This window comes from Euleptes europaea, chromosome 3 (genome assembly GCF_029931775.1).
Source record: "Euleptes europaea isolate rEulEur1 chromosome 3, rEulEur1.hap1, whole genome shotgun sequence".
NCBI classification, from domain to species: domain Eukaryota; kingdom Metazoa; phylum Chordata; class Lepidosauria; order Squamata; family Sphaerodactylidae; genus Euleptes; species Euleptes europaea.
The window spans coordinates 67,255,902-67,327,990 of NC_079314.1; the positions used below are offsets into that span (position 1 = coordinate 67,255,902).

The 72,089-nt window shown below is 40.9% G+C and overlaps 1 protein-coding gene across 1 annotated transcript; it reads right to left on the reverse strand.

Moving 5' to 3' along the window:
* Positions 1-16,304: 16,304 nt before the first annotated feature.
* Positions 16,305-28,329, reverse strand: SLC38A2 (solute carrier family 38 member 2). Its single transcript, XM_056847662.1, has 15 exons — positions 28,096-28,329; positions 27,690-27,765; positions 27,442-27,557; positions 24,672-24,745; positions 24,486-24,578; positions 24,220-24,301; positions 21,838-21,920; positions 21,263-21,321; positions 20,971-21,141; positions 20,198-20,277; positions 19,996-20,096; positions 18,981-19,105; positions 18,211-18,355; positions 18,016-18,113; positions 16,305-17,094 (listed from the first exon to the last, which is right to left on the reverse strand). The coding sequence occupies exons 1-15, from the start codon at positions 28,206-28,208 to the stop codon at positions 16,996-16,998; spliced, it is 1,515 nt and encodes a 504-aa protein (XP_056703640.1). The 5' UTR covers positions 28,209-28,329; the 3' UTR covers positions 16,305-16,995.
* Positions 28,330-72,089: the final 43,760 nt, after the last annotated feature.

The following is a 72,089-nucleotide window of genomic DNA, read 5'->3' on the forward strand; positions in this document are numbered from 1 at the left end:
GCATGTTTGCCCCCGCACTGGCGTAGATGCCACCTTATTCTGTGATAAGGAGGCACCTAAGCCGGTGCAGGGTCATGCCGGCTCCTAAGGGGTTTCGCCTCCCCCTTCAGGAATGGCTGAAAGTAAGGTATGTCTATACAGTTGTTTGTTTTTAATCAGAAGTAAATCCTCAAAAAATCTTTGGTTTTAAGCAAGAATTAAACAAAACTGAAAAAGAGAATTTAGTAGATGTGTATGTTCACAATAACTTTAAATGCTAAGTTAAGTATTCAGAAGCATGCTAAACTAAGGGTTATAAAATCAAGAACTATCCTGTTTTTTTTAAGTGCACTGTAAGATTTGTTGTTGAAATTGATTTTGCCCAACATTTCTAAATGGTTGTAGCCTTCTATTTAGGACTGCCACCTACTATGTGGCCCTACATGATCTCTGAGATGGAGATAAAATAGTTTGTAGTGGTTTTCTATTGGTACAGTTTTAACAGTGCAATGCTAAACATAGTTATACTCTTCTAAACTCATTTACTTCATATCAATAGATTTAGAAGGGTGTGACGGATTAGGATTGCACGGTAAAGCGTGGAAATTGCTGTAAATAAGCCCACACCAACTATTACCGGTACTTGTGAGATCGTAATGTTCCTTCCTGGAGACTTGAGTCCTATGGAGGGCTGAAAATCCATGTAAGTGGTACTGTGCACCCAATGCTACAATTGATTAACAAATGGGAAATTTGTTTTTAATGTTTTTAAGTTTTATTGTATATATTTTTAAATATATTGTATGTGTTTTGATAACATTAGCTGCCCTGAGACCAGCCTTGGCCAGGGATGGAGGGCGGGATACAAATCAAATAATAAATAACTTTTTGTGGTCACAAAATTTTTTAATTAATTAATTTTTCTTGCACATTACGTTTCAAATATGAACAGCACAGATCTTTAATTTTCTTTTTCAAATGAATAAAAAAGAAATAGAAGAATACCGTAATTCACCGCATAATGGTTGCAGATTTTATGCCAATTTTTTTTTTGGCAAAAAACTGGGGTGCGACCATTATGTGAAGCTTTTAAAAAAATAATTGATTACTTAACTGTCCCAGCTTGCATCACTCCCCTCCTGGCGCCAGGGTGTGCCTCTCGTGAGCCCCAATGAGCCTCATCCTCTTCCAGTACTCAGCTGCCCAGTTGCCCTGCACCGGGCAACAAAGGCATGGTAAGACCTCGTGCTTCGATGCTTGCAGCATGGGCGGGGCTGTAGCTGCCATGGACAACGGAGGCTCCAGGGACAACGGAGGCTCCAGGGTTGCTGCGACGATTATGCGATGAAAGGTCTAAAACCAAATTTTGGAGTGAAAAACAGGGTGTGACAATTATGCGGTGGCAACGATTATGCAGTGAATTACAGTATTTGTAAGCATGGTAATCTTATATAAGAGAACTACTTTTAAAAATACATAGTGTAACATAACTCCACACAAACTCACGTACATTAGCTTAGCAGAAGGAGACTGTTTCTGGAGATACTACAAGCACATAGCTGTCAAAATGTCATAAAACAAAGGTAGGAAATTCTGCGGCACAATGAATTGTATCAAATGGATCCATTCTGGAGATGGTGGTGCCGTGCCATTAGCAAAATGTATCTGCAGGACCTAATATGAAGTAACTCCAGTTCAAACCTTCAAAAATGTCTGGAAGATAAATAGGTGCTTATCAACTAAGAAGGTTTTTCACCATCTACTGATAGATGCCAGATCTCCTATAGGTCAAGCCTAGAAAATGCCACTGGTACTTTAAAAAAGTTTTTTTGTTTTTGTTTTGCCAACAAATCACATCCAACTTACAGTGACCCCATAGGGTCTTCAAGGCAAGTATCATACAAGGGTGGTTTGCAATTGCCTGCCTCTGCATCACAACCTTAGACTTCCTTGGTGGTCTCCCATCCAAGTGCTAACCAGGACTGACCTTACTTAGCTTTTGAGATCTGATGAGATCACGCTGTCCACCTACTAATGGTATATAAAGAACATGGGGAATGTTGGCTGTGGGAACAATGGCCTGACCAGGTATAGGTAGCACAAGCAGGCACAAGGTGATTTTAAAATAATAGGCCTCTTTTGTAGATAATGTTGGGAAAAGAGCCAAGATTGTCTTGGAAAGTATAGAAGTATTTATTTGTACCAAGGTAAGCCTGACATTTACTGACATCAGAAGCAAATCCAAGGGTTAGCAAGTGCAGACCACACTGCTTGACTAGTTTAAATTAGTGTGGTTCATTGTTAGATGTTTGGCGAGACTGTATTTTGTTTTTCATGAGTTAACGTTCCTAAGAAATATATAACATTCTAAGCTTTTAACGTGGACGTGCTAAGATAATCATTTGAAAACCAGCCACGTAAAGTCAACAGGATATATGGAAATATTTGTCAAAGTATGATTTCGATACCAGGCTGCAAAGTTTCAGTGGATAAGTTGGCTCTGTAAAGATGATAAAATGAAAATAATGTCAATTAATAAGTTATTTTAGGATGTTCAGACAAAAGGCTTGCTGTATTCTGGTAAACATTTCCAGTGGATTTTGCCACATGTTTATGGGTCAACATGTAGTTCATAGAACTTTTCACATGACTAGAGCAATATACATTGCGGAGAATGTTGCTGAAACAGGCCCTTTGTAATATGGATTCAATAAATCAATAATTTAAATAATGATAATCATTCTATAAAGCAACAGCAGTCTGGAGAGATAATGCTTTTTCAGCACATTCCTGCCTATAACCCATTAATGGCAAGCAAAGGTGTTCTCCCTTTTCCAGGAAAAAGAACTCATGGTCTTCGGCAAAGCCCAAGGGACTCACAGGCTCTCCTCCCTCCAGCCCTTATTGATTTTAGTGTCCAAAACATCCTATCATTAACATTCTTGCTCATGTCTTGAAAAATGAGGGCTGTGGCTTCCTTGACTGAGTCAATCCATCTCATGTTGGGTCTTCCTCTTTTCCTGCTGCCTTCAACTTTCCTAGCATTATTGTCTTTTCCCGTGACTCTTGTCTTTTCATAATGTGACCAAATTACGATAGCCTCAGTTTAGTCAGTTTATCTTCTAGGGAGAGATCAGGCTTGATTTGATCTAAACCCCATTTATTTGTCTTTTTGGCAGTCCACAGTATCCGTAAAACTCTACTCCAACACAACATTTCAAATTAATCATTGTCCAACATTTATACCCATACATAATAATGAGGAATACTATGGTATGAAATATCTTGATCTTGTTCGCCATCAGCACATCCTTACACTTAAGAATCTTTTCTAGCTCTTTCCTGACTGCCCTTCCAGTCTCAATCTCCTTCTGATTTCTTGGTTTCAGTCTCCCTCTTGGTTGATGATAGATAGGGTTGTCAGGTCCCTCTTCACCACTGGCAGGAGATTTTGAGGGTGGAGCCTGAGGAGGGCAGGGTTTGGGGAGGGGAGGGACTTCAATGTCATAGAGACCGATTGCCAAAGTGGCCATTTTCCCAGGTGAACTGATCTCTATCAGCTGGAGATCAGTTGTAATAGCAGGAAATCTCCAGCTACTATCTGGAGGTTGGCAACCCTAAGGATGGAGCCAAGGACTAAGAAATCATTAACAATTTCAATTTCTCTGACATATGTTTTAATTTTGGTGTGTTCCTCATTTGATTGAACCCCAACTTGTTACAGATATCTTCTTCCTCCTAACAAAACTTAGTCGAGGCAAAGAGATTGCTTTTAGTTACAAGAAGAGAACAATTCCCCATGGGACAGGTTTGACCTACAGCTTTCCAGTTGTGTCTTAAGCCTGGTCTAGACATGTGGCAGAATGAAGTGGTAATGGGCCAGCTGACTGAAAGTGGCAGAATGGATTGTACCACTTCATACTGCACATTTTCCGAAGTTCTCTTGTACTAATAGTTCCCTGTTAAGTAGAAAACTAGTATAGCATGTGAACCTTTCTCTTGATGTGTTTACTTTTAATTTGTGGGGAATTTGTACATGTAGGATATTAAATATGTGACTCCTCTACATGCATAGCCCATTCTGCCTCTTTATTCTGCTGTGCATGTAGACAGGACCTTCGAACCTTAACCTTAAACATTTTAACGTCAACTAAGGAAAGTAATGATTGCTTTGACCAAAAAGCCTGTTCCTCCTCACTTTGTTTGCTAGGCTTTGACCAACATTTGCATTCCTGCTTGCCAGATGAATCTTGTATTCCCTGCTGTGTAATTCATGTCCTACAGGAACCCCAGTTGCTATTCTGATCAGCCTGTGTTCTCCTAAGCCTAACCTTGCCTCTTGTCAAGGGCAGATAGTGCTTGTGGGCTTCTGTTGCCAAACCTTTCAATATGACAGCTCCCTTCATTTCCTTCACAGGTGTCATATTCTTATGGAAGTAGTATTTTGAGGACATTTTTTTGCATACATAGTTCATGTCTGCCTGTGATGTCTGCTGATGTGCTGAGCAGGGATGTGGTGGGAGTGGGGGGGGGCGAGGAGGGCAGCTGCCGCCCCTGTGGCATGCAGAGAGGGCAGCAGAACTGCCTCTCTTCCAGGAGGAGCAGGCTGGGTAGGAAAGGCAGTTCTGCCGCCCTCTCTGCATGCCACAGGGGCGGCAGCTGCCCCCCTCTAGTTATGGCCCTGGAGCTGAGGAAACAATCGATATGCCCCATTCCAAATATTTGCTTGTACAGTTAGTCTTAGGATCTTCTTGTTTTTAGTGGTGTTCTCCAAAAACCAATCAAATGGGATACACGGCTCTCCATATTAGATCTTTAAAAAAAAATTCTTCGATTTTCTTTTGGACAAAAAATAGTACTTCACTTTGGGAGGAAACCAAACCCTTTCCCAAATTTTATCCATGATATAGAATGATTCCCACTGTGAATATGCCTTCCAGAACTTTATTCAAAAGATTAAAAGGGGCGAAATGCACATCTGAAGTTTTGATCTATCCCTAAGTCCCAGCATTAATCTAATTCATAAATCTAAGTATAAAATACTATCTTGAATCTGCATATGTCAAACTCATCTGAGAAATTTGACAGGAAACGAACAACAACAAAATATCTCTAAAGTGGTGCCTAATAAGAGTGAAAAATGGGATTTTGATCTATTTTGTTTGATCCTCTTTAAAGCTTAATAGTGGCCATCAGGAAACTAGTCTATATAAAGCAGAGAATGATAGCAGACACATGATAGTAAAAAGGTACTCTCAAGTTATATAACATAATAGTCACGAGGAAATGAACATTGTATCTAAATTTAGCAATTTATAAGATCAGAATCGTATTGCACAGCGTGATAGGATCTTTTCCAGGGAGGCTTAGATAGCTAAAGACTAATGAGCACAAGCAAGCTTGTATAAAAAAAGGCTGTGTGGTTATTTACCATGTGATTTCTGATTCCAGTTGCCTTTTTCAAGTGGCCTGTAATGTGCACTGAGAGCCAGTGTGGTGTAGTGGTTAAGAGCAGCAGACTTTAATCTGAAGGACCGGGTTCGATTCCCCACTCCTCCACATGAAGTCCGCTGGGTGATTTTAGGCCAGTCACAGTTCTCTCAGAACTCTCTCAGCCCATGTGGAGGCAGGCAAGGGCAAACTACCTCTGAACGTCTCTTGCCATGAAAACCCTACAGGGTCGTTATAAGTCAGCTGTGACTTGACAGCACTTTCCGCCATCATGTGTGCACCAATAAACTCCTGGGTGACAGGACTTCGATAGTTTATTTTTAAGGTAGTTTATTTACAGCCCAATTCTCTCCTCGGTGGGGACCCGAAGTGCCTCAAAAAATTGCTTTCCCCTCCTCCATTTCATCCTTACAACAACACTATGACCTTTATAGCTGAGTGGGGTTTGAACCAGGGTTTCCCAGATAGCAGTCCCACACTGTAACCCATGGTGGCCCTCACTTCAGCAAATAAGGAAGGTCTATGGGTTCAACCTTTTCACCCACTGGTTAAATTAATGAGGTGAACAGGTGAGTTTGGTGTGCACATTAGAGCCCCTGCAAGGAATCTTCTAGATTAGGGATAATGTATTTCCAAGTCGCCTTTCTTCCCTTCCCTCATTTTCGATACAGTCCATGAAAAAACCACTTCAGCACAAGCCTCACAGTCAGGGAAAAGGACAAGAAGGCAAGATGTAGCTGGGCCTCCTCTGACTATTCAGATGCACCCAGATCAATATGACAGGTAATTCTCATAGCCTCACTATTGAGCTAACAGCAAATAATTTTCCCCAATGTAGGAAGGAGGTTCAGAGCCAGCAGTTCCTAGGAGGGAGGAGAAAGAATGTTTTGGCTGTATGGTGTAGTAGTTAGAATGTCAGACTAGGATCTAGGAGACCCAGGTTCAAATCATAATTTTGCATTGGAAGCTCAGTGGGTAACCTTCTCAGCCTAATCTATCTCGCAGAGTTGTTGCTGTTAGGATAAAATAGGGAGAACAATGTTGTAAACTCCTGCTCTGATCTCTGCAGTCAGGCCCAGTTAGGTTTCTTCGGAAGTTGTGCCCTCGTTCCCAGGGTTGCCAGGTTGCTCGGAATGGTGGGCAGTTGCCCACCAATCCATCCGCCGGCTCAGGAGCAGGGATCTCCCACATGCACGGACCCAATTACGTCATTTCTGGTTTACACCCGCAAGTGCCGCATCGTGACGGGCCGCTATATCACTCAAACTCCAGGCTTTGAGTTGTAAAAAGGCCCATCACGATGCAGCGCTTCCGGGCGTAAACCAGAAGTAATATAATTGTGTCAGCACAGCTGCACGCACACAATTCCCACCCCATCCCTGCCCCCAAAAATCTCCCACCAGAGAGGGGGGACCTGGCAACCCTACTCATTCCTGGGTTCTGAGTTAGTTCTGTTGGGCTTGTGTTGTTTCTTGGCATGTGAGGCATTGAACTGTGGCTGCCGCAGGCATACCTCTTTGCTTTTGTCATGAAGAAAAAAACCGCTGTTACCCCCCCATTGGAAACAATGAGGATAGATGGGGTCACCTTCTTTGAGGGTCCATAGAATTGTACCACCTGACCCAATGTTTTTGAAACTTGGGGGTTCTTCGGTGGAGAGGCACCAGCAGTTCTGTGGACAATTTGGTACCCCTGTTTCTTAACAGCCCCCCCAGACCCCTGGATAACTTCCCCATAGGCTATAATGGAGCCAAATATATTTGGATTCCCGAATAAAACCCAAATCCAAATACCATACCGGTATTGGAATTCAGGATATCGGGAACACCATATTTTCCAGCTCCAATATACCCAAATTAGAAAAAATGATTTTTTAAAATGCACTCCCCTATAATTCATGCTACCAGATGCCGAACAGCATGGCTGATCATGGGTCTGAACACCCCATCTGACTTAAGAAACAAATCTGTACCCACAGTGGCCCGATTTGGTGAAAGTCCATGTCTCAGATGAAACAGCAAAATCAGCCTACAAGTTCTACTTTGACAAACACCATGGAGCAAAGGCATTAACGGCTCCATCCTGGTTGTCAGGTGAGAATAAAACTCGATAACCAGAAGGGATGATCTGAACCAGCAACTGTACAGGGACAATTCCACAATCATACATTATTACAGTTGACAATGACACATTCAGAAGAAATAGAAAACACCTACAACTTGTATCAGATTTGTGTCCAACCATACAACCCACAGAGGCTTCAAAACAAGAACACCCAGGCAAACAAAACATGTCCTAGTATCATAGAATCATAGAGTTGGAAGGGGCCATACAGGCCATCTAGTCCATCCCCCAGCTCAATGCAGGATCATCCTAGAACATCCCTGACAAGTGTTTGTCCAGCCACTGATTGAAGACTGCCAGTGAGGGGAAGCTCACCACGTCCCTAGGCAAAAGATTCCACTGTTGAACTACTCTCACTGTAAATTTCCCCCCCTAATATCCAGCCAGTACCTTTTCGCACATAATTTAAACCCATTATTGCAAGTCCTATCCTCTGCTGCCAACAGGACCAGTTCCCTGCCCTCCTCTAAGCCTTTAAAATATTTAAAGAGAGCAATCATGTCCCCCTCAACTCCTCTTCTCCGGAAGGACCATTCCCAAGTCCCTCAGCCTTTCCTTGTAGTGCTTGGTCGCCAGGCCTCTGATCATCCTCGTCAATTTCCCTGCACCCACTCCATTCTGTCCACATCCTTTTTGAAGCGAGGCCTCCAGAACTGCACACTGTATTCCAGGTGTGGCCTGACTAATGAAGTGTACAGCGGACTATGACCTCTTGCAATTTGGATTTTATGCCTCTGTTGATATCTCCCAAGAGCACATTGGCCTTTTTTGCTGCTGCATCACACTGGCTAGCAACTGACCAACTTCTTGGAATGGAGACTACAATACCTGAGCATGCGCAAGTTCAGCCTGCATCAACTGAAACTTGTTCCACACCTTCAAGCCCAGTGAGAGTTACCTCTAGAGGCAAAGCAATCAGTAATCCAGTATGTTATAGGGAATGATTTTTGTTTATAGAGAGAACAACCTGTTAAGGGGAAGAATAATTCCCAGGTGCTATCAGAGGTGCTATCACCTTGAGTTAGGAGATGATTTAAATGTTAATTTTTAAAAACTAGCAGTTAAACTTATTGCCAGAATGACAAAACTCAAAAGGGGGAAATGTAGTGAAATGTGAACCTTTACTAGGCCCATGGAAGAGGGCAGGAGCCAGAAGTCCTCACAGCAAGTGTGTGGAGGGGGGAGATTCAGAAAGTACACAGGAAAAGAAACCAGTGACAGAAAGCTGTTGTGTTTGAATGATTGTAAGAAATAGTTATTAAAAAGTCACGGATGACGTTAATTTGACACAGTCCCCCTTTGTATGCTGAAGAAAGCAGTGGGACACTCTGGTAAGGTCACTCAGTGGTGAAGAGCTGAGGGATGTCTAACCCATTTCCCTGCTTGCATTTTGATAAGACTGGGCCAACTGAAATGACTTGAGATAGCATGTTTTTATTTAACCTAGTGTACATAATAGTGCAGCTACCATGTAAATTACAAGCATGAATGTGGTTCTACACTGTCCCACCCCCGAACCCTCATAATATAATTGAAAGGACATGAGTCAAAATAGCTACAGGCCTGTTTTCTTCTAGCCAGATCTTTTTCACCACCCTCCTCCCAGCCCCTTTAAGCAGACCTGCTCTTTGAAGTCTAACTAGTCTTCTGACTTGCCTCAGAAACTAAACTTATGTGACCTTTTTAGTAGCTAAGCCCTTCCCTTCACCGTTCACATATATTATCTCTTGAAGCTCCCTGACCTTCCAGAGAGACAAAGGATTAATTAAGAACATTTTAATGCCGCCTTTCCGCCTGACTTGGGTTCCTCAAGACGGCGAACAATCAAAGCCATTAAAACAGCTTTTTAAAACATGTATAATAAAATAATTTGACAGCAGCAATTAAACAAAACACAAACAATTAAAATGCATTAAACAGGATGGAGGGTTAGTGAGGGAGCGCCAAACGAAACCGATAAATCTTCACCTGCTGGAAAAAGACAGTGATCAAGGGGGGGACCGATGAATCTCCTTGGGGAGGGAAGTCCATAATTTTGGTGTCACAACTGAGAAGGCCTTTTCTTGATCTCAGATTGTGAGGGCACACAAAGGAAAGCCCCTGACAATGACCACAGTGATCAGATACATTCATATGGGAGCAGGCAGTCCCTTCAGGTAAGCTTGTTCAGGTAAGTGTTATAGGGCTTTTAATTTCAATACCAACACCTTTACATTCTTGATTAAACTGGTAAATAATAAAAGTAGGCAACTTTTTAAATTGATGGGAGGGTTTCATGAGATGGCCTTCAGAGTTTATCCAGTTGAACCAATTCCAGCCATAGTAAATTCATAACTGGAAAACCCATTTTTACAGATAGAGAACTGAGGTCAAAAAGTGCAAACAGATTAGGTGACATGAGCATGAATCACATGCAGGGAAAACCTTGTGTGTTGGGGTGAATCAGGTATTTTGGCTAGAAAACTGATCTGTTTGCATAATTTTTCCTTTTGAAAAATTCACTGTGGCATAATCTGGGAGGGTAACTGTTTTTGCTGTGTTTTTAAAAAGGCAATACTCTCTAAAACTCACACTAGTGTCAGGTTATATGTGGCATGTCAGGATGAATCCTTAGATACTTAAACATATTCCATAATACCAATCCACAAATCAGCATGGAAAAGTGTTCTGCCTGCTGACATCAATGCAAACTGAATTGCTCAAAGACATGTGACAAAAAGCTGTTCTGTTCCAGGTTATTATATCTGGTTGGTGGCTGTTTTCCAATTCAGAGAAGCATCCCAAACACGTCATCACTTGTATTGAATGACCAACTTAATTAAGCAGTCAAGAACTGAGAAAGAATGAACTTGTCTCCTCTAAAAGTTGCTTTCTATAATACAATGTAGAGGTGTAGTTACTTCCTTCCCCCAAAAGGTAGTGAAGCCAATAAATAATCCCTTATTTTAAGAGACAATTATTCTAAAACTGGAGGGAATGCAATGGATGGTCTTTTTTCCAAAGCACTACACAAAAGTTGGTTTGCTGGTTTGCAGTATGAAGGGGTTTGTTGCATGTGTAAAGTACAAAGCAGGTGTATATTGTGTTAGAGGAAGCTGCACCTCCTACTGAACCCCTCCCTAACATACTATTGAAAATCTAGATTTCTTTATGGATTTCTTTTATTTATGTAGGTCATTCACATGCTGCCTTTCTTCTTCATAGGAGGCCCCCAAGGAAGCTAGCACCAATAATAAAACTTCCAAACATTAAAATTTTGTCACAAAACCATCCTTATGATACAACAGAAGATGATAAGGCACCATCCCATACCCAGGCAGAGCAAAAGCCTTCTGGAAGAGAAACATACTGACAGCCAGTGTGCTTTGATTGTCAGAATGTTGTACTAGGATCTGGGAGACCCAGGTTCAAATCACCACTCTGCCACAGAGACTTGTTGGCTGTCCTTGGGCCAGTCACTGTCTCTCAGTCTAGCCTACCTCACAGGGTTACTGTGAGGATAAAGTGTAAGCTGCTTTGGGGCTATATTGGGGAAGAAAGCATGGTCTTTACCACACTATATGGTCTGTCAGTCCTACATAGCACAAATGTCAAATGTTTTACCTGAAGTACTGCAGTTCTTGAATGTCTTTCCTAGCTTCTCTAAGAATCAAAATATACAGTGGTCACAATCCATGTTGTGGTTTACAACCTGCAAATGGCTGAGTTTTTCCAAAGGATAAGAGTTGAGAGGTGCCCAAGTATTCTTAATATAGTGTATTGGTGGTGGAGGATTAACTTTTCCTTCTGCTCACAATTGTACTAGCTGGTGTTTGTTATTGGATTTTCACTTCAAGTTCCCAGAGAGCAAACCCATGGAAATCCACTCGAACATGCCAGATACAACCAGTTTTCTCATTTACCCTGGAAAGTAGCTCCAGGGCAAGAAAAAATGCTCTGAAGTGGTAATAGTGGGCTGGTGCCATATTAAGCATGACTGAATTCATTACAGGGACAAATAAGCTATTCTGTGGGATTTATTTCATAACACCACTGCTACAAATAGGGTTGAATACCTCAGTGGTCATTCTGTGCTATGACCTTAACTCGCTGAATATGGCAGGGCCAGTAGCAGAGTGTTTGGGAACTGTTGCCTGGTCCCTTGCAATCTGCTTTATGTGCATTTTTTGGGGCTTTTTTTACTTACAGCTGAATGTCCACTTGCCAGGTGGGAAGCTTATGTTACAGTACAGTTCTATGCATTGTCACGGCTCTCTGTGGGCTTAGACTGGAGTAACTCTGCAGAGTGCTGATAGGGAGCAAGCTCTAGCAGGTCTACTCAAAAGTAAACCCCACTGAGTTCACTAGAACTTACTCTGAGGTAAGGGTCATGGCCTCTGTTAAACCAAAAAGGAATCTGATGGCTCCTTAAAGCAAGGGTTTCCAACCTTCTTGGTATGGTGACTCACAAGTCCAAATTTACTTGGCATGGTAATCCATCCAGGGCTGGTCCAAGGTTTCTTGGTGCCCTTGGCAAACCAAGACCGTGGCACTCATCTAGCATTCCATTATCTACAGCAGCTACCCAGATGTTTTTGGGAGAAAACTACAAACATCCCACAAAGGGTGCAGCTGTCCCGACTATAAACCCCAAGCAAGTGGCATTCCAACACACACACACAGCCTTTGCATATGGATCCTTTGCATTCCAGCCTTTGGCCACTCTCTCCTTCTCCATTACCTCCTGTAATCTCCCCTAAGAGTATAAGAAACTCTCTCTGGTAACCATCAAGACACATTATACTTGATCAGCATGTATACATGCAGTGAAGAAAAAATATCACCTAAAGTATTACATATAGGAGACTTTCCAGGGTCAGATCTTGGTTTCCACAATACAAGAGAGAAAAATGAAAAAGGGCAGGGGTGGCCATGAAGCCTGCAACCCACTTTCAGGAGCTTTGAAAACCACATTTGGGTCCTGACCCACTGGTTGGGAAACTCTACCTTAAAGACTATGGATTGAAGGCTATGGGCATTGGATCCAAAGTTACTTGTCCACCCATGGAGCAAATTCTATGCATCCAACCACATGGTTTGCACCCAACACTAGCCAAGTTATTGTAGCATAAACTTGCACAGAAGCTTATGCCACAATAAACCTGTTAAATCTTTAAAGATGTAACAGGATTCCTTTTTGTTTTGGAACCCTAAAGCCACTTAAGCAAGTATACTGCTATTTGGGAATTCATCTATCATCCTTATAAAGAAAAACGGACAGTCATCAAATCTATAATCTTAAATGATATGTTTTCTGGAAGGGAATCATTTTTACACTCAACCAATCTCTAAGATTATATCTTTATTTTAGTTAAAACATACAATGTTTCACTGAAACTGTGTAGCACTTTCTTTCAACAACTGTAGATTGTTGACCTAACAATACAGTGTTTCTATATTTATATATATACACACACACATATATACAGTATATACAAAGTAGCATCATAGCTGTACATGAAGGCCTGATAGATTATTTCAGCAACTGAATTTTAAAATCTATGGCAATTTGTACTCTGAAAACCTGAACTTCATAGACTCCAAAGATTCACGTTTATTGCAATGTAACAATAAATGAAGGGCACAACCAGAAGCTCCATGCACAGTGGGGCTTGCCATCCCCCTGTGAAGGGGGGGGGGGGGGTAGATGTCCTGATGGCAAAGCCCTAACTCGCATAGAGCTCTGCATACATTACAGCCCTTGTTGTCAATAGCCAGGTTCCAAAGAACTATGAAACTAGTTCCGTGAACCCAAAAAGGGCCTTCAGCTTGTTTTCTTCAAACAGCAGCACCTTCCTCCATGACACATAGCAAACTGCTTTTGAACCTGAGGGAGGTTACAGAAGCAGTGCTGGGATATGATGCGGGACATGCAGTTCAAAGGAAAAAAGTGAAAATAATCTCATTGGGCTACAAATACCGTCAGGTGTGCCTGAAGTAGTTTTTTGGATACCAGACACCATATTAGTGTTACCATCTTTATGTAACTTGAGAACCCAGAATTTCAATTGGTGCAGCAGTACCATTTCTCTGGAAACTTCCATCGAACAACTCTTTGTCGGATGTACAACATGAACGAATCATAGGCATAACACATTAGCAGTCAAGTATAATGAAAGATTATATACAGCAACACAAAAACCCCAACCTACATTATATACAAGATACTTACAATATATACAGACATAATTTATGTACAAAGGCTACCCATAAATACTGAAAAATAGGTTTTAACTTCAACAGGTTCACTGTTCTATAAATAACATGTTAAGTTTTATGAATGAAACATGGAAGACGGTAGTTTTAAAATGAGGTGTCAAACAGTGGTTTAATTAATACTGAAACTGCTAGCTCAGATGATAACTCTGAAACCACCAAACTGATAGACCAGCATCAGGTTCAGACTCTAAAAACCCATCAAGCCTAGTGGTACTCAACTGGAGCAGGCAGGGAACTCTGCAGTCACAGAATATTACAGAAAGTTGTGTGATTCTCAGTCTACACCCCAGATATCACTTATCCAGTAATGATATCATTTAATTTATTGACACAAAATACTACTATATTTTTTTCCTGCCTGTCACTCTTCCAGCTGATGAGAGGATCCAATAAAGCAATTTTAAAAGGCTGTTTCTTTCAGATACTGGAAAGGGGGACTCTTTGTTCCCTATCCCATATTAATTCTGTGAAGGCTGAGACTTTTGTCACACACTTCTGGCAATGTGACAAAGTCAAATGCTGGAAGACAGTATCTGAGGTGTTTAAGTCCAAGTACCACTGTACTAGTTAAATATGCAGAAAAACAAGTGTCTAATCTTCGTTATGTAGAATATAATCCTAACCAATCAAAGCCAATGATGGTTCCAAGACACAGAACAAATAAAATAGCCAACGGGTTGCTTAAAAACCTGTCATCTTTGAAATGCTGTGATGCGCTCTTTTGGGTATTTACAGCAAAATGACGTTTTAAGTTCTCACACGTACAGACATGGACGTTCTGAGAACAAAGATGATGGATCAGGACAGACTGGGAATCGATTACAGTCCAGAGTGCCCTGCCAAGGATGATGGCTTTAAGTCAAACTACAAGCCACTTAGAATAGGTAAGGGGAAAAATTACAGTCACTTTTCAGTAAGGCAGGTTTCTATTGTTACAGATTTCAGTGGAATCAGGATAGCAGCTTTAGGGGCTAGCAGTTGCCATGCAGAAATACAAACAAAACATCTGCATTGTTAAATTTTAAAACCCAGATATTAGAAACGGACCTATGCTTAAAAAGATGCACACAGCATCGTTTGATCCCTCTAACCCAACGACTACCGCAGATTAGATTTCTTAACTATTATGCCAGATGAACATAGATGCCAACAGTCCACAGAGTGCTGCACATTTAAATTCTTGCCTGTCTTGATTATTACAGTAGCATCCATGTATAACAGGCAGCGTCAAACGTGCTCTTATGCAAGTACCACATCTCTTCAGCCTAGGACTGAAACATTGCAACAAACATGCTGTAACAATAAAACATTTTAAGACATGAGCCTTCCCCACATGTGTGCAATGCCTATGCACAGAGAGATCTCACTGTGACATAACAGAGTCCTGTTTGCCCTCAGCACGAGACTTGGCATTCAAGCTGCACAATGGTGTACAGTTCAGTAACTGGGAGGTCTGAGAGTGTCTCCATCCATTCTGCCCCCTCCTTTGCTATTATTTGACCAATCAGAGGGGTAAGGGCTGGACAGGGATATGGGGGAGGGTGTCATCAGACCTCCCATGAACTATAATGAACAAGCACATTCAGTGGAGGAAGGACAGGGGAAAGCAGAGTTCTGTTACGTCCGAGCGACATGAAGGGAACGATCCTGTTTTTAATACAGCTGCATCTTTAGCAAACTAGTTAAGGCTCAACAGCATACGTCTATTTCAGAAATACATAAACATGAGATGACAATCTAGTATGACATGATCTTTTTTCTTAAAAAAAGACTACTGTACACTATCAGTTGCATTAGAAATCCCAGTTGCCTTATGAAGAGAACTTCTGCTGCCTACACCAAAGCCTGGTGTAATACATAGATTATATATTACATGTTCAGAGGAACACAGATTAAAATAATTTAAAATCCAATAATGGATGAAAACTTGATGTTAAAAAAAATTGTACAGTTTGTGAATACTCTACTGCTGGTAAACTATAACAGGACCTCACATTTACTTGTTTCAAATAATGAACTAAAAAAAATAAAGCCAACCTTTGTAATGTTAATTATCACTAGATTGTGTGCTGTCAGGAGAATTCCCCATCAATGGGGAGGGAGACTTCCTATAGCAACTAATGACAAAGATTTAGTAGGTATCTGCAACTGAATGATTTTTTCCCTCCATTTTATCTAATTGCACTATTGAGTACCTCAAGAAGAAAAATGCTAAGATATTGCTGTTCTATTCACCTACTGTATGATCTGCCAAATACTGCTTCTCAGCAGCCCACATGAATTTCAAGGGGCCTGCTTGGTTGTTGCACTCCTTTGACTGGATGCTATGTTTGCTACATATAAATTGTTTACTACATAACTCATTCTGGTGATATAAAATCTTTTACAACATGGTAATTTGAGTCAACATCTCCTTTCAAGACAGCATGGTGGTTTATGTTGATTGAATTGGCTATATTAACATTGGGTCATCTTCGTTTGGTTTTAGTTTTAGAATAACTGAGTTGCATACAGAACTCATGCACAATTTTGAGTCTTCCAAATTAGGTGACCTTTAGCATAATAAATTTTAAAAATAATTTATCATGGCCAAAAATATACCTTTTAAAGTTGTACCGTTATAGAAAGGCCAGACTTATTGAATTTAGAACACTGATTAGACAGTTTACAGGTTTCTTTCTACCCTTATTTGGATCAACTTACAAAACATTTTCTTAAAGTCAAAATAGTGCTTTTGAGGTCCATAAACTTTTTGGTACAAAAATAATTACATTTTTTCTCTTTCACTTTCATTGGTTATCTTGCCCCCTTCTCTGCTGTAAACTAACTGATTTCTCACATCACTTGTTTCCATTAGGCACGTTCAAGTAAATTAAAAAAATCCAAGTAACAATGACAAAAGCCAAATATCTGGCTTGATAAAATTTTACAGAGACAGCTGTCCATTCTCTGGAATGGAATAAATAGTCACTTCCCTCAGCCAAAGATTCAGGTGGTTTGATGTTAGTATCCATTCCCATTGTGCAGAACAGTTTCTTTTTTTCAGAAAAAGTCCATCTATTCTACACGCAGAAGAACCAGCATCAAAGAATCTGCATTTCAAAGGAAGCAGAACTGCAAACATGGGTAAGAAGTTCTCTCTCAGTAGATGGTTGAATGATCACTGGAGTCTGAAGAGGACAGTTAATGGCCATCGGAAGCAGCATTGTGGATCCAGTCCAGAATGATCAAGGTCATACTTCCGGTCATCACAAATATGCCACTGAGAAGGAAAAGAAGAGCCTACAAAGACAGAATACAAAATACTGATGGATTATTTCACCAGAAACAAGTAGGCTGTCCTACAATTAAATCATTTTAGTATGTGTAATGGAATTGCTCAGAAAGCTGGGGTTTATATTCCATGCTGCAATTCAAGACATCAACCCTGAAAAACATCTTGCCCCATCTTGTGTAAAGTGCAATTAAATTCTGGCTTTGTGTATCCATAAGTAAGTAGTTCCTTTTATTGAAGCCATAGACAGGTATCTGTCTTTAAAGCTCAGACCAGTCATGAATCCTAAAATTGTTTTCAGATGATCTGGGTTCCTTCTTAGACATAAATCTCATTGATTTTCAGCACTGATTACTTCTGTTTAATATGTTAAGGATCCGGATGTTAGGCTGAGATTTTAAGTTTTCAGCTCATTCCTTGGCATGGAACTTGTTTCCAAGATAGTGTGATGTTTAAAGCAGTTCCATGTGAAACACAATGACAAACACCTGATCACAAAGGATGCCTGCAGTAAAGCTAATTGGTCAGACCAACAGAAGAGCAAAGCTTGAGCTATCCAAACTGCTGGAGCAGAGATCAATACAAGAAAGACAATCACCGTCTGTGGATTTATAGAAGCACCAGAAGGATCTCATGAGGCCAAAAATCCCCACCTGGTTGCAATTCAAAATAGTAGTGTAATTTAATACCAAGAGCTCTGTGACTGCAAGCTGCAATGTCAGATATCCCATTATTTATATAGCAAATTAATAGTGGGAATCAAAGCAGAAAAACAGCTACCCAGATGGTCACAGGCAGCAGAATGTCTTGAGAACAGTGGAAAATGAGGTCATAAGAGAGACGGTCAGGGCGGGAGAGAGCCCTGCTTTTAGGAAGCAGTGGCCTTGATGGTCAATTATTGTGTGGACTGAGCATTCCTCGACACTCACCCCAATCTTCTGTACTGAATTCATAGGTTCCTTCTTCACAAGTTTAAGGTAGAAAGCAGATGGCAGGATAAAGATCAACATGGCGGCAGCAGATGCACCTGTATTAAAATTATTTATCAAAATATTCAGTTCCGTAATCTATTAGATATTTTGTAAAGCATTAGCAAAAAACAATAGTAACAAAAAACCTCTCACCAATGAACCCAAATATATCTCGAATGGTGGGAACAAAGATCACAAGAACGTTGGTGAAGGCCAAGAGAACAACGGTGATAATACTGTGTCGCAACCAACTGAATTCTTTCCCTGAGCACAACAGCTGTGTGATGGAGCTGCGGATCTGTAAGACATGAGGGACATTTTTTTGAAAAATATTTCTAACAAAGTAACACACAAGTTGAAGACTGCTGAAAGACAATACAGTGGTGTGTGTACATGCCAGGGAGGCTGATTTACTTTTATACAACCTTGAAAAGGGAAGAAACAGATCGATGGAGGTTATATAACACAGTCAACTTTCTTTGTTTGAACACACATGATGCTGTGTTATGCTGAATCAGACCAGTGGCCCATCAAGGTCAGTATGGCCTACTCTTGACTGGTAGCAGCTCTCCGGGGTCTCAGGCAGAGGTCTTTCACATTACTGACTACCTGACCCTTTTAACTGGAGATACTGGGGATTGAACCTGGGACTTTTACATGCAAAGCAGAGACTCAACTCAGCCACAGCTCCTCCCCATATTCCAAGGAAATGAGATGTGTCTTACTAATTTCACCAGAGCAACAGATGCACGGGTTCACCCTTTACATATACAAATTTGTTCCATCTGTTTAACAGCCAGTGTTTTTTTAAGTGCAACAAAACAGGAAATCAACGTATGAGCAATAAATTAGCTTGATTTCCATGTAACTGTTAAATCTGCCACTGGTTAATGCCCCCCCCCCCACCAAATAAAGTCACTTACCGGAAAAATTACTACTGGCACAGTAAGAGTGACTGCCATCAGAACAGCCAAACGGACAATAATGAGGAGAACATCAGATCCCAGCAGTTCAGAATATGTATGTAGCAACTCTGGCTCAACATTTCCTATAAAGAAGTTTATATTTTAACATATTAGTAATTAACCTTAGTCCAAAACACAATGGCAAAATCATTGTGTAATTACTTAAGTGAATGACAATTGGTTCCCAAATGGAACTGTGTGAGTAAACGGCAATGTGGCTTTGTAAAACTCAGAAAATGAATTTACAGATATTCTGCCCTAATCAATTTTGTTTAACAATGTCTGAAATACACAAAATTCTATATTGTGAATCATATTGATAAGAACCTTTTTTATATAAAGTGTTTTTTACACTACACATACAACTTTGTCAATTTTGTTCATCTTGTGCTGGTGAAATATTAAATACTGAAGGTGCAAGACAATGTACATCTCCTGGCCCCCAATGAAAGCAGGCCAGTCATACTGGGTTTTCAAGTGTAAATACACTTTTACATTGATTTGTACTTGAGGGTGGATAAGAGACAAGCCTACTGATATGGTAACTAACCTATTGAAGACTACCACCTGTCCTCCCATATCTTTCCCCTACACACCTCTTGCATCTGCTTTGAGGGAAGGAGAAACAGATGTTTGATCTCATAAGTTCAATTTCAATACCTTTACTGGCATACCATCAAGCAGTCGTGATCTCATAAGTTAAAGGTAGTGGAGGATGTATACCGGCCTTTTCTCACTAGTAAGCTCTGGTATGTTCCTTCTTTCCTCCCCTCTTTCTTGTGTGCGTGCATTAAGTGCATGTTTGTGTTCAGTGCTGTGTGTGTGTTCAGTGCCCTCCTTTCTAGGAAAACCGAACAGACATGCAAATGAGACAAGGAATTGTGTTTATGTGTATTTGTAAAACATAAAAACTCAGGGGCTAAATTGCCCAAAATGCCTACAAAGAACAGACATAGAGAAAGAGGCTATTTACCATAAAACGTCAAGTAGCCAAAGAGAGCAGCCAAAAGGTACATGAGAAACATGGCAAAGAATGAAACGTTGGACACCTTCATCATTCTTCTACGACTTCGGCTATTTGAAAGGAAAGGAAAGCATTATTATTTCTGAAACTTATGTTTCCGCACTTAGTTTTTGTTTCTATGAAACATATGTGAAATATGTGGAAATCTTACCCTTTCAGTTCCTCATAAATGGGAAGAATAGCAGGATGGCAGACAAAGGAAAACGTTAGGATCGGCACAGCATAGACAGTCTGAAAAATATACAAAGTGCATTCATGAATACTTTAATAATATGCAACACATTTATCTTTAAAGTTAAACCAGGCTATTTACCGAAACAACTGTAGTTCATTTAAATAGTGAAAGTTTAACCACTAAACTAAGTGGCATATGGATTGCATGCTATGTCAGCTGAGTACTTCTATGTAGTTGACTCAAACATCCTTTTCCTTACCACAAAGCATACACTGTCTCCTATATGCTGATTAAGCAAGGTTTGCAGTAGTGAAATTTAAAACATTATTTGCTAAACAGTTATCAAGAATAAGAAAATGAACATCAGCTACATGCTGTACAGTGCAATCCTAAACAGAATTATACCCTTCTAAGTACACTGAAGTCAAATGACATGGAAGGATGTAACTTTGCTTAGGACTGAACTACAAGTGATCTTCAGCCCTGGTAGCCAGGGCTCACTGGCTCTCAAAGAATGCTTTCAAACTTCTAATTATGGCATTCTAAGCACTCCAGTAGCTTCAGCAGGGTGTAACTCTGCTTAGGATGACACCATGGCAGCTCCCGTTTAACAAGGGCTGCTTAAAAAAGCACTAAACCTTCCTACAGGTGTAAAAGTATCAGAATCTCCACAGTCAACAAGGCTTTTAAACAGAAATGAGCATATTTCTAACTAGCACATAGGGATTCTTGCTAATCCTTAACCTTACCTGAGAATTGAAGATGAAATATTTTGGTGTGCACGTCTCGTCAGTTATATTATGTGCTGTTTCATGAACATCTACAGGAGTTGAATGATGTTCTAAGGTGGCATTCAGAGTTGTGTTAACCATATTGTAATTCACTCCACAAATATCAATTTGAAATTTCTTGCAAATGACCTGGCAAGGAATGAGCAAGTACAGTCTGTTACTTTCACTGGATAATTTGCTTTAGCTGTCCTTTGTATTCTCAATATCACAAACATTTCAAAAATACAAACAAAACCCACACAATACTTACAACAATCAGAAAGAAGACCATGCACAGTAAGGAAAATCCACTTGTGTAACCCAGATAACCTGCAATTACAAAGTGTTGTAAGTTATGTGTTTAATTTAGCATTTCTTTAGTTCCTGGATAACTGATGGAAGCTTGTAAGAGGTTTGTTCATTGCAAGAAATCCTAAAATCAAACAAAATGGAAAAGGGATTGAGCTGTACAGCTCCTTTGAGTGATGACACTTCCAGTGTCTGGCCTGCAAAACTGCCAGTGTGGGTTAAGACAATAGGATTGGCAGGAATTGGTATTATGTATTGCTACAACCAATTAGACTGAGCACAGCGCAAATCCCTTCATCCTGTTCTTCCACAATGTACCCATGCAACACTAAACAGAATACTAAAGGTTCTTATACGGAGATTCTTCACGTATAGTAACTAGGGCTTCAGCAAATCACTTGTGAATTTACCTCAGCGTGTATGAGTGAATGAAGTGGAAATGGCTTGTATATCAAAAGTATCTCATGTGGATGCTGAAGAGGATTACCACTCTCAACATTACACAAAAGGCATACATTAAAATTAATGCCAACTTACCTAAATTTTTCAACAGTGACAATGGAAGAATAAGCACCAAGGATACGAACACGACCAAATAGTCACCATTCAGATACCACTGTCTAAGGAGAGAAAGAAAAGTTAGTTGAAGCACTGCATAGCGATCACATTTATAATGTAAAGTAGCTCAAGGTTATTGATACTAATATTTCAGACAAGCACAATTATTTCTGATGTGCTGCATGCACAGGGATTCCTGTTCCTACCTAAGGCCATGTGCTGTAGTTCTCAGCAGGGAAGACATAGCACCTTAAACACATTTACTCAAAAGGCAGTTGTACTGGATTTAATACAGCTTGCTTTCTAACCAGGATTGTGGCCCTTTCCCCCCACCCATTCAGCCCAACATCAGCAATTGCCACTGCTTCTGCAACTGCTCTCACCAGTGCTGGCTCCATCCATGAAAAGTACCTCTGATATCATGGTTAATGTCTGTGCGAGAAGTATCCAGCCCTTGGATGATTGCTAGCCAAGATATACATACTGGGGCAAGCATGGAAGCCACTGTAGAAGCTACACTAACCACCCAAGGTTCATGAAAAGACTGCCCGAAAGGGGAACTCTGATATGGCGTTGAATGCCATCTTTAATTTCTCAGACCACAGTCTTAAAGGGCCAGTTCTACACACAGCCTAGTGAGAAGTAAGCCCAACTGATTTCCACACAAATGCACACAGAACTGGGCTGCAAGTTGTGGAAGCAAATTTTGCTGAAGTTATCGCAACTCGCTTTTCACATAACTGAAGGATGCAGAAAACGAACAAACTGCATAGTGAGTGACAAATCTGCCAATGATGCAGGTGTAAAACTTTTCCAGTTTCACAGCTAACAACTGCAAATCTCATATGCATCCATAGGTCTGTGTGGTATCAGCCAGTCCAGTGTGTTTAGGACTGACGCATGACAGTTTACCTAGCCACTGATATTACAAATGCACTTTAATATGCAAATCTGGCATACCTAGTACAACAGAATACACAGGTAGAAGAAGAATGTGGGCCAATTTAACGTCATATCACTATCAGAGTAACTGTCAGATAGCTGGGATTCACAATTCAAAACTGATATTTTCTAAATTATTCAAATTTAATCTTTGCCCTTGGAGATCTGAGGGGAAAAATTCTTCTGCAATGGAGCGGGGATATATTTACATGTTTTAAATCAAGAAGCACTGAGAACAAGCCTGTCTACTCAGAAGTAAGCCCCCCTTGTATTTAATAGAGTTTATTCCTAGGAAACTGTTCTTATGATTGCAACTGGTTTGTGTTTAATAGGATCTAGTGGAAATATGGACTTAAGGGGCAATCTTTGAACATAAACGGACCTCCATGAAGCACAGCTCCACTGCTCAAACACATAAAGGGGACCAGCAAGCTCTGCTGTTTTGGTTTAATTGAGCAATGCAAGCTAACACTCCTTGACTGAGCAGAGACGGAAGAGTTGGATGGGTACAAGGGAGGCAGGCACACACTTCTCATTTGTTTTAATGGCCTTATTGTGAGAAGCAGAGTTGGTTTTTATACCCTGCTTTTCTCTACGGAAAGGAGTCTCCAAGTGGCTTACAATCAAGTTCCCTGTCCCCCACCCCACAACAGGTACCTTGTGAGGTAGGAACGCCTGCTTTAACAACAAACCCCCCCCCCCTACTAATTCCTACTCATGGACTAAACTCTGAGCACAATCCTGATAAAATCATGCGAACCTAGAACTGTTTCCTCAAATGCCAATGAAATCAACGGTAATCGATCAGTGTTTCTCTGCTTTCTCTGGATTGTTAGAACTATGTGGAAATTCCACTGAAGTTAGTGCAGCCCACAGCCTGAGTCCTGACAGTTTATACAACTGTATGACCTCAGAATTCAGGCAGATACCTTCAGTCGTGAATAAAGCTACCATCCTTTGATGCAAGAATCTCATCCACAGTTGCACTATTGTTTTTACATTAGTATTTTTCATATGAGTAATGTACAAAATGTTATATGCACTGTTTTCCAAAGAAGCAGGTGTATTAAAACTTTCAAAACAAAGTAGTATTTGGTAAACGAACATTTAGGGTGGAATCCTAAAGACAATTTCCTGAGAGCAGGCCCCTTTTAATAATATGGAACACAATTCTGAGTAAACCCTCTTACGATTGCTATAGATTACTATTTTGTCAAAGGAAAAGACTTTTCCCTAACCTCTTTTCTAGTAAAGTCTAGCTCAGAGGACAAATATTCAAGAAGTTGGCTGTTGTAGCTTACCACTGATCTCTTCCTTTATGTTAAAGATTACACTTATGCATTTCAACAGAGGTCCCCAGAGACAGTATTTACAATGCCCATTTCTGGTTCTATTAACAGTTTCTCCGCTAAGACCTACCCTGTGTATTCTTCAATGTTCATAAATGCCTTGATGACCAATGGTAACTCATATTTCACTATGTAGAGGTAGCTTGACATAGCTGCAGATGAATAATATTGTAGATTATAAATTTAGAATATGATACATGTTGAAGTCACAAAACATTATTCATTAATGCTATTTTGTCATTAACAGAACCATTTTATGTGACAACATTGTTTTGTCGCAACAAAAACTGTTGTTATAACATTATTTAAAAGGACATAGCATTTGAAAGGCCTTACCTCCAATGTTCTGCATTGTAATTGATCCAGATGCTGCAAGTTTCCCAGCCATGCCAAATGCCTTCATTCCTAACTGTTCATATAGCAGAGATCCTGTAACCCCAGAAAATAGAATAGTTGTAAGCTTGTAAGTAAGTGAGAAAAAAAAATTAACAAACTAATTTACAAACTGCAATATTTTCATACCTCCTTCGTTAGCAGTCTTCAAGAGGAGATGAACGGAATACAAAGAGAATATTGACACAAAGAGTAGAAGAATTCTAAAAAATAAAATCACAAATTACACTCTGATTGAAATTAAATAAATGTAGACACACAGAGCAGCAAGCCTATCTAGCATTCAGGACTTAACCCTTCCCAAGTTAAAACACAGTGATTCTATCAGTTGGAATGATTATCTTTCCCACAGAAATCAAGGTCTTCACATTTTGGCTGGATCATGCTCAAATAACAAAACAAAATATAATACAGCTGAACTATAATTTAGATCAGGACATAGAAAGCATTCTGCTTTATACATTTATATACAGTCCCATCAACAAACTAATTATGCATCAGTATTGGTTCTTGTAGGTTGTCCGGGCTGTGTAACCATGGTCTTGGTATTTTCTTTCCTGACGTTTCGCCCGTAGCTGTGGCAGGCATCTTCAGAGGAGTAACACTGAAATACTGTCCTTCAGTGTTACTCTTCTGAAGATGCCTGCCACAGCTGCGGGCGAAACGTCAGGAAAGAAAATACCAAGAACACGGTTACACAGCCCGGACAACCTACAAGAACAGATGAACTCTGACCGTGAAAGCCTTCGACAATACATCAGTATCAGATTTAAACCAATTTACACATCTGCAACATCAACAGTTCAAAAAGGGAAGCTGCATTTTACTTCTTTATTTCTCGTTCATTTTAAATAAAACTCATGATATTAGTTTAGATAGTTCATGATTACAGTTCCAAAGATTCAGAGCTGGCATACAAATTATAATATTTTGGAGTGATATGGCAGATTCCTCCCCAGCTATAATTTACAAAATATTGGCATTTCAGTTCAAAACACATGAAAACCATATTTATTTTTAGATAGCTCTTTCAATTTGCTCTTACATTTAATGTAGATGAGTCCTAGAATTTTAATTGGGCTTCCTACCGTATTAATGCAATTCAATACAAAGCTACACATGTTCAAATCTCCCTAATTTAAATGGAATTTGAAGGTAGGTAACTGTTTGCTAGTTTACATTCAATGTATTTAGGCTTCAATGTCAAATTGTTAAACTGGCTCAATTCTTACTGAGAGTGTATCTCTAAGCATTGTTAAGTCTGAGGTGTAGACTAGTCTAAACAACCTTATGCTGATTTTCTGAATCAAATCACACCATCCCATTTAATTGTTGGCTCAAAAGCAGTTCTTACAAAGAACTGGATGGAATTTACATAGAGCTTAACCCTATAGTTACCCCAGCCTAAGCCCATTGACTTCTATTGGCTTAGACTGGAGTACATCCGCATAGGTTTGCACTGACCATGACTCATTTGTATAAAACTGTTCAATAATTTTTGTTTTTCAGTACTCTTCCTTCACCTATCTAATCTTGGAAGGTAAACTAGACATTTTATAACAACTCAAAAGGTTAATATGCTTTCTTCTCTCTTTGTGACCTGTATACAGCTAACTGGAATATACATGAATTGGTGCCTTAAAATGGAAGCTCAGATCCAATTTACAGCTACAAATGGAAGTCTATAAAACTGTTTTACAGAAATACATTTACCATAAAGAACCTGTTCACCTACCTTTAATTCATCAGGTTGCCCAGTCACTGATTATTAAATGGTACTCTCTAGAGCAAATTTAGCCAAGCTGAGTGCCAACATCCTAATCCTATGCAACTTTACTGAGAAATAAGTCTCATATTGTTCAAGAACATACTCCCAGTTGTTACAGACAGGCAGCATTTCCATGGTAAAGAATGGCAACTGAACTTTGGAAAATGCAGTAGTAAGAGCCTGATGCAAAACACACTGAAATCAATAGGAAACTCTGTTTTCTTAAGTGGGTTTTTGGATCAGGTGTCACCCTCCCAAGAGAACTGCTAACATGCATTATGCTGATGTTGTAACCACTGCAACACTTTCCTGGAGCATGAACTGGCATATAAAGCCAAATAATTCTCCCTCTCTCAAACTGTATGGCACATTTTTGCTTTGTTTATATTTCATATGCATATAAACTTCCACATTAAAACAATTAGCAAAAAATGAATAAATGCCATACACCAAAATGCGCTTCACACTTCAGTTTGTTTCTGGGACAGCAGTAACATTACCAGCATACTGCATGTTGGACATCTCAGAGTGACCATCACTGAGCCCTACTGAGGGACCTGAGAAGACAGAAAGGCGTTTGTAAAAACCGCTTCCGTGATAAATATGTAGTTTTCAAACATTTTGCCTAAAGTGAATAAATGAGAAATCTAAAAATAACCCTAGGATAACATTCTGTCATTTACAGTGCAATCCTACCCAGAGTTACTCCAGTACAAGCCAACTGAAATCTGTGAATTTAGACTGGAGTAACTCCATACAGGACTGCACTGTTAAACTGGGAAAACAAAGTTTATGAAAGATGGTAATGTTCATTAAGTGAAATGGTGAAATGTTGGCTGGGTTATGCCTTATGTTTAAAATCGCTTGTTTCTAATTAACCATGAATGGGTATCTGGCCCCAATTCCCAGTTAAGTGTGGTAAGAGTTTAAAACATACAAAACTGCAGCCCTAAACCCACCCATCTCAGTGGGATTACTAGTTTGCATTCAAATGCTCCAAGAGTTTCAGTGCAGTGTTACATTTTCTCTCTCCCAAACATGGCTACTCTAGAAGAGCAATCGGTTTCAGTGTTAATGTAGGTTAGTATCCAAAACATAATACCCTGGTTTCCATAGGCAAGTAATACTTACACAAAAAGAGCAATTCCTGTGTTTGCCATGGCGTAAGACAGCCCCAGGATGCCACTACCCACAATAGCATTGCTGAGGTTAAATACTGACATTCCAAAGGAAGTAGTACCTGGAGGCTGTGAGAAAGGGGGAAAAGAGGTCAGCTCAGAACCGATTATTTGAAAAAATGCTTTCATTTAGTCACATATAAGTAGTTGGGAGGGGGGAAATGTGCTTATATGTAAAAAAGATAACTGAATCATGCTTACAGTTTCATATTTTTTCTTTCCAGGATTGGTTTCAAGTAAAAAGTTTTGGTTTTCTGGATCCATGTCTACATAATGGCTGTGGGAAGAAGGGGAAAAAAGCATCTGTAAGTACTATCAACAGTTTCCCACTTTTAAAAGATCACTATTCTTGGGTTTTATTGTTTCAGTTGCAGATGCTAATAATTTCAATGATTGTTTTTGCACAGATGTGTAGGATTTATGTGGTGATACAAATATTTGGAAATTGGATTTTTGATGTTTATGATGTATGTAAACATTAAAAACAGGCTATTTTGGAGAAGATGTAAGGCTGAAATACATTTTTGATAAAAATGATTGAGAGGTCCTAGATTGCTCTGCAGGTAAAGTGGATTGTGCCTTAGAACAAAAGGGGCAGCTCTCTCACCTCTTCAAAGCAGCTGGTTTGGTTGGGTAGGGGTAGTTGAAGTCATTGGAGCTATAGCTGCTGCTGTCTTCGTCGGGGGAAGTGTTGAGCTTGCCCATCTCCGCTTTGGTCATGACGGGATCCAGGATGCCTCCTTAGACACCAGATGAAAAAGGCCAGCTAATTTATCTGGGTTTGTGGCAGCCGCCCAGATGCCTCTTGATCTTTCGTCCTTGGATGCTTGACTTGCCTTGTCTGCGAAGGTAAAAAGGAAACGTCAATACTGCAGTGGTCCCCCCAACAGGGTCACGTGAGCAGCAGCTGCCGCTGCTATTGCTGCTGTTCACCGCGGCTGATTCATCGGCAGCCAGGCGAGTGGAAAAGTACTAGCAGAGAAGGGCGGGAGACGCGGGAGGGGGGAAGGAAAAGTACAAGACTCTGAGCAGAACAAAGATAATCGCTCGCTACAACACTGGAGTCCACGCCATGGGGGTGGGGGGGAGAGGAGGCAGGGGAGAAGATCTGCATCGAAAAGGCCAGGGTGCGCAAAAGGCACATTATTTGCCCAATAATTTATTTTCGACGCATACAACAAAACCATCACCTGGCTCCCCCCTCCCCATACTTAACGCGGGTCTGTTTAGCACGTTTAGAGATAAACCTGATCCGAGCCTTTGGACCGCAACGAGTGGTTAGATTAACGAAAAGCAATTTACATTGTGTGCCCACGCGCAAACGAGCAGCTATTCTGCCCGAACGCCTCGAGGACGCGCCCGCTCCACCCCTGCCGGCTTCCGAAAATGATGCAACCCAGCTGAAGAATTAACACACATTCCCTTTCTCCACCTCAGCCTTTGCTGCTTCCTTAGCCCTCCTGGCTGTCGCCCCCCTCCCAAAACGAGATCCCCGAATGAGAATTGACAAAAAATGCAAAGCAGTCACAAGACAAGACTGCACCAGCAGCTCCGGCGTATGATTTGTGCGTCTTTTTTTTAACCACTGCTCTGATGCAGCAGCACCGGCCGGCTGGTTTCCTCCCCACCTTAATCTTATACAACCTTACGTAACAAAAGCCATCTGCTACTCAGTTATACATTGAAACATTTCCTTCCCTTTGCAAACCCTTCCCGACCCGCTCCCCAACACCCGAGAAACGTTCCAACCGTAATTTATTTAATTATTTTTGTTACCTTCACCAGTCCACCTTACGGGCGGGGTGCTCGGGAGCTTCTTTCGGGCTCTCCGATGAGGAGGGGGGGGGGAAGCAGCCACAAAGATCCCTTTAAATATTTAATAACGGAAAGGCCCCAGCAGGCCCCAAAAAAGCAAGTCTTAAAAAAAAAAGAAAGCCGGTATAAAATAATAATTTATCGTCCTCTTCTTCAATAAAGCACACGAACGGAAAACCTCGAGCGAGGGACGCTGCTTTGCGAGACGGTCAGCCCAGGGCGCAGCGAGGAGTCGCTCTCTCGTGGCCCCTCCGCGCTCAGGTCTCCCCAACGCCTTTGGCTGCCTGCGCTTTTGAGGGCGGAATGCGCGACGTCCGGCGGGGCGGGAGGGGAAGGGCGCGGCTTCCACGCGGCAACGTGCGGCGGCTTTTCTTTGTATACCAACACCGCCGCCTCGCTCCGCCCCCCGGCCTCTCTCCCGCCGGCACCGCCCTCCCGAGGCCGCCGCTGGTTCCCCTCTGGAACCTCCTCCTTCCCGCACATCAAGGAGATCACGAGGCGGGGGCTTGGCGGCGAGCGACAGTGCGCTGCGAATTACGCGGCGGCCCCGAGATTCCTTGGGGGCGGATTCCACGGAGGCTCCCACGGTTTGCCTCGAAGTACCCCGTTTGTCAATCAGGGGGATAGGTCAGGTTGGAAACGGAGGGGTCCTGCGGTCAAGGGGCTTCACTGGGGCTTCGGGGTAGTGGCTGCAAAACTGCAGTAGGGTGGAAGACAGCATCCATTGAAAAAGCATTTTCTACCCAACGGTTCTGTAGACAATGGACATAGCGAACCATCATACCTATGGTTTTGTCTTCATCCAACTAGTACGGCATCACATAAATATGCACGCATATTGGCTGGTGGAAGAAGATCCTCTAAATATGCCATCTGGGTATTGTGGAATACCAACTCACCAGGGATTCGAATTTTTGGTTTTGGTAAAAGATTGTGATGAAATCCACAGCAGTTGTAAATTTTATTACAAAGGAATGAAAAAAGAAATGGGCAAATATGAATTTCTGGATAACAACATACAAACCAATGTTGATAGCAAGTGGCTTTTGCCTTCACCTGGAAATAACTCCCACTGAATAAAGACATGCTTAGGACTGTTCCCATAATCTGTAACATGGCCTATGGTCAATAATTGCTGTCCTGCGTTAGTTAACAAGCCATTCTGTCTTCTGACACCTGTCAACACTAGGAAGGATTGATAAGCCACTATTTTGGATTTTTCTGCTCTAGATCTGATACAGCAAAGACAGGAAGTACGGTGGCAGTTTCACTGTATTTGAAAAAGAGTTCTTACAGTGCAATTCTATAGTTTCTTCAGTCTGTCAATAACTCAAACCCTCATTTCCAACATTTTAGATGGTATGTCATTGCACTGTGTATACTTACCTGGCATATGCGTACTTGTTTTGGAGTACCATCATGGTTGTTCATATGCTGCTTATAGTCAGTGACAGTTCTCTGATGTATTGTGTTTCAGTGTTATACAAACATGATGGCCCTCTTGATCATTCCATGTTATTTTTGGCCATGTAGTCCTATTTTCCAGTTAAACCTCATGAGAGTGTTACCATTGTCACATGATACAAAATCACCAAGAGGAAAAGAAGACTTATGCCTTGAACATCAATTACACATTTGTAGAGTAATAGTACAGTGTGCTAACAGGTAATAATAGATAGTTTCAGCATAATCTCCAAATTAAAATATTTTTCAAAATCATATAAAACACTCAAATGTCATATTCATTTCTAAGTTAGAGTGATCTGGGTTTCTTTCAGTTGATGTAATCTTTTCCTCTCACATGAAAAAACATGGTTTCCCTTCTCCTCCCACAGAAAAACATTTCAATCGCGATCTATTTCAATGTATGTATGCTATTTTTCTCTGGTTCTGGAGATACTTCAGTTTTATATATTATTTCTCTGGTCCTTTTAGCATGGTTTAGATTTTTGGAGTAGGATTTGCGAGAACTAGGTTCGAATCTCCACCTTGCCATGGAAATTCGCTGTGCGACCTTGGGCCAGGCATGCAAACTCAACCTACCTCACATGGTTGTTGTGAGGGTAAAATGGAGGAGAGGAGAAAGCTGTAAGCTGCTTTGGGTCCCCATTGGAGAGAAGGGCAGGATATATGTGAACTAAGTAAACAAATAAGTTTTAGGAATAGAGGAAATAATATTGTGTTCTCAAGCTTATCTTCTAGGTCTGCCCTTATACTGAGGACTTTGGAAAAGGGGGTGGAGTGATCTTCACTTTAGTTTCAGAAGGCAGTGTAATTATTACTAAAAATAAGAGTCACACTGAATCAGACCTAGATGGTAGATCTCATTAAGCATCTTGTTTCCAGGAGCAGCAAGTCTGATGCCACAGGAGAACTGGCAAACAGGACTGGGAAACAGCCCTCTGTTCAGCACCTGACAATCAGAGGGATTCTGCCTGTGAACCCATAAATCTGTTTGCCTTTCTAGAGTCCCAATACTCTTTGTTTCACTTATGCTTCACTTTCTCACATGGTATATTCAGAGTTACTATACCCTGTAGAAGCAGCTATATCAGATTCCACTACCATGGTAACTAGTACTTAACCGGGGATGTAACTGGAATATCCTTTCTGAGGTAACAGCTTTCCACTTGCGCAAATTTAACCTAACCTTTTAATCTATGTGGACTTGAAATTGGTTCCAAAATCTTGAAATTTCTAGTAATAGTATGATTAAGGCAGATTTTTAAAAGAAAAGATGCAGAGTGTTTAAAATGGTAAATTTTCAAGCAAAATAGACTTCATAGCTGATGCACAGTTGAAACTACTGATATGATGCAATTAGTACTGTCCTCGTCAACCGGCAAAGACAAAACATTTTCCATATCGCGATCACTTCTCAATCATATACCCGGTGGTGGTAGAAAATGCCATCAAGTCACAGCAGTCTTATTGCGACCCCATAGGGTTTTCAAGACAAGAAACATTCATACCGGTAGGTGGTTTGCCATGGCCTGCCTCTGTATAGCGACTCTGAACTTCTTGGTGGTCTCCTATCCAAATACTGACCAGGGCCACCCCTGCTTAGCTTCTTAGATCTGACGAGATTGGGCTAGCCTGGGCCATCCAGGTCAGGGCCAATCATATGCCTACTATTTTGGAGCTCACTTTCAGGTAAATGTGCATTAGGATTAATGTGCTACTGGACCAGAATCTAGCTGTGCATTAGATTGCGGTCTTACAGTGCTAGCCTATGAAAAGTTTCACTTTCTAACCTCACTGACTTCAATGGACTTATAACTTTGCTTCAGATGACACTGTTAGTCACCACTCGGACATACAGCAGTAGTTTCAAGCATCCTGGGAAACACTGTATTAAATGCAGGATCCATAGTCACTTCCCAAATGAAAACTTTGGGCTATACTATCTATATTAAATGCACTATTTTCAAGGTTCCCTTATGAGGGAGTTTGAGACAGAAATGAAACACAAATTGCTCCATAAATTCTTCAAACTAGTCTCTGTAGATTAACAGAGATGATAATGAAACAGGTAATGCTGATGAAACCGTGAGAGCAGAAAAAAAGGTATGCATGGAAGCCTATAAAATCTTGCTACAGCTATCCCTGTGGCTGCCCTTTCCCCTTCTCTTATTCTGGTCCATGATAATTTCTGTAGGGTGTTAGTCAGTTATGGGTATAACAAAACGGGGTAATTCCACAGAAGATAGAAAGCAGAAATGTGCATATGTAATCCAGCACTGCAGGGAAGGTCTGAAAATGAGACATTCTAATGCAGAACAGCAACCAACATTAAGGCAAAGAGCAAGTAAAGCCATCCATATAATGACATGGAGTAGTGTAACTTCTCATTTTTATTCTAAAAAAGCAGCAATGGATTTGAGAAGGGGTGGGATTTGTAGTCCAACCCCATAAATGAAGTCTGAAAATAGTATTCATTCTTGGGTTGGGGAAGAGGCAATTTCCAGTGGCAGGAACATATCCGCATTTGCAGAATACCAGCTTTGTTTTGATATAAAAAGTAGTGGTCCAAAGCCCACTGCATCCTTTTTAGGTAGAGTGCATTTTAGCTATCCTTTGCATTACAAAGTATTTTTCATGCCTTGCAGAGCATGTTTAACAGCAACAACCATGCACAAATGTTTTCATAATGTGCAATTTGTCCTGAACTATGAAAGGATAATTGGTAAGATGCTAAGGAAAAATGACAGCTTGCCATTGTCTAAACCAAATCACTCCAAAGGCCATTTGTATACTTTTTAAATCCTAGACAGGTGCACCAGAACACTAATGGTGGAAAACATTCTTTATTCCATTTTAACCCATTTACATTCATACAAACTTAATGTGCGCCACTAGAGCATACTTTGCCTTCCCCATTATTTCAAGGTTTCCATTTGCCCTTTTAAAAACCAAATAACTAAGTATGTCACAAACACCTGAATGTTCATCAATGAGATCCTGTCAACCCATTCTTTTTCTATTTCTCTTTTCACAAACCAGCCTCTCTTTCTCTTCTTTTGCACCCTCCTCTTTGTTTTGCATCTCCTCTTTCTACTCAACCAATATATATGCCCTGTACCTACCACCTTGCAACCCAATCTCTCAGATGTGTTATCCACAGCAAATGTAGTTTTCCCAATCACCTACTCCCCACAGGTCAGTTGGCACTACCATTCTATGCCATTTTCTATTTACATTCTCTCTCTAGAAAACAAACAAATCCCTCAAAATGAGTGATTTAACAAGGTAAACAAGTTCATATTTGCATCTGTGATGGGTTGTGGCTGTAATTAGGAGAGTTATCAGCTCTGGGCAGGGAAAATTCTTGGAGACTTGAGAGGAGCTTCACCTTTGGGTAGGAAAAAGATGGCAGAGGGGCATAATGCCATACAGTTCACCCTCCAAAGCAGCCATTTTCTCCAGGGGAACTGATCAGTCATCTGAGATTGACTAGTCATGATGCATACCTATTCTCTCCAGGATCAGATGAGCATGCCTATTAGGAGCTTTGGAACACAGGCAGGACGGTGCTGCTGCAGTCCTCCTGTTTGTGGGCTTCCTAGAGGCACCTGGTTGGCCATTGTGTGAACGGACGGTTGGACCTGATGGATCTTGGTCTGATCCAACATGGCCTTTCTAATGTTCTTATGACAGTAATTCTGAGAGATCTCCAGGCCCCAACTGGAGGATGGAAACCCAGTTATGTGCACTTTCCAAGGCCTCAGCCCAGTTGACCACAATGAGACTTAATTCTGTGGAAACAGTCTTCGGCTGGGGCAGCAAACCCCCTTCTTGTCAGCCTTGTCTTGCTGCTCAAGTTATTTTGCTGTGGCGTGCCTTCTGCATCACACACACATGAACACATGAAGCTGCCTTCTACTGAATCAGACCCTTGGTCCATCAAAGTCAGTATTGCCTACTCGGACCGGCAGCGGCTCTCCAGGGTCTCAGGCAGAGGTCTTTCACATCACCTACTCGCCTAGTCCCTTGAACTGGAGATGCCGGGGACTGAACCCGGGACCTTCTGCACGCCAAGCAGATGCTCTACCACTGAGCCACAGCTCTCTCCCCTGCTCAGGTAGGGCACATGTATTGTAGCTTTTTGCTGACGGGCTAAGCAAACAATGGCAGGCAACAGCCAGGCTCTGGGGTAGAAGACATGCAGAAGGAAGGTTCGCTCCAGAAGGGTCGACGCCTCCAGCCCCTCCCGCGCCGATTAAAACGAGCGCTCCTTCGCCTTCCGCGGGCTGCCTCCTCGCCCCCGCTTCTCAGGCGACCCCAGGCACACGGCTTCGGGAGACGACACCGGAGCGGCCACTGGAAAACGAACCCCACCTCCGCCGACTCAGAAACGAGTCCCATGCCGTTCCACGGGACCTCTTTCCAAGGAAGCGGAGGTACGATTGCAGCGCTCGGCACGCGCTCGCCGGCCCCTCTCATTGAGACGAATTATGGCCCGCGAGAGCCAATCCGGAAGCAGCCCCTCCCCGCGCTCGGAATGTTCCAGCTAGGGAAGGGATCGCCGCGGCCAGGGCCTGGAGGCGTCTCGCTGGCTGCGCGCGCAGGTCCTGAAAATTTTCCACTCCTGGCGGCTGCCGGGTGCGCGCCGCGGTGCAATTGAGTCAGAGCTCCGTGCGCGGGGCGCGGCGCGCGGCGGGGCAGGGCGGGTTGCTTCAAAGCGCCCGCCGCTACGCAGGGTGGAAAAAGAATGTGCGGGGCGCGCGGCAATTAATTAATTACGCTCTCTGTACTGAGAAGCAGGCGGGCGAGTCGCGGCTTGCGGGAGATGGATTCTCAGACGCTTATAGGCGTTCGCCTCTCCCACGGCTGCTTCTCCTCTGCAGCTCTTCTTCCCCACCCTTCCCGCACCTGTGTGAACAACCAGACGTCGCTATGATGGTGGCAGCGACGCTGCTCCCCCCCCCGTTGACTTGGGCGGAACTAGATGTCACTCCGCTTAGGGTGAACTCTGATGGTGCGGGAAAGAGGGTTGCGCTTAGCGGGTCGATGATAGGCTCCCCCGCTTAGAGCGCATCCCTGCCATCCGTTATCCTTTAGGGCTGGCTGGTCCAAGCTGTGGCCCCCGGGGCCTCATGCGGCCCAGGACGGCTGGGAATGCGGCCCAACACAAAAAGTAGTCCCACCGATGTATCAAAGAGTTTGAAAACGTTATAAAAAATACTGTTCACACTTTCTGTGTATTCCCACCGATGTATTGAGTTTGAAAAAGTTATAAAAAATACTGTTCACACTTTCTGTGTATTCCCACCGATGTATTAAGAGTTTGAAAACGTTATACAAAATACTGTTCACACTTTCTGTGTATTCCCACCGATGTATTAAGAGTTTGAAAATGTTATAAAAAGTACTGTTTGCACTTTGTTTGACCCCTTTAGCTGTGAAGACGTCTTCCAACCATTTTTTTAGCCGTGGCATCCAAAAACCCTTGTAAAGCGATGTTTTTTTATAACGTTTTCAAACTCTTGATACATCGCTGGGAATACATAATGCGGTAACCCCCAAAATCATAAACTTACTTAAAATGTTATGTGTCAGTGTCTTTTATGTGCAGCCCAAGACAATTCTTCTTCCAATGCGGCCCAGGGAAGCCGAAAGATTGGACACCCTTGCTTAGGGGTGTCCGTTTGGGATATAGCAGGGATGAAAGTGTAACCGGACCATTGAAAACAACAAAGACCCTCAATTGCAAAAGCATGTGTTTGTGTTAATGTATTTTAAAAAACCAAACCTGTCCGCCACCTCCTTCCCACTTCCTCCTCTGCGTCACTCTGGGACCATGTAGGTGGTCTCCAAATACACAATCAACCTGCTGTTTGCCTCCCTGTGCTGGGATAGCAATGCAAATGAATAATTTGGCAAACACATTCTGAGAAATTTATTGAGATTATTCATTATCTGCAATTGCTTGGAATGGAATTTATCAGGAATTTGGTTATATTCATTACAGCCTTAATTAAAAAAACCAAGGTTTTCTCACCCACAGCTGGGGTTAAATAAATTTCGCAAAGCTGCTATTTTGGACAGTTACTTTGTTTTAATCTGATATGCATTTGAATTTTGTGTAGAAACATCACAGACGTGCATTTTAGTTTTCTCTGTATCCATGTTTATAAATATATTTGCCAACCAATTACACACTTCATGCATTTGGCAGGATGGGCTAGTCCACAAAGGTTTGTCACAATAAATGTTAGAAAAGGGCAAGAGTCCAGTAGCACCTTAAAGACTAACAAAAATATTTTCTGGTAGGATGTGAGCTTTCGTGAGCCACAGCTCACTTCTTCAGATACAGCTAGAAAGAAGTGAGCTGTGGCTCACGAAAGCTCATACCCTACCAGAAAATATTTTTGTTAGTCTTTAAGGTGCTACTGGACTCTTGCCCTTTTCTACTACTGCAGACAGTCTAACACGGCTACCCACTGTGAACAATAAATGTTGGTTTTTTTGAAGGTGCAACAAGGTTTTTAATTTGGATATCAAAGACTAACCCCCCCTCTCGCTCTGTGTGTGTGCCATCAAGTCACAACTGACTTATGGCCACCCCGTTGGGAGGTGGTTTGCCATTGCCTACCTCCATGTCACAAACCTGGTAGTCCTTGGAGGTCGCCCATTCAATTTATAACCAGGGCCAACCCTGCTTAGCTTCTGAGATCTGATGAGATCAGGCTAGCCTTGGGGCTATCCCCTTCAGGGTGACTAACTTCTACCTTCCTGGCTTTCTTTGTTTAGATCTGGTAAATGTTAATTTGCCCTAAATCAGGCATCCAATGATAAAGAGTGTAATGATCAGGAATAAGGGGCGGGGAGGGAAACAGACCTGCAACCCACTAAAAGTGAAAGCAAGCAAAAAACAAAAGCTGAGGAAAAATGGTTGTAAGCAAATCTGATCTTTAAAAGCAATGATATACAAATTTTAATTAAAATACAGCAATATCACAAATTCAGTAAAATATGTAGAACACTTATTGTGTCAGAATCAAATGTAGGACCAGATGCATTTTGGCAATGTCTTCATCAGTGGTCCATTTTTTCAATATAACAATGCAACATATTTCTGTGTCAGAGAATGTGTAAATATGCATATACATACAGGACTCTTGTAAGCTCAATAAAACCTTAATACCCACAAAATGAAATTTCCAAACTGCTAGTAAACTTTAGCTGTCTTAGTAAGCCAAGCCCACCTAATATTACTTTTATAGATTAACAGCACTGTTAAGAAACCATCGTAAGAGGATAAAAATATATTGGTTTCAATGGTTTGTCATCACCTGGTTAATAAAAGGATGTATCTTTAAAATTGCAACATAGTCAACAAATCTGTTACTCAGGTCTAGACAGAGCCACTGGAAAGAAAGGTATTGTAAAAACTGGTTCTGTGAGGAACTAAAACAGAATGTGTTTATTAAAATTTGTATGTCATTGTGTTGAAAGAGCGGATTTGCATATTACCATATTTTTCCTCAAAGGGGTATTTCCCCTTAGTCCTTAGGGAATAAGGAGCAACCAGCATAAGGAAAACTGGACTGGATTTAGATGAAGGTGAAGTGAAACTTGGTGGAAGGAATATTAATAATTTGAGATATGCAGATGATACCACATTACTGGCAGAAAACAGTGAAGAGTTGAAGCGACTTACTCATGAAGGTTAAAACAGAAAGTGCCAAAGCTGGATTACAGCTGAACATTTTTCTTTTAGTCTCTGCTCTTATGACAATAGCCTTGAGCACAAACAGTTCCCACAACAGAACAACAACAAAAAAGAGTAACAATAATAATAACAATAAATATGCCTATGAAAACTAGGGAATCAGCTGAACATCAAGAAGAAGAAGAAGGGTTGGTTTTTATATGCCAATTTTCTCTACTGTTTAAGGAGAATCAAACCAGTTTACAATCTCCTTCCCTTCCTCTCCCCACAACAGACACCTTGTGAGGTAGGAGAGGCTGAGAGAGTTCGAAGAGAACTGTGACTAGCCCAAGGTCACCTTCATGTGTAGGACTGGGGAAACCAACCAGGTTTAGCAGATTAAAGTCCACTGTTTCTAACCACTACGCCATGCTGGATCTCTCAAGAAGACAAAAGTTATGATTACTGAGGAATTACACTGAGGAATTACACTACATTATGGTTGATGATGAAGAGACTGAAATTGTTAAAGATTTTCTGTTCCTTGGCTCCATCATCAAAGGGGAGACTGCAACCAAGAAATCAGAAAAAGACTGAGACTGGGAAGGGCAACTGTGAAGGAGCTAGAAAATATTATTAAGTGTAAGGACGTGTCTCTGGCAACCAAGATCAATAACTCATACTATAGTAGTCTGCATTACTATGTATGGGTGTGAAAGCTGAACAATACAGAAAACTAACATGAAGAATAGTTGATTCATTTGAAATGTGGTGGTGGAGGAGAGTTTGATGGATACCATGGACTGCCAAAAAGACAAATAAGTGGGTTCTAGATCAAATCAAGCCTGAACTCTCCATAGAAGCTAAAATGACCAAACTGAAGCTATTGTACTTTGGTCACACTATAAGAAGACAAATCACTGGAAAAGTAATAAAATAAAAAGACAATAATGCTAGGAAAAGTTGAAGGCAGTAGGAAAAGAGGAAGACCCAACATGAGATGGATTGACTCAATCAAGGAAGCCAGGCCTTCCGTTTGCAAAACCTGAGCAAGGCTGTTAACAATAGGACGATTTGGAAGTCATTAATTCATAGGGTCACCATCAGTCAGAAGTGACTTGATGGCACTTAACATACACTTTTAAAATAGCATTCCATCTAGCAATGAAATCCATGTGCTCTTTCCCCTGAAGTGTCTGCAGAAAACAGGTTTAATCCTTTCATTTACCATGTGGAACAACTCCTGCACAATGAGTTTTTAACTGTGCCTTGTTAAGGCCCTGGTATTTTATACAAATGACTAATGCAAAAATGGGTCAGGCTGACCTGTTTGCTTATATCTGCATATATACAGGGTCAGAAACAGTAATAAACATAAATGAGTATAAGTGATTCCTTTCTAAAAAAAAAAAATTCAGACCCCTGGAGGGATAGAGCTGATTGTTTTTGTAGGGAAAAGGCTGTGATAATCTGTGCATTTGCAGATAATTAAATGCCAAAATGGAGCTGAAGCATGTCAGAAGCGCACATTTTCTGTGGTTAACTCAGCAAGTGTGAAGGGGAGATAGCTTCTCCAAATGCTCAGTGGACATGTGTTAGCATCTGAAGTAAATGTGTTCTTGAGTGTTTGGAGAGTCACGTTTCCCTCTTTGTGTCTGCTGTGGTATCCTTATGCGCTGTTGTTTGTGAGAGGGTGGTTATCGTCGTCTAGTTATCATTGTCTGAAATGAATGAAATACTTCTATTAAAGAAACAGTCCAACTTCTTTACTTAATTTCCCTTTTGAGTGTTCACTTGTTTATTGAAAAATATATGATGCTGCTTTCTCATATGTATCTATCTCATTCCTTTCTCTCCATTGGGGAACCAACGTGGCTTATATTGCTTGCCTCTCTTCTGTTTTATGCTGACAACAGCCCTGTGAGGTAGGTTAGATTAAGAGCATGCGAGAGGCTCAAGGTCAGCCAGCAAATTTCCATGGCAGAGTGAGGATTCAAACGTGGAGTCTCCCAGGTCCTAGTCAGACACTCTAACCACTACACTAGACTGGCTCATTTACGCCTTTCATTCCACAATTATGCAAAGGCACACACAAATTCTAGCCTGAGTTACTTACCGGTAATTACATTTTGAAAGTTACTGTGGGTTGGAATGGGTGGGCCAAGTAATATCACCTGCCCATTGCAAGAGGTAAGTAACAGTTGGTGGATCAGACCAAATAGTGATGCTGTAGCAAAATCTTTTCTGTTATTGTTATTGGTTCTATAAATATTTGTCTTTTCATGGTTCAAGTATATAAAATCCTCCTATTTGTCAAGTAAAAGGAAGTATAATTTTGCCTCAAGAAGTGGTTTAATCAGGCTTTGGCATTTTTTATGTTCTTATTCCCATTCTCTGTCTCTAGTATAATTGTCTTTAGTTTAATTTATCCTAGTTTCTTTTGTATTTCAGTCTCATTCTCCACATTTTTTTCTCGTTTTATTTCCAGAGTGTTTTTTGCCTGCCTGGCTCACCCTTCATCTGTGTACTTGGAGTTTTGTTCTGTTTGTCATCACTCATTTTGTTGGTTTGTAATAATTTGTTTATTTTGTTGGCCATAGAAAGGCAGAAAGAATTTTTTGTCAGAGAAGTTTGGGTACAGATTTCTCAGTACTATCTGAAATGAATGGTTAAGTATTGTTTTAAATCAACTTGATTCAGACATAGCTGTGTACAATCTCATGGCTGCTGTTTAATGGTTTCTCAGTTCCTGAAACAACCTTGTGAACATTAGTGAGACACAGAAGAAAATAAATTCTGAATTGATAACAAAGAGAACAGGAAGATATTAGATCTCAGAACTGATTTTTTAAAATAGGCAAGCTGCATCTTTGAAATTCATCTAAATTGCACGTATGCAGCATGATTCCAAGAGCATACAGATTGTATTCTAGAATGCAGCCTTTCATACAGAAGGGTTTATTGATTTATTTAGCACATTTACAGTGCCTTTCTAAGCAGAGTGCCTTTCTAAGTCCACTGAAGTTCATGGGCTTTTTTTTTTTTTGCCGTCAAGTCATAGCATGATCCAACATGATGTAACTGAAGGTACCTGTTGTGATCATACTCAATCATAAGAATATGAATGGAATATAAACATTGAAGCAGCACAGACAGCCTGCTGGAGCTACATTGACAGCAAACAGCACAACAACATCTAAAGAAAGAAACAGAAGACAAAGAAAAAGATTGTTTAATTTATTTTGAACATTGATACTAACCAAGTGACTGTGATTATTATACTCACCAACTGAAGAAATTCCTTTTGAAACAGGACTTATACCGGATGCCTGTCTTGTTTTGATATAATTTTGATTTATCTTTATAAGCACTGTGGTGTCTTACATTTCAAGGAAAAAATATTTCAGTTCTTTGCAACCCTGTGAAGTAACAGGGTTGAATATATTAGTATTTTCTGGTAGGATTACCAGTCATTTTGTGAAACAATATACTTTACTTTAGACACTGAAAATTTTTTGATGTAGTTGTTTAATTGATGTGGTTGTTTAACTGAACAATTCATTTCTATATTTTGGTGTTACATATACATATCCTATATATGTAATTTTATTTTTCAAGGCCTTTGTGAAGTAACAAGGTTGTAATATATACTTGTGAAGTAACAAGGATTTTTGGGTTATAATATACTATGCTTTAAACACCTTAAAACAAGTCTATTTTATTTTTTGCCATAGTGGCTGTCTATATTTGATTAACTTTCATATACAGCCCAAGTAATTATTGTGTTTGACCTAGTCAAGTCATTGCAGACTTATGGTGACCCTGTAGAGTTTTCAAGGCAAGAGACGTTCAGAGGTGGTTTGCCATTGCCTGCATCCATGTTGCTCCCCTGGTATTCCTTGGTGGTCTCCCATCCAAATACTTGTCAGGGTTGAGGATGAGAGTGTGTGACTGGCCCATGGTCACCCAGCAAGTTTCCATGACAGACTGGGGATTCAAACTTGGGTTTCCCAGATTCTAGTCCAACACCTTAATCACTACACCACACTGGCTCTCCACCTCTGTTAGTCTCTTGCCTTGGAAACCCCATAAGGGATTGTCATAAGTCGGCTGCGACTTGACGGCACTTTATACACACACCATGGGCTTAGAAGGGTGGAAAGCTGCTTAGGGTGGCACTGTTATAGGTCCCATTTATTTTGCAAACTATTGGGAGCTATTCAGGAGGGAGATTTACATTGATAGCTATATGTTTTTAAGGGAAATGTAGTTTTCTTACTTGTATCATCATCATTATTAGTATTATTTTTCCTTTATTATGGATGTAACCGTAAAATCTTTTAAAACAAACAAACAAACAAATAAAGGATGGCACAGTTACGTCCTGGAGATCAGGGTAGTTCTCCCCTTCTCCACGTGTCCACGTATTCGTGTGTTTATTAATTTAACTCTTTACATATATTTTCCCTTTGTTTTAAAATTAGTAGCTATAAAATCTCTCCTCTGTGTTAGATTCTGTTTTTCTTGATGCATTTTGGATCACAAAACGTCAGTTGGTGCTCATATTTACTTAAATTGGAATCCCTCCTACCCAGAACACACCAGGGAAATCCTCATTCTCAGTTCAGCCTCTCAAAATTAAATGTACCTGTGACAACTATAGCAAATTCCTCTAAGTACCCATACTTTAAAAAGCACCTCCTTCAAAGGAGGCACTTCCCTTACATCTCTGAACAGAACATCCCTTGAGCATCTATGCTATTCAGAGAATGCTTCTTCTACAAAGGCAAAGAAAATACTGGAAAAGAACATCATATAACCTTTGTGACAGTTTTTGACTCAGCATCTCCTGTCTCCTTGTGATTAAAGAGTGCCACTCATTGGTATCCAGCTAATAATTGTTTTTAAAAGCCAGCAGAAGCAAGCATCTTTCATTATTTATTTGATTTCTATTCTGTCTTTTGATCCAGAAAGACATCCAAGGTGGCTCACACAGCATGATGTGGTACATTTAACAACATGCTTTCAGATCGTCCAGCAGAGCAATGCTCTCACCCATATTCCAATCTCTGTTAGGCCTTGCTTGGTGTTCCCAGCTCCTTCATCATGCCTCTGATGGCTGGCCATTGGATGGTCACTGGCCAGGCTGTGCACTTCTTATTCCTTTCTTCCCTGGACTCTTGGTTTTCCCAGAGCAGAGAAGGAGGAATCAGATGATTCAGCATTACATCATTATAAATAAATCATTAACTTGGGGCACCTTCCCTCAGCCACTCAGAGTCAGTTATCCAGCAACTTCAGAAAAATGATGTGGCCAATTATCACTTTCTGGGCAAAGTAATTGAGGCAGCAGTAGCAGATCAACTCCAGGTCTTCTTGGATAACTCATCTGCTCTAGACCCTTTTCAGTCTGGCTTCAGGCCAGGCTATGGGACAGAGTCAGCTCTGTTTACTTTAGTTGATGACCTCTGTCTGAGTCCAATTGCCAAAGCGGCCATTTTCTCCAGGTGAACTGATCTCTATTGGCTGGAGATCAGTTGTAATAGCAGGAGATCTCCAGCCACCACCTTGAGGTTGGCAACCCTAGCTGGTAGCCACTGATGGACCTCTCCTCCATGGATCTGTCTAATCCCCTGTTAAAGTCATCTACATACGCTGGCTATTAATTCCACAATTTAATGACAATTTAATTCCTTGTTAAGTGAAGAAGTGCTTCCTTTATGAAGCTCCTGGGGGAAAGGCAGCTAGTGAGAAGCTCTTCGGACATCCCTGCTAAGTGCACCTGTGATAATACAGGTTTGCCAAATAGAACTTGGATGACCTCAGAGCACTGGCAGGAATAATTGGTTTCCTTTCAAGTACTTTGTGCCCAAGTTTTAAAGGTCAAAACCTTTAACTGAGCCCAGGTACACATTGGAAGCCAATGCAGAATTCCCACTTAGCGTTTAGGTGTATAATAAACCCTGTTTCATGTTATCATGAATCCTATTGTTGCATTACCTGTATTTATTTTTTGGAAAAGTGTCAACCTCAAATGCAGAAAGACTGGCAGGGCCTGCTACATTGTACAGAAACTTGTTTGCAAAGCCCTGTTTAGTAGTTATTTGTTTTGGATGTAACAGGAAACCTTTTTTAAAAAAGAGTTAATTTCATATTTTAGCAGCAATATTATACGTTGATTCCCACAGTGACTTTTCTTCTTGTGTATGTGACTTTTCTTGAAGGTATCTGCAATTTGCTGTGTCATGCTTCGTATGCTGTGCTCCACCCAAAGTTCACTCAGCATAAAATATATGAACTTCAAGTGAACTCAAAGAAACTAATTTTGCTTTGCTTATTTGGAAAGCAAAGAAAATGACATGGTTTTTTTTTTTTTTTGCAGCTGTAAAAAGTTAAGGCACAAGTGTATGTTAATGATAAGTCACTGGCAGCACACACACACACACCAGAAAATGTAGAAAAAAACTTCAAGAGTTGAATTTGCAGTTTTTCTGCCCATTTAAGCACAAATAATTTTTTCTTGATTAAATGCCTTGGTCAGATTCCTGAGTATTGCATGATAACTCCATCATAAACTCAGGTGGCATATTCTGAAATTCTTTGGTGACGTCTGGAAGCCAACAAGAGTTAATCAAATTGCAGTTGCATAATTAATGCCTTCATGGTGCTACTTCAGCAACACCAACAGAGAGCCAAAGTACAAACAGTAGTATTTTTTCTATTTTTTTAAAGTAGTGGTGGAACTGGGGGGGGGGAGGAAGGGGGGAAAAACAATTTAACCCTTTCTCTTCCAGACATTTTGTCACTCAAAATTTTATCACCTCCTGCTGACTTTTCACCTAGTGGGAGAGGGGACAATATGTGCAACTTGGGATAATATGTGCAGTTTGGGATGAAAAGCAGTTGGGATGGGGCTGTGGTTCAGTAAACCCAGAAATTACATCAGTCCTCTTTAGGATTGTCAGTCAGTCCCTTCTAGGAATCACTGAAAACTCAGTGGTTTTACCATAGAGTTTTGGCCGGTTCTTAGAGAGGTATGACATTACTTCTGAGTTTATACAGAAGTGATATTACACTGACGAGTAGGGTTGCCAGCTCTGGGTTGGGAAATACCTGTAGGTTTTGGGGGTGGAGGCTGAGGAGGGCGGGGTTTGGGGAGGAGAGGGACTTCAATGCCTTAGAGTCCAATTGCCAAACTGGCCATTTTCTCCAGGGGAACTGATCTCTATTGCCTGGAGATCAGTTGTAATAGCAGGAGATCTCCAGCTAGTACCTGGAGGTTGGCAACCCTATCTGCTTGGCATACAGAAGGCCCCAGGTACCATGTTCAATCTCCAGCATTTCCAGCTAAAAAGATGCAAGTGGTAGGTGATGTGAAAGATCTCTGCCCAAAAACCCTGGAGACCTGCTACCATTCTGATGAGATGATACTGACCTTGAGGGACTAATGGTCTGATTCAGTATAAGGCAGCTTCATGTGTTTGTGTGTGTGTATTGGGGATGTGTATGTGTGGCTGGCTTTGCATGAAAAAAAAATGGCCATAAGCAAAAAAAACCTCTGGACCCAATGGCTTGCTTCTGATTAAGACAGAAACATGTGAAAATGATGTGTAATTTGGCCCTGTGCTGGTTGGCCCAAGCATGATTAGCAATGGACAGAGGTGTGGTTGTACCTCTCCAGAACTGCTGTTTGGACAAGTCCTAACAGAAATGTAGACATAAGGAGTGAGCAGTAAAATGATAACCTGCCTGTCTGTATAATCTCTCTGTTTATGATTCCAGTCCATAATTGAGTGTTAAATACCAGAAACAGAACTGCCTCTGTGCTCTTTTCACTGGTTAAACAGATGATCCGCAGAAAGGGTGTGTTTGCACTGGGGCACTGCTCTCCCACAGGAGGCAGAAGCGAGTCCATTTATAGCAGCGAGTATAGCCGCAACCAGGCAAATTAATCAACCCAGTGAACTACAGAAATGTTACAGAGCTGTCTGGTTATTAATGAAGGGGGTTCCTTTAACATTATAGAGTGTCTTCTCTCTATGGTATTACAGTGCAACAGATGCTTACATGCATACCAAAATTTCAAAGCTTTTTGATATTTCAGGAATGAAATATTTAAATACATATATTCAAAGTTACTCAAAGCTTTGTTTCCCCACTCCTACACATGAAGCTGGCTGGGTGACCTTGGGCAAGTCACTGTCTCTCAGCCCTGCCTACCTGTGGGGAGGGGAAGGGAAGGTGATTGTAAGCCACTTCTGCCTTAAGTGGTAGAGAAAGTCAGCATATAAAAAACTTCTTCTTCTTCTTCTTCTTCTTCTTCTTCTTCTTCTTCTTCTTCTTCTTCTTGTCAGTCTGCACAATTTAGGGCTAGAGGCTGATAGGGAAATGCTGTGTGTTAGGGATATTGAATTGTATGTGTCATTTAGTCACTATTTGTATTATTCAAGAGTGACAAATAAAGTGCAAGTTTATGACCTTTACTCTACAGGCAAAGTGGAGGAGAGAGTAGCACGTAAAAAAGTTCCTTCTGCTTATACACTTTATGAGACTTGATACAGATGACTTAGAGCTGCTTCACATGTCTGAATGTGTCTTACATGCCAAAACATTTCTGTGTATGAAAGAACATGAGGTAGCTTTGGTGAGGTGGTATTTCTATGCATGCTGCCAAAAATGTAGGTACAAATGTCTACATTTGGGGCAGTGGACTTAGGAAAAACTGAAGACTTTGGCATAGTAAATATGGCACATCCAACCAAAATCTGAAACTGGGATTTCTTGAAAATCTTGAGACCGAGGGAGCGACAAATCAAAACAAAAGCAGTTTCTTCACGAAACAAATGCACCCTAAGCTAAAATTCAGGCAATACTGGTAGGTGATCCTCCAGGGCAGTGGTAGGGGTATTTATACTGTAAGAGCCCATTCCTGAGAGGGGTGGTCGTGGTTCCATGGTGGCTGGAGGTGGCACAACCACATTGCCTCCAGAGTGGCATCAAACCAAAAGAAGAAATAAAAAATATTTTATGTTTAAAACCTCATGGAACTTTCCATATTGTTCCATGGGGCTGCACCACAATTTTGCAGGAGTGCCTGCAATATGGTGCTTTTTGAGCCCAAAAGGGGTTAGGAAGCTGCCTAAAGGCAGCTATGCCCCTGGGAACGCCCCCTGGATGCTGGCACTGGAAGATACGTTGGGAAAACGCTGACAGAAGCCAGCACCGGCGCCCGACCACCATGCTGCTGTCAGCATCCAGGGGGTCTGGCATAAGTTACCTTATGCTGGCATCTGTGTCACTTTGCATGGCACAAATGGCATGGACGCCAGCATGGGGGTCACGTCAGCTCCTGTGAGGATCCGCCCCCCTTCAGGAATGGACTGCCTGCATTACTTTAATGTCCAATTATGGTTTCAGCTGGATTTTGTTGGACCATTTCATTAGAGCACTGTAGAAGGATATATTTGAAGATACGTAAACAACAAACCAATATGATATTTTACGGCTGTATTTGATTGCATAAACATCACTAGTAATAGAGGATAAGATGAGGTAGGGAAAGCACCAGGGTTTTGTCATTTTTTCCCTTCTTTCTGATGTAGGGCAGCAATCTGAACTTATTTTGACTTTTTAAAAAATTTGAATCATTTAGGAGATTTCCTGACCTTGTAATGTGGAAGCGAAGTGATAAAGTTCAGTGATCTGGCTATCATGATGAAAGCACAGTGTACACATTTCACAACACACAACACTCTAAAAGCCATGTCTGCTTTGCAGGCAGGCCTCTTCTGACTGTGCTGTGAGTTCACAGACATTACATCATCTTATATCTAATAAAGAGCCTGGCCCCCATACAGTTTGACAGATCCAGAGAAAGGGGGCAGGTTCAGATAGGGAGTATATTCTTCTGCAGATCTGGGGGACCCCCGGGTTGGCAGTAAAATGAGAAAAGTGAAAAAAGGAGGTAGTTTAAATCTCTCCCAACAGACAATGCAATGAAATGTGGTTGGGAAGTAGGCAGAGGGAGGAACTGGAGCCGCTGCTGCCAAAGCTGGTTGGGTGGCTTGGGAGGCAGACGGGGAGGAGTGGGTTTCTGGACCTGCTGCCATCACCCCTGTCAAAGCAGAGCAGGAGCTGCTGCTATGTTGCCAGCCAGCCAGTCAGCCAGCCAGCCGGGTGGGTGGGCAGGCAGGTGGCTGAGTGAGGAGGAGGAAGAGCTCCTATCAGTGGCACTGCAAGTGTGTAGGTCAAGCCGGCAGAGAGGACTTTGAGCCACTGCTGCCCTATCACTGGTGCTGTGGATGTGTGGGTGAGGAAGAACGAGAGCTGCCATATCCTCCCCCCTCTTCCACATGAAGAAGAAGAAGAGTTGAGGTTTTTTTATATGCCGACTTTCTGTACCGCTTACGGAAGAATCAAACCGGCTTACAATCACCTTCCATTCCCCTCCCCACAACAGACATCCTGTGAGGTAGGAGAGGCTGAGAGAGTGTGACTAGCCCAAGGTCACCCAGCTGGCTTCATGTGGAGGAATGGGGAAACAAACCCGGTTCACATGAGCCAGGCAGGCAGATGTGGTGGTGCTACAAGGGGGCTGATGGGGGAGGGGAGTTGCCTCTGCTGCCCCCCACCACTGTCATAGCAGCGGCAGCTGAACAACAAGACAAAGGCAGGCAGAGGATGAGTGGGATTGGGTTGGATGGGATTCCCCCCAAGTCATGAGGGTCCCTGACTGTGCATTCATAAGAGTTTCTGTGTTTATTCACCCTGTGTTTACATGTGTCTGGTTTCATGGACAACTGGATGATCACATTTTTATCCTGACCTTTCTTCAAGATACTCAAGGTAGCATTTTATCATCACAAAACCTTGCGAGGTATGTTAGGTTCCACATCTGAGCCTCATAGCTGAAAGAACATCTGAACCCAGATTTCCCCAGGTACCACTCTGACACTTTAACTGCTAGTATAAATGCATGGGTGGTTTGCTCTTCATCATTCTTGGTGATTCTCTAGGAACAAACGTGCCCCATCGTTAGGTAGATCCTAGAAATGTGGACTGTTTGGCCAAAATGTCATCTAGTTCTCATTTGTATCTTGTATCTTTCGTTTAACGCTATTTTGTAAACCGCTTTAGTGCCATTACAATTGTGGGCTTATAAAATGTCAGAATTGTGCATTTGTACGAGAATACTTTTGTATATTACCTAATGTTGTCACCCACCTTGTGTTGGGAGAAAGGTAGGGTATACAAATATTCTAAACAAACAAATAAAATAAAATAACACAACATCTCTGCAAAAAAGACTGGATGAGACTTTTGTGCCCAAGACCAGTTTCTGTGTTTGTATGGTGTAATTGCAGAATGCACACAGTCATGCTTAGAGTTCCATTTCACAGGGGATGAGAGGCTGGTAGGTAATAACTTGCTCAAGTATACTTCTTGCACCAGCAATGAGCTAGGATCTGAACTCAGTTCTTCCAGGTGCAAGCCTGTTCAGTGAACTGCAGGACCTTATTTTGCCTCGTGATTGACAATATGGGTTTCTTTTCAAATGTTTAAGAAATGTCCCTCCCTCTTTATTTTTGCAAGACACTCCCAACTGGATGTCTGAACACTACTATAATAGAAATCACATTGCAGGGAAGCTAGGACACTTTTTAATAGGCTTTAGTCAAGGCCACCAAATCCCTTCCATGCAAACCAGCAGCTAGAACCTATTGAAGAAGAAGAAGAGTTGGTTTTTATATGCCAACTTTCTCTACCACTTAAGGAAGAATCAAACTGACTTACAATCACCTTCCTTTCCCCTCTCCACAATAGACACCCTGTGAGGTATGTGGGGCTGAGAGAGCTGTGCCTAGCCCAAGGTCACCAAGCTGGTTTCATGTGTAGGAGTGGGGAAACAAATCCAGTTCACCGGATTACAGTCCGCTGCTCATGTGGAGGAGTGGGGAATCAAACCTGGTTCTCTAGATCAGACTCCACCGCTCCAAACCACTGCTCTTAACCACTACACCATGCATTACTAAAAGAGCACTGAGTTTCCTACCCCGGTTTGGGTTCCTAGCAGGCCATCTGGACCCAGGTCACTAGGTAGCTTTCCATGTTTTTGTTTCCTAAGGCTCTCAGCAAATGTTTTCAATAACGTTGTGGCTTTTTAACCGAGCAGCAGCTTCTTTATTTTCTTCCCCACGGTGCACAGTGGTAGACAAACAAACATAGAAGAGGATAGTGCTTAGCCTACTCGAGTGTTCTGTAGCATGGATGTGATGCAAGAACTCCCTCAGACAGGGAATAGTAGATATTTTGAAGTGCTTTACAGTGAACATAGATATGCTCAGAGCAGGAACGCAAACTGCCAGCCCCGGAAACAGTCGGCTGTGTGCAAGAAGCAGAGGACAAGAGATGTTGTAAACATTATGACACCTTTTCAGTAGTGTAATACAGTATTATTATTCTGAGGAAATGAGTCATACATAGAACATTTACATACAGTATGCACTTCGAGTACAAAAAGTTCTAAGCAAGCAAAGGAAATGTCGTCATGTAAGAATGTCATCAAGTCATTCTCTTTAAAAACAGTTTTTAAAATCATGGATTAATGATTGACCAAATGAGACTTCTTAGACAGATGAAACTGAGTCTTATCAAATATATTTGTTTGACTTTGTGATGCTATATATTACAGATGTGTTTTATGCCAAATAAAGGTGTGATTTATTTGATATTAAAGGTGTAATTTTGTTTATGTTAAGGCAACTATTTTATTTCATGTTATTGCAGTGAATGTTGATTGGTTTTGGGGGGAGAAACCACCAGGCATGTTTAAAGATTTAATTTTGCAAACTATTTGAGAAAGGATCCCCGACATAGCAGAGAAGTGTGTGCCCTAGGCTTTGGGCCCATGTGTATGATTAATCCAGTCCAACCCTGCTATAAGCAGCAACATAAGCATAAATTCTGATGAAATTTGGGGTCTCCATGCTATTTGTTTTTCCAATAAAAGTCTCCAAGGGTAATCCCAACACTATAAAAAAACCAATATGACTTTTCCCCATCAGCTTCAGTATGATGAGTGTTTTGCCAGAAGGGGTAGTTACATATGCCTCATTCCGTTCAATCAGTGTGGTTAAAGTACATGAATGGATGAAGAAATATTTCTAAAATTGACAGTGTAGCATGCCGTTACATGCACTTGACTTCTGCAGAATTCCGAGGGATACGTTTCTGGGACTGTAGGCAGTATCTAAAAAAAACACTCATATGTGTGCAGTCAATTTACTGCTTTCCACAGCACCTTTAAAATCTATTACTAATAGACCCCAGCCAGGATATGAATTAAGCTGAAATTTTGCTTGGTAACATAGTAAACACACACATTAGAATTTGTATTTTAGTTTGTACTATGTGGTATTATTTATTTATTTTAACAAGGTTTTTACCCAACCTTTCTGCCCCCATAGAGCCACCAAAGCAGCTAACAAATTAAAACGTACAAATTAAAACATTATCTTAAAATCTGTTAAAACACACAAATACATCATTAAACAAGTTTAAAAAAAACAAAGCTGAAAATAAGTGCAAAGATAAAAACAACAGTTAAAACACTGGGGAGGAAGGAGGGATCACTGAGGGAACACCAACCAAAACAAAAAAGTCTTCATCCACTGGCTAAGATGGCAACAGAATAGCCGGTGAGTTGTTGTACAATATGGTTTGTGAATTGAGACATTACAGCAAACCACTTCCTCTAATGAGCTGGTTCCAAGCAGCTCGTCCCTAGGGAGAGCTCCCAAGGGAATCCAAGAAACGCTTTGAATTGGTGTGCGGTCCTAAATAGTGGACCGGGACGCAGGAATTCCTCTGCAGCCCGAAGAAAGCGGTGTGACTCCCATACTCTCCGAGGGAGCTTTTTTAAGCCCCCCGGAGGTTTGGATGTTTGTCCCCACTGGCATCGAGAGGAGATTGCATCGCCGCAAGCATTTTCTTTGTAATTAGGCTTGGACCTCCATTACCTATAACCATCTTATGAACTGTTTTAATGAAGAAAAACCTCATCCTCCGAAATCTAAGTGAGTAACAAGAATTCTTTTGATCTTACCGGGAATAGAAGGCTGAATTGATTGGCAGAATTAACTGGGAACTCCGCACTCTCCCCCCTCCCATCGTTTAAAAACTTTTTTGCTAAGATAAGATATCAGATAAAGCGGCAAGGACTCTATCAAGATGATCTGGGGGTAGACTAAACAAGTAAACTTTCTGACAGACGTGGCAAGTACCAATCAGAGCTCGAGACGTTTGAGGGGAAGGGAAAAATAAAACCCTCCCTCTCCTTGATCACGCTTCCTTTTCCGGGCCGGGAAGGTCCTCCTGCCACTTTCTCAAGATCTGCTTTGAAGTGCCAGAAGACCTCTAGGAAGCAACACTATTGCATTGCAAGATGCCTGCCGACAACAGGGAGATGGGAAGTACAGAAGCACGTAAGACCGGAAGTGAATCCCCCTGGTGCACCAATTAAAAGGTTTGCCATTAAAAAAAACTACAGAAAGGGGATGACGGAAGGTCCGTGGCTGCACAGTATCCTGACGACTTCCTACTTCCTGTTTGCTTGTCGACCTAGAGTGTCCAAAAAAAACCTTGATGGTACTTCAAACTTTAAAACTTATTTTCTAGCTGTTTTTTGAGGATTTCTTGGGGAACATCTTAGCGATTAGGCTCAGCACAAACTATTAACCTACCCACACTCTGGAAAATCACTTTTTAAGACTTGCCAAAATCGCTGAAATAAAACATCAACTATCAGTGTATACAGTATCACCTGCAACATCTAAATCCTAAGAACCCTTGCAAGAAGTAAATATGGAAAAAGAATTCAAGACATGTTTGCTAAGCAAAATGAGATGACTACAAAACAGTGTGAACAGCTGTCAACGCAGATGGATCAAATGACCATTATGATGAACACCTTAACCCAGAAAATGACTCAGAAAATAAATGAGGTACCAGAAGCACTTAAAGATATTATGATGAATACTTCTACCCAGTCAATTACTCAAAAAATGAATGAGGGAGACCTTAAAGAAGTGCCTCTATTTGTTAAGAGAGATGAAGAACAGAAGAATTCTGTAGAGGAAATGGACAACTTCAATAAGCAAAGTGTAATAATCCGGCTGACAACAATGGAATTGAATGTGAATCATTTTGATTTTGGTCTCTTTAACCTGCTTGATGAACTGTTCAATACTTGCTTGGAGGATTTAACGAATAGAAACACTGGAGCTGCCAGAATTTTTCTTTTTGAATTTGGGATGGAACAGATTGCAACATGGATTTACTATGAAGACCATCTACTCGCAGAAGAGGCTTTATCAATAACCTCCAAGGGTGTTCTTCGACGCTTACTGTTAATGAGGAAAGGAAGGAAACATTGGAAATTCTGGGCAAAGGGACTAATCTAAAAGAGTTTGGTCTTTCTTGGTGATATGATTAAAAGGAACTGGTTAAAAGGACTGGCTTAAATGGAAATAGAACCATATATGATATTGATTTACCAGAATTATAATATGTCTGAAATGAATGTTAGGGTTAAATGGAAGATTTACAAAATATTTAATCTTTAATAGAAATGGAGGGAGGTGAAGGGGAACTTAATATTTTTTCTTTTTTGATTATATACAAATATCTCTTAATGGTTCCTATCTGTTTTTATTTTTTACTGATTATTTTAATTGTTAAACCATGTGTTTAATATTTTTGGAAAAATTTAATTTTTTTAATGGGACCATTTAAAGAATACTTTTTGATCTAATCCCTTATTTACACCTTTTATTAATTTTATATTAGTACCAATTTAATGATATTAGATAGGATAAGAATATGTTTATTAAAATAGTATTGGGATTAGTTCCATTAGCAAAAGTTTATACAATTTATTTTTGGACGGAAGAGGGAGAGGGGGAAGTCAATTTATTGTTAATTTGGTAGTATTAGTTGTTTTTTTTAGTATTATTGCTATTCTTTAATACTGGATATTGTTTTGTATGTTGATGTGTGAAATAAGAAAATAAAAAAAATATTTTTTTAAAAAAGAGACATTACAGCAAATTATGATTAATACAGAACGGCTACAAACCCTAGTTTGAAATTCCAGTTTGGTGCCAATCAACACACTCTAGTTTGCAGGATGGTATCCATTCAGCTATTACAATTAACTGTGGTTTTTGGGAGGCATTATTATTGAAATGAAGGTTCAGCTCACCTTGGAAACCGATCTGTATTGTTTTATGGTGTTTCCTTACATCTGTAGCAAAATGTGTTCAATTTGTATAATAACCCTTGTTTCATATGTTATTTGACTTTAATTCACGTAGTGTAGTGTAGTGTAGTGTAGAGTAGTGTAGTGTAGTGTAGTGTAGTGTAGTATTCTTATAACTGCTGGAAGTGTATTTGAAAAGTTCAGCACAACTAGTTCACAGACTTTGGGAAAAAATTCAATTGGAGCCTTTAGATATAATTGACTATTCAAGAAAATTTCTGTTTCAAGTAAAATATTGTAATCGGGATGGAAAATACCATGTGACTAGAGAGTTTCGTGACTTGCACAGTAATCTACTACTTCAGAAATTGACAGAGGTTAGAAAAACTACATACCAGTCTTCTGGCATATCTATACTAGCTCTTTGGCGGGGGGCGGGGCAAGGCCCAGGTCTTTGAATTTTGTAGAACTGATCTGGAAGTGGTGATGGGGGGAAAATGTCCTGGATAGTCATAGTTGTAGGTGTGGGAAGACGATTACAGAAGAGTAAATAAGAAAAAAAAAAGCAAGTGGCTGAGGACTCAAGTATGTTGGAATATCTATCGTGGGGATATTCCGGTATTCAGCAGAGTGCCTTGAGCTTAGCAGCAGCAGAAGCTACACGTGTGTGAAAATAAAAAGGAGCAGTCGTTTGCTCTAATCAAACTAAAGTACATTTATTGTTGAAATACACATTGGATAGGAAAGGACAAACAAGGGTTCACTGTCCTGATCTACCTTGATAATTCTTTAGGTATAAAAGGGTATCTACCTTCCACTCCATCTTGGGGTGGGAAGGCCTGGACGCGCGCGGAGCGCCTGGCTCCTACATCTTGCTTTGATGATGGGCAAAGGGGAAGAGAGAGACAGGGGGACGTTTCCCTGACAGTACATCTCTAAACATCAAAGGGGACAGGAAATGAGGGTGAGGTGTAACTACAAATACCTCCCGAGTCCTGTCTATCTATCTGACTCTCTGTGGTCGGTCCCCCCCTCTTAATGTGTAGGCAAGTGACACTGTTAGGAAGGGCAGATTTTCCAACAAAGTATACATTACACTTTTCTTGGGATTATGAATGGGACTTGCTCTGATTCTGAAATAAAACTATTTGACAGAATGGGTAATCAGATCCCCAGCTGTACTAAAGGGGCAAAGTGGCAGTTTAGGATGATGTGTCACTTGGGAATGCCAGGAAGGCAATAGAGCATCCTCTAAGCTGTCACTTTTCCTCTTATGTAAGACAAGGCTATAGTGTTGAAGGTGTCAAGGCACAAATTTCCCAAACCTCAAATTGTAGGGTGGGACTAGAAAATCTCTGCTCTGTAACTGGAAATATTATTGGTGGGTTAGTTTGTGGCCGGAACTGGAAAGTAAGTATCCAGATTGTCATTGGTCTGGACCAAAGGACACCCATGAACCCGCTCTCCCAGAAACAGAGGCTCACAACAATGTGCCCCTTTGACTAGTCTTTGTCTTCATCCAGTTCTGGTATGTCAGGGGGATGAGCTTCAGCAAGCTTATTCAGAGAGGGGCAGAGTCTTACCCTTCCCTCAAACAAGGACAACTGGGGGATGTTAGCAGAGTGGAAGTTTAGCTAGCTTGTTTCATGTTTATTTTTCTCTAGCCAATACTTCCTAACTTATCTGTGCCTCCTACTTAATTTAGTGGAATGAAACCCTTTTAGACACCAACATGTTTGATCTTTAGGAAAGAGAGTGGACTGCCTTATGTAAATGACCCCATCCATCTTAAACCCATAGAATGCAAAGCTACAAAAAGACAACTCATGACTAGAGAAGAGGGAGACCCAGAAGGAAGAGATGGGGGGAAGCAGTAGTCTGGAGGGGAAGCCCAACCTTCCTAGCTGAGTAGGACCAGAATCCATCTCTTCCAATACCAGATTGGGAAAATTCCAATTACTGGAATTTCTCTGGTGGCAGCCACTACCCTGATTCAGGAAAAGCCCAAACTGGATAAAGTTTTCCTCATGACTCCCAGCTCCTCAGTGATTTAGCTCAGACACCAAGCTGATCAAGTGCAAAGGAGTGAGCTAGTTGCTTGGGGAGATCGAGATCATAACAGGTGTGTTAAGTCTGCGTGGGGAGGACACACGAGGTTGAGACGGAGTTCCAACACAACACTTTATTGTAGTACAGGACAGAACTGAGAACTGTGCAAAACGGGCCTGCTTATATTCCCCTTGGCCACTTGCAACCACTCCCCCCCGATCCGTGATAAGGGGGTAACAACCCCTGGGTCGCCAATGGCGCGACCCGGCTTAGGGCCAATGGGGTGCGCTGGCTTGGGCCAATAGCGTGAGCAGGGTTTAGGAGCCTTCGTATGGGACTCAAGCTCCTAGATCTTCCCCTGCTTACCCACCTAACTATTTACATACACAACAAGGTGCATCCCTGGTTGGGTCCTAGATGTGTTGTGGGAGCTTAGGGTTGCCAACTGCCAGGTAGTAGCTGGAGATCTCCTGCTAATTCAACTGATCTCCAGCTGATAGAGATCAGATCACCTGGAGAAAAATGGCCGTTTTGGCAATTGAACTCTATGGCATTGAAGTCCCTCTCGTCCCCAAAACCCTCCCTCTTCAGGCTCCACCCCCAAAATCTCCCACCGGTTGAGAAGAGGGACCTGGCAACCCTATGGGAGTTTCATGCTTCTCAGATGTGCAGGGGCCCAGTTCACATTGGGAATGCAATATGTGGGAATGATGGGGCTTAAACTTTCCCCTGTACTATTTTCCAAACACGAAATGGCCTTGTGGGCCCTATTTGCCCTCTGCACATTGGCTTCCTGTATACTCATATGACTACGTGACAGCACCACAATGGAGCAAATGCTAACTTCCTGAGACTGTTCCAGGTTGGGAAAAGGAAGGGTCTATGAGCCCTCTCCCTACATGCCATAGTCCTGAACCGGGTGAGGCCCTGTGGGCCTCATAAGCACCGAACTCCCAGAGTACATTTGTGGCCAGATCTGGTTATGTACCTGGGAAAACATGGCATGTAGTTAGACCTGAAGAGTTGCAGAGCAAGGAAATTCCCAAAGCCTAGAGGATAAATAAACTGTGCATATATTTCCAGGACTGATTGGATTAAAAAATGAGTAAGGAATGAAAACCACCTTATGCATCACATCTAACTACTTAGTACAGTTTTAAAAGGCAACCACATCAGGATTGAAATTAATGTAGAAAACTGATTGTTTCCCAAGCACTGAATAAAGATTATGGGTGTTCCATGCATGACAAGATGCAAGTTTTCCCTCCATTTAATTATCCCGTAGTTTGTATTTGTCAAGAATGGCCAGGTGATTGGGATCTATTTGTATATTTCCTCAGGATGCAACGCCATCATATCTGACCACTTAAATAGGGCAGTTTCAAAAGGCAACCACATCTGAAGGCTGCAGAACTGGAATTCATGCAGAAAGCTGATTAAGTTTTGAATAAAGATTATGAGGTTTTTTTAACTTACAGGAAGCAACCCCCCCATTTAATTTTCCCACAGGTGGTATTGATGTTTAGTGCTTCAGTGATTAGGATGCATTTACAGTCCCATTCTAATGTGTACAGCATTATCAAATTCTGGCAAATAATAGAAACTCAGGAAATGCAGCTGAACATTTTCTATTGGGATACTTCCCCGGAATTCTTAACAGTTCCGTAACTGACTAATAAATTTCCAGAATGAAACAATTCTGACGCAACAAGAGACTGAAAAGCAATAATTTCCGATATGGGCCAGAGACAGTGCATTCCTAAGGAGAGTTACTCCAGTCTAAGACCATTGAAATGAATGGGCTTAGACTGGAGTAACTCTCTTTAGGAATGCACTGTAAATCTCACGAAAAAAGTCCATAATTGAAAAGATCTGGGGGTTTCCTAACCTGTGCTGTTAAAGACCAACATTTATTGGCAAATAGTGACAGGGTGAAATAGGTTCATTTGTTAAACCAATGTACTTCCAGTATTTCAGATTAGTGGCATACATTAGATATGACTGAAATTTGTCCAGGAATTAATTCCTTATGTGAAAGTACTGCTCCACACTATAGACATAGGTGCTGATCTCCTTATACAACCTTGTTTCTGCTTATACAACCTTGTTTCTGCTTTATTCCTGCATGTTGTCAGATTGATATTTAACACTATTAATACTTAAAAATTAACTCATTCCTTTATGTGGGAATGCAGAGCAGATTGCTAGTGTGGTTACTGTGTTGTAGAGAGCAGTCCATACTCTCTAGATGGATACAACCTCTGAAAATTTGGAGAATGGGAAGACTCATTGCTGAAATACAAATAGATGGAGCTGGAGGGGGCATGAAAGGGTGAAAGGCCAGCAGGCCACCTTTTGCAACAGGATAAGGGCAAGCAATAGGGAAGGGGCCTTGTCCCTTTCAACAGGCACAACCCATGTGTATCTTTCTCTCCCAAGATGAGATAAGTGCTATGTCAACAGGATGCCATTTCCATGCTGCTAAACCAGTTTATTAAAAGAGTAGGCTGAGGGTATTTAAGAGGTGCACAGACATGCCCAAATGATAAAAGAGGACTGTGGAACCAAGATCCAAAGTTGTCTGTTGAAGCGTTTCTTCATTCAGGGTTCTTTCTCCAACTGCAATCATCTCATGATAAACCTGAATACGAATTGTGGAGAGAAACACCTTTGATGGAAAACAACATTTTGGCTCTGACTGAAGTCCCTGTCGCGATGAGAGCGACATGTTTACAGGGTTTTTCCATTGTGCCAGATCCTGGTATTGCTCACTTGCTCCTGCTATCAAAATGGCAAAATTGCTTTCACACCCAAACCTTTCAACAATGTATTTAAAAATCTAGCGGCTAGTGTCAGTGGCCCACACACGGAGCTACTGTGGAGGAAGACCAACCACACAGGTGCATGCCTTGATCTTGGATGTGTTGATCTGGGGATTATAGCTATTATGTGGAAGAAAACCATATCAGTTTATGATCATAACTAAAACAAGCCTATTCTATTAGTTACATACAGCAGTGCCTTCTAGAGGAAAGAACTAACTTCCCACAGAGAGCCTGATTTGCTTTTTTTAAATGTCTGGAATATCTGGAATAAGAGAGTACTCATTTTGGTTCTCACTGTTACACTGCAAGTATTTCTAACTTTCTTATTGTTTCTACAGACAGGTTTTTTTTTTTTTTTGTACAGTGATGTCTGTTTATTGCTAGAGCACTAGAGATCTTCTACCAGTAACTGGAACCTTTACAAGGACAATAATGCCTGGAAGGAATATAAATGGATGTCTTTCATGTGGAATTTTGAACATCATATGAAAAGTCACATTTACACATTACTTTAAACAAACACACTGAATACACTGGAAAAGAGGAAAGAAGTAGGGCTTGTTTTCTCAAGGCATCCAGTTTGTAGGCAGAGCTGTGACCGACTATGTAGGAAAAAGAAACAAAGTCTGAAAGTTAATACCTGAGGCGCCAAGTACATGTCTGTGAAAGAGGAATGTAACCCAACATTTCTTGTATGCAGAATTAGATTCCTAATGAGTTTTTTAAAATAAAGGGCTACATTATTATGATGTGACAGGAGGTGATGGACTTCTAGCTGACATGTATTTAAAGTGTGGGATGAAAGCATTATATATTTAACAATATAGGTTGATCTTGGGAAGCCTGATCCTGGCTGTGTTGACAAGGAAGTAAATTCCATTTGGGGGAGAGAGATGGGGGTTGAGTTTAGGTTGCCCACTAGCCTGGAGAAAAAGTATCCTGTCCCTTTAATAGAGGCTTAATTAGATTATTTACCACCATGCTATGTAAAGCTTCACCTAAATGTTTCCAACCATTAAGCCTTTTAAAAGGAGAAAACATTTTTTTTCTCCAGGCCAGCTGGCAACCCTGGGTTGAGTAAAGGGTTTACATATAGCAAAGGGCAATGAGGTAAATGATCTTTGGTATTTACCTCACACTTCTGGATGTATACTGCAGTTTGCTGTGCCGATGAAGAGACGTCTCTTCCTTGCCTGTGCCTTGCTTCCTGCTTTAAAGTCATGGATTCACATTTGTTTTCCATCTCTGGGTTAATCTATCTGCCCAGGTCTTATTCAGATCAGCTGAATCCCTGGTGCCAACTCTTAACTGTTCTTTTCCAGCTCTCTCTTCCCAACATTCTGTCAGCTCTCATTGGTTGCTCTGAGGAAAAGGTCGAACTTAACCTGTCCATCACATCCATGTACATGCTAATATCATTAGAACAAATCAGTAGTCCTTTCTGAGCATGCATCTTCCCAAATCAGTGGATGTGGGATAATGGGGCAGCGAGGTGCAGATACTCTCTGTAAACACAATGCCATGGGGAATTAAACTCCTCCATGTCTTGGTTGGTGGGGTCTGGAAGGCTTTGTCTCCCACAGGATCTTCTTCCTTCCTAGAACTTTGCTGCCCTACCTCCAGATGTTCTGTATCCCCTCACTGCTCCAAATACCCTTACCAGTAATGCCAGGGATGCTTCCAGTACTCTCAGCTGCTCTGAAAGCTTAACACTGAAGTTCAGACTTCAGGGACTACAGTAAGTAACTATTAAGTCAAATTAGTAAATTCTCTCTGTGTTGTGGTGCAATCCGGTAACTGAGCAAGATCAAAATTAGTTTCTTGGAAGGAGTTACAGGATGTACACAGACCCTTTTAAGAGACTCACTAATACCATTTGGTTATAAGATGTTGATGGGTATTTTATTACACTACAAAGTGAAACAGTGAGGCACTTGCTTTTGCTTTCTAAGGTTCAATGAAGCACTTGAACTTTTTATTTATCAACCTGTGGAAAGATTTAGTCCTTTTAATAGTTATTTAGTGTCTTTCTGAAACAATGAATCCTGCTTCAGTGCAAGGCATTGGAGTTAATAGCATTTGAAATAGTATTTCCATTGCTTTGTTCTGAAAACAAACTGTTCTAATAATTTTTCACAGGTGATGATAAAAATATGTTTAGACAATTGTCTATCAGATTCATGTTCTTGGAATTCTGTCAGGTGAATTGTACCACCTCTTTCCCCTCTGAATCATGATGACATGTCAATTCATGAAATGGCAAGTCCTTGCAATCAGACAGGTTTGGAAATAAGTCATGTTTGGACAGAGCTACCTAATTTTTATTTGGCTCCAATAAGAGGTTCCACAGCTGTAATATTCTTTATTTGCAGTGATGTTGTATAACAACGCTGGCATTTTCCTTGAATATCCTAACAAAAACCTATTGGATCACATTTTGAGAAGACCTCCCAAGACTGATCCTATTTGGAACATTGTATTCTGGATGAAATATTTAATTATCTGGGAGATTTGACTCAGGCCTGCAGAATTCACAACTCATCAAGCCACGAGCAGTGCATGACCCATGTATTTTGGTTTACTATGTGCTTGACAATCGCACTTTTTCTTGGGTGCCCCATCAGAAGAAGACCTTCTAGGACTGATTCCTTCTGAGACATTACACCCAGGAAGAAAGTGTCCAATTATTTGAGAGATTTGGAACTGTGCAGGTCTGCAGAATTCTTGACCCACCAGCCACATATTTTGGTCTGCTAAGTACTTGACAATCAAGGCTGTATTTGCATACTGTAAACACAGGAGATTTAATGAGTCTCTGGTGAGTTGGTACCCTTGATGGGCTGTGTTTTGCATGGAGGGTCAGAAGCTGAACTAGGAATATATGTCAACAAGTGATAACAGTTTTAAATTTTATAAGGAGGCAGGGAACAAGTGGCAGGGCCTTTATTCTTTTCCTCTGGCTTCTGCTGTGCCTGATGTGAGACATGAATCTCCCCATAGATACCAGAAGTCATTTGAGATTCACAGATCTCACTTTCAGTGAAGACCATGGATTCAATCATATTACATTGGAGAAACAAAAGAAGCAAAATTCACTGATACTCGTTATTGACCCAGTCAGGATTGTATTTTTTGCACACACACACACATACACCCTTCTAAGCCTATTGAAGGCACTGTTAATATTGAGATCTGGGTATATTCCAACTATTGCCTAGCCTTACAAAAATGTATAGCATATAATGTGTATTAAAATAGAGCAGTACTTTGAAGATATGAATATAAATAAGCTGTATTCAAATGTATAATCCAGAAACAGCCATACCTCCACATCTGTTTGTGTTGCAGCAATGGCCATCGCAGGTCAAAACAAAATATTGGTAAATTATATTAACTTCAGACACAAATATTTCCTACCTCTACATTATACTTTGATGAATGGGTCAACATTGTAATTCACACTTCTCTGGACAACAGTTCATCTGAGGTTGCTCACAGCTATTGTAAAAGAAGATCTGCTTTAGCAAGAAAATTTGCTCCAACTAGTTAGCAAGATGCACAGGTTGATCTGGGTTGTATCTTTCAGCTTGTCAGATAATGTTTCAATAGATATTCTTTCCTAAATTATTTATAAATTAACCAGTACAAAATATCATAGCAGGTGTTATGTATGATTTTGTATGCGCTTTCCCACAATTGCTCAATATTTTCTGTTGCTCGGAAAATTGACTAGACCACACCTTTGGCTTTTCTCAAGCACTCCTTCCTTTGTCTCTCTCTGAATTGGTGACTCACGCTGGAAAATTCCTAACTTTCATATATATTCATTGGATGCATTTGTTGACAGGAAACATCAAAATATAACACTTTAAATATCTCATAGTCTCAGTTCTTTTGAGTTCTTTTTTTTTTAGAGGAAATTTTATACACAATATATCTTCTTATACATTTAGTTTACCTCTTTTTTTCCCCCTTCCCTCCCCACCACCCTCAACTCCGCCCTCGGACCAAAGGCTTCCTTTACAATTTTAGCCATGAGCACAATCTTTCCATCTTATATGCTATGTGCGAATTGGCTTCTTCTTTTTTTTATCCCTTCCATATAATTTGACCATTTTTCTTTAACATCCTGTATTTTATTTTCCCACTTATCATCTTGGGTTATACATGCAATAACTTTGGATTGTACCTGACCGAAAAGATAATTGTTCCACTTATCCATTGACCACTTGTCATAATCTTTCCAACCAGCTGCTATCACTGCCTGTTCCGCTAATATCATAGTTTAAATAAGTCTTGACTTTTCTTGTTGATTTTATTATTACCTATAAATAGGAATTCCTTATTTAAATAAATTTTTATTCTAAATAATTTCTCCATCTTTTTCATAATTTTTTCCCCAAAACAATTTTACTTTTGGACATTCCCACCACATATGTGCAAACCATCCTTTGCTTTGACCACAGGGCCAACATTTTGGACTCAAATCCCTCACCATACAAGCAATCTGCACCAGGGTTCTATACCATTTTAAAATTATTTTCCTTTCCAATTCTTTATATTTATCCATTTTCATATTTTTCAATCCTTGTATTATTCCCTTTATTATTTCTCTTGAAAATGGACCCTCTTTCTGCCATTTATTCTGTATCAATCTTATCATATATTCATTTTTTACCATTAATTTATATAAGCAACCTGCAACTCCTCTTTCTGTCTTTTGTCTTATCCTAAAAATTTCTTCCAACTCATCTTCCTCTTTTTTAGTCCCCCAACCTTACTCTGTTTCAATTTATTATATATACCCATAATTTTTAGCCAATGCTCATCTCCTACTTTTCCTATAATTTCCTTTATAGGTATCATATTGCCGCTTAAATCGTACAAATCCTTAATTCTATAAAATCCCATATTTTTCAATTCCTTCCACCAGTGAGAGTCATTTCCTTTCTTATTTAATAATAATAATAATAATAATTTATTAGGTCTATGACCACAGTCTTGGCCCAAGGAAAGAGGGAGGGAAGGGAACACAAAGGAAGGATAGGAAACATAAAACGTAGTAAACATAGTAAACATAAGACAATATTAAATTAACAGTGCTAAAATTCCTAGCTAAAATAAACTAGGGGCGGAGCGAACTGACTAAAAGTTGCCAGAGGTAGGCATTGAAAGTTCTTTCTTCTTAAAGGCAACCACTCTGGCCAAAAAACGAGCCACATTCGATGTTACCAAACCATTGTTTAAATCGCCAAGCAAAAATGGCAACACCCAGGCATGTGAAGGGAGGTTCAAGCTAGTAAGAATTGGAACAATAAAAACCTCTCTGTCCTGAGACCAGCGAGGACAACGGAGCATCAAGTGGTCCAAAGTTTCAATTTCGCCCGTATTGCATAAGCAGAGACGATCTGGGTTAGGTATCCCACTAAATCTGCCCAACATGACCATAGATGGAAAGGCATTTAGACGAGCTAAAAGAAAAGCCCGACGATGTGAAGAAATTGGAACCGTAGTAAGGAAATCTGGAAGCTTCTCTGGTGGAGAGAGCCCCAACACCAAACCGGAACAAGTACGTCTGGCCCTCGCAACGTGCTGGCCCAATCTCACTCCTTCAGCCTCTTCAAAATTGCCACTGATTGAGATGGCACAAGATTATCAGAGGGAGTAGAAACTGGAAGTCCCAATACTTTTAATTTTTGTGCTAGAAGAGTCAGCCAAGGGTTGGGGGCCGGATCCTTGAGAATAAGATGGAGAAACCCCGCCTGGGACGGAAAGTTAGCATCGGACAACTTGAACCTAAGCTTAATTGCTCTCCTCCACGCACGTGCCTCAAGTGAGGGTTGGGCCAATTCCATGCGGAGGGCTGTCCCAGCAACACACCTGGGAGTTCTAGTAATTCTCCTGAGAAAGTTGTTCAAGTGAGAATCCAATTTCTCATCAACACCGGAAATCCAAATGTCTGCTCCGTTCAGAATTTGGGAGACCACCTTCGCATTAAACATTTCAATGGCGGACGGAATGTGCTCGGCCCTCTTGGTTCGAAAAAACTTCTCCACCATTGCAGTAGTGGATCTTGATGTCTTCTTCACATGATCCAGGTGGGCAGACCAAGATAGATTATATCTGAATGCCCAAGTAGCGGAAGGTGGAAACCCATTTGAGTTGTCCGTTTTTAACCTTGAAAAACAGAGAACCTCTTCTCCTGGTGGCAGAAAAGCGAAGAACCTTTGACTTGGCATAGTTCACAGTAAGTTCTTCTTGGTCACAATACTCCAAGAAGAGATTAACAGTAGACCTCAATCCCACTTCGGATGTCGCCAACAAAACCGCATCATCCGCATATAGTAAAAGTGGTATGGAATGGCCAGCCAGATGGGGGGGGGTTTAGCTCCCTCCTTGAGGCGAGGCACCAAATCATTGATAAAGATGTTAAACAGGGAGGGAGCAAGCAGGCATCCCTGTCTTACCCCCTTTTGAACTGGGAATGGGTCCGTCAGTGTTCTGCTAGGGTCGACCCCCACTGAGGCAGTTGTTCTAGAGTAAAGGGCCATAATCAAAGCCAAGAGTCTGCGGTCTATACTGGTGTTCATCAGTTTCCTCCAAAGTCTTTGTCGGGAGATGGAATCGAATGCAGCCCTTAGGTCCATAAAGGCCGCATATAAGCATCCCCCAGGGCAACTAGAATATTTGGAGGCCAGCTGGAGGAGGATCAGACAATGGTCTGTGGTGGAAGAACCTCGTCAAAAGCCACACTGCTCGGGGTAGAGATAAGCCTCTTCGTCAAGCCAGTCCTGAAGCCTCTCCAAGAGGAGTGCAGTGTAGATCTTCCTTTCTTATAAAGACACTCTAATGGAGTCCACTTCGATATTTCTGGCAACCATTTAGGTTGCCATTTTTTCCATATACTCAATGCCAGTTTTCTAGGACCAAATGATTTTTTAATTTCCAAAGCCACATTCCTTGTAAAGATTCCACAGTTCCCCCCTCTATTATTAGTTTCTTCTTCTACCCTAATCCATTTCAGTGCCGACTCTTCACCAATATCTATCATATATTTTAGTTGAAATGATTCATAATATAATTCTAAGTTGGGAATCCCCCACCCTAACTCCTCCTGCGGCATATAATGAACCTTATTTGGAACCCTAGATCTCTTTTCTCCAAAAATCCAACCCTTTATAGCTTTATTCCATATATTCAACTGCTTCCGATTAATTTCCAGTGGGATGACCTGCAATAAATACATTAGTTTTGGGATCACAAACATTTTAGTAGCTTTAATTTCTCTAAAATACTTAAACATTTATTTTTCCATCCCTTGATTGTTCTGCTAACTTTCTTCCATACCTCTTTATAATTCCTCTCTGCCAACTTATCCAGATTTTTATATAACATCACCCCCGAATATTTCAACTTCTTTACACCTATACTCATTCCTGTTAATTTTTCAATTTCTCTTCTCTCTTGCTTATTTTCATCAAAATATAAAATCTCAGATTTCTCTATATTCACCTCCAGTCCTGAGCTTAGCTTAAAATCCTTTAAAATAATCAATAGTTCTCTTATACTGTACCTATCAGAGGGTTGGTTACCAGCATTATTAAATCATCCGTGAAGAGATTTAATTTAATCTCCTCCTTACCTATCTTATATCCTTCTATTCTTACATTATTTCTAATCCTATCTGCCAAAATTTCTATTTTCAGTGTAAATAACAATGGTGAAAGAGGGCACCCTTGTTTTACACCCCTTTCCAAAAAAATTGTATTAAATTATGTTTCTTATTGGATGCCCTAATATGTCTCCCTTTAACAAACCCATATTGTTCTTTTATAATTTTTGGAAGAAACCTTTCTAATCTATTTGTCAATATTTTTGTAAAAATTTTATATTCCTGATTCATTAGACCAGTGGTTCCCAACCAGGGGTCCATGGACCCCCAGGGGTCCGCGAGAACTAAATTAAGGTCCGTGAAACAAAGTTATAAACCCATAATAAATTAATATTTTCAATTAAAAGTTCTCTATTATAAAAATATATATTCAAATATTATTCTAAGTGTAATGTTTAACTAACAGTTATGATTAAAGTTTATTTTCAAATTCTCAGAATTTTTATTTTGAACCTTGGGGTCCCTGCACCGAACAAAAAAGTCCTAGTGGTCCCTGGTCAAAAAAAGGTTGGGAACCACTGCATTAGACTAATTGGTCTATAAGAACCTACCTCTAAAGGGTCTTTGTGGGGTTTTAATGACACTATAATTTCTGCCGTTTTCCATGAATCTGGGGCCCTCTACCCCCCATAATACTATTAAATAATATTTGCATTTCTGGACCTAATATTTCTAACATTTCCTTATAAAATTCACTTGAGGACCCATCTAACCCTGATAATTTCCCTTTTTTTAACTTTTGAACTACTTCCTTTTTCTCTAGTTCTTTTGAGTTCTAAAAATCTCTGGAGTTTCAACACAGATTGGTGCTAATTCCTGCTACTATGATTTATATGACTCTGAACAAATTAGTGATCACAGCAGGCAGGGAAGGACTGGAAGGAACATTTTTTTGCCAGCTGTATTAGCCTGCTGAGCATTTGCTCCCTCTTTCTGTTGCAGATCTAAAGCTTGAGCCACTGCCAGATACATGAGACCTGGGATCAGAGCCCATGGCTCAGATAGCCAACCACAGAATCAGGGACTGGACCAAGATGAAGTTTGTTGCATGTGAAAGTCTTTACAGTTGTAAGTTGCTTAGGGTCTCTTCAGAGAGAAAAGCAGGGTACAAATATTGAAGTAAATAAATTATGGTGACCACCACAAATGGCTTCTGAATAGTGGGGGCTCCACAAGGAATTACTTCCTCATGGCCAGGGTTCCAACTCTAATGTTACTGATCCCTTGTGGAGCCCCTACTATACAGAAGCCATTTGTGGTGGTCACCATAATTTGAGGAAGTAGTTTTTGGAAGAACCACAAGCACAAGAACATGTGAATCAATCTTCAGAATCAGATGAGCATGATGCTTGGTGGACTTTGAGGCCTGGATTGTTTATTCACTATGGCCAACAGTGCCTGTATTGTGTCCCTATTAGCAATAGTTAATGTCATCCTAAATTATTTTGTTTAGGATGGCACTAGGGTTGCCAACCTCCAGGTACTACCTGGAGATCTCCTGCTATTACAACTGATCTCCAGCCGATAGAGATCAGTTCACCTGGAGAAAATGGCCACTTTGGCAATTGGATTATATGGCATTGAAGTCCCTCCCCTCCCAAAGCCCCGCCCTCCTCAGGCTCTACCCCAAAAACCTCCTGCCAGTGGCGAAGAGGGACCTGGCAACCCTAGATGGCACTATCATAGTGTTGCCTCAGTGTAGCACTACAACTACACCGTGTTGACAACCTAATGTTTGTATCCTTTGTGTTGAGAAATGACCAAATTCTTCTGTTCCAAAATGTTTTGCCATTCTGCAGCTATATGAATGAATGACAATCAGTGCAATCACAAAGCAGTCACTGACATTTCTAAAATGATCATTTGAATTACCAGTTTTGCTGCTACTGGTGTTGAGGAGGGAAACAATTGTATTCTATTCTCCCTGTCACTTCCCTGTGAACACTCAGCTCTTTGTTCATTGCTGCATGCAGAAAGAAACATCAGAGTAGCTTCTTCCAGTTGCATAAGAGAAGCGAAAGTTGTTTAACGGGCCTGTAAAAAGGTGCCGGGCATAACCTTTCATCTGGATTGCATTTTGCAACAGTCAGGATGATGAAACTGCATCTACGCAAAGGAACCCGCCAAAGGAGTGCTCAGTTAATGATTTATATATGAAGCACATGCAGTGCTTCAGTGGAACAACTCAACGAAAGCTGTTTATTTATTAATTTCACTGTGTTTAATTTCTGAAATGAGAGATATCAGGTTGAGGCTGGATTTGAAATTATTACACTGGCTAGTCCCTTATTGTGGGGCCTGGTTGTGGTTAATAAGTGGGAACAGACAGGCCCTCTCCATATGCTCTACAACTTTCTTTTTACTTCATATGTAGTGGGGCTTAGAACTAGGGTTGCCAGCTCCAGGTTGGTAAATACCTGGATATTTGGGGGTGGAGCTTGAGGAGGGTGGGGTTTGGGGAGGGGAGGGGCTTCAATGGTGAAGATGGGGGCAGATAAAGGTAGATTGGCTGCTGGGTGGGAAGGAGAGAAGGAAGCAGGAAAAGGGAAGAAGATATGGGGGCTTTCAGGGAAGGGAAAGAGGAAAAAACTGGGTTGAGGGAAATTATAGACTTCCTGCAAGTTCTTGTGGGTTCCTGCTTGTATACCTTAACTTTAAAAGTTTCATTTTCTCTTTCTAGGAACCATATTTGATTCTGTACTGAGATACATTTGGCTCTGGAGGCATATGTTACAGACCCCTGGGCTACTACCAAGGGCTCCATTTACAGGTCAGGAGTCATATATCTTAGAAGAGCTGGCCCTCCTTAACTTTTCTTTCATGCTCAAAAAATGTGCTGGATAGCTTCCTTAAGTCTCAATAGCAGCACCACCCTTGAAGAACTATGATGTTTGGCGCTTTTCTTGTTTCTGGAGTCCTGGAGGTAGCTAGTTTTGGCTTCTTCTCCCATTCGATGCCTGCAGAGAATGAACTATACGAACAGTTGTGAGCCTTGGAGCTATCTGCCTTCTTAACTCCCAGGCTATGGAAATACATAATTTCATTTTGATAGGCAATGAGAATGTTTGTTTGATCTATTTTAATTTGCATGCACTAGGCTGGGCCCAAGTTCCACTCCATGAGAACAGTATTCATCATGCAATTGGGAGAAGGATTTAGTGAACTCATTTCTAACAAAATGGGATTATTTCTCTCCTTTGATACTGCAGTATTTAACTGGTAGTCACATGTGTGCATCCATGCGCAAAGCCTGGGGTTTCTGCTATGTAATCAGAGAGCTGAATTCTCCCAACTCTATCAAGAAAGGATATAGTCTGGTTTATTTTCTATTAAACATGTTATGCTTTACTGTGGATTATAACAATGGATTGACTGAAACAATCTAAAGAAAATTTCGTTTTTGGGGAAACTACAATCAACATGAGGATGGTGCTGCTGCACTCGTCTTGTTAGTGGCTTCCTAGAGGCACCTAGTTGGCCACTGTGTGAACAGATTATTGGACTTGATGGGCCATGGTGTGATCCAGCAGGGCCTTTCTTATGTTCTTATGAGGCAACTGCTGATAATGGTGCTCCCCTCTTGGGCTGTCACATGTATCTTATCCAAGAAACTAAAGATAGCATACATTTCCTTCCCATTTTATCTTTACAACTGTTCAAGGTGGTTAAACTATGAGGCAGGGAAGGGCCCAAGATTTACCAGTGAATGTCTTACGCTGAGCTATACAGGTAGACAGTGCAGTCCTAAACAGGGTTATATCCTTCTTAGCTCATTAACTTCAGTTGACTTAGAAGGCTGTAATTCTGCTTGGGATTTCACTGAGAATAAGCTGCCTATAATATGTAGCATCACTTCCAGGCAGAGCCACTTATCCAACGTCCAATATTGTCTCATAATGGCTTTATCCAGCAGCAAATGCCGTAGAACAAAGATGTGGAAACATACAATGGTTTCAGGAAATTGAGAAATCAATCCTACATTTAAAGGGTAGTAGTGGTACGGATTTTACTAGGAACTGTGTTTTGGTGTCAACCCCATGTAATGCATAGCATCTATTGTTAGGAACCTTTTAATATTTAATCTTTGTAGTAAACATAAAGTCCATTGAAATTACTGAAAATGCTAGCCTGGAAAATTGTTCCCAACATGGTCCACATTTCTTTCTACAATTACAGTTGAATAATGGAATATTTGTGTCAGGAATTCACCAAACCAAAACATGATAATGCCCTTGATACTCTGTGAAGAGACCATGCAAAGGACGCATACATATTAATTTGAGGCCATGTTCTTTTTAGATATTTCTAGAAAGCTTGGATAAGACAATAAAAACGTGAGCTGAGCAACAATCTTGAATGTTTAATTGTTCCATTGAAGCAGATTCTTTTTTTATTATTCAGAAAGCCTGAATCAGTGCTACTATAAACATGTTCATTATTTAGCAAGAACACATTGCAAAAGCATCTGACAACACTTGCATAAAACTATAAATGTGCTACTATTAATCCAGTAACTGAAAATACAGTGGGAGATGCGACAGATAATATCAATCATTTGAGGCTCATGAAAACATTTCAAGAGATAAGAAAAGAAAGGAGAAAACTAGAAAATTATATACTTAGGGATCTGGAGGGTTGTATTTATTTTTAATAGCATGCATCTGGGCCACGTGAACAACATTTGAAACTTGGGGGAGGATCTTTTGCAAGAATCTGTTTTGGGAATTTATTTATTGTGAAACCAAGATGTTGATCTTCAAAGGCAGATAGCAAAAACATTGGCTCCAAATGGGTGGAACCGTGCTGGCTGGAAATTAGGATCTTGCTG

Coding starts and splice junctions, on each gene's coding strand:
- SLC38A2 (XM_056847662.1), bottom strand. CDS start 28,208: ATGACCAAAGCGGAGATGGGCAAGCTCAACACTTCCCCCGACGAAGAC. Junction 27,558..27,689: donor GAAAGAAAAAATATGAAACT/GTAAGCATGATT, acceptor CCTTTCTCACAG/CCTCCAGGTACTACTTCCTT. Junction 21,921..24,219: donor AACATTGAAGAATACACAGG/GTAGGTCTTAGC, acceptor TTCTCTCCTTAG/ACAGTGGTATCTGAATGGTG.